The sequence below is a fragment of the Haemaphysalis longicornis genome, unplaced genomic scaffold, assembly GCF_048455015.1.
Source record: "Haemaphysalis longicornis isolate Haplotype H1 unplaced genomic scaffold, Haemaphysalis longicornis Haplotype H1 scaffold_2, whole genome shotgun sequence".
Lineage (NCBI taxonomy): Eukaryota > Metazoa > Arthropoda > Arachnida > Ixodida > Ixodidae > Haemaphysalis > Haemaphysalis longicornis.
The window spans coordinates 121,341,931-121,402,878 of record NW_027526295.1 but is presented as its reverse complement, the minus strand read 5'-3'; the positions used below and the strand labels follow the sequence as shown (position 1 = coordinate 121,402,878).

Here is a 60,948-nt window from a genome sequence, read left to right as displayed (position 1 = left end):
GCGGAATTGTAGCGTGGTTTCCGGCGCAACCACCGCATCAATGAATTCTTCCGACAGATTTACACGATGCTTGTAGTTTCTTGTAAAACACATCACTCACCACTTTTCCTTTAGTTTCGCTTCAGCTTAGTCGAAAGCCTCAGGAATACCATATCAAATCAGGTTTGCATGATGGCTACGATTTTGCAGTTCAATTAGCTTTCGAGATCATTGAGCAAGGGATGAGCGAAGCAATCCAGGGTTGTACCAGTGCCGTTCATTTGGCAGAAAGATTGAGTCTTTCCTTCATTATTTCATCAAATTCTGAAACTGAGGCGCTCAGTTCAGCTAATGAATGATACGTATGGCAGCAAGTTGCAGTTTAAGCTCATCAATTACCTTAATAAATCCAGTGTGATCGTCGGAAAGAGTCTGTGGCGTATCTCGGGGCAAGGTTTTTCTCGAAATCTCCGTATTAGAGGAGCTTGCAGACAAACACACTCGTATACATAATACATAATTATGTGCGTGTGCATGGCAGGATAACGACCCCTGCAGGTAAATCTGGGAGAACAGTATGCGTAACTAACCTGGAAAACAAAGGGGATACGTCCGTCCTTCACGCCATTCCTGCGGATTGCGAAGCATTGAAGCGCAAGCTTTATAGGTGTTCTTAAGGGTGCAGTGGAGGGTTGCAGTGCAGTCCGGTTTCACTATTTTTATTCCTAATTGCAAGGTTGTTTTGCGTGCTTTCTATGTTTGGTCTTTGATTTTTTGAGGGGATTTAAAAGACGGGTGTTTTTCATGTAGTAGATTAGTTTTCTCGTAATTTTATTTCTTTCTCTTTTTGTTACATTTTCCATTTCTCGGAATTCTGTTCGACCAATTATCTCCATTTACGTTATTTTAAAGATTAGGCGGTTCACTTCCGCAAGTCACGCATTTATGTGGAAATGCAGTTTGTACAGGGTTTGCTCATATTTGACGTTATTTAATTCGTAGTTCAAACGTTCTTTTCTGGTCCTTTCGTTCAATCTTTGGTTTTTGGAGATTTATAAGGAGCATATGCTTCATTTTGTTAGATCATTTTCGCATTTTTTTCCAATTTTCTAAATTTTTGGCTTTCCAAAATTCCGTTCGACTAATTATATAAAACTGCGCTATTATAACGAATAAATGTGTTATTATTTCACAAATGCACCAGAAAAAATATTAAAATAAAAAATCACCTTATAAACAAAAACACTTACACAAACAGGCGCATATTTCCAAGCAAATGTACAGATAGTGAAGGCAGCCATGGTATTATTCAACAAGCAGATTTAGCGTTGTTATTAGTTGTACATCGAAAGTTTAACCAGGCACTCACCCAATCTTCATTAAACATTTATCAGGCCCTCGGTCGTGTCACCAAAATGTCATCACTGGCACGATTTGATATTGGCCTTCGGTTTGTGTCCATATTAAATTGTGATATTAGCTTCGCGAAAAAAGAAGTTGGGGACTGCATCATAGCTAGGTTCAGAGAAAAAGTGAAACTTCTAGGAGCGTCTCTTTCCTGTTTCAGTATGGCTCAAATTTGCACTGGGGATGCGATTTTTTAAGGGGCGTGACCGCATTCTCATCTGTTTGGGCATCATCCTCGTCTTCGTCCAGGGCTGCAGAGATTTCCTGCGAGATCATCATGGCAACTGGTGTCACTGCTAGCACACGTCACTGGAAACAATATTTTTTTTTTACTGGCAGCCAAAAATGCACACTCGCAATTTTGAAATAATAGGAACTTTCAACTATACAGTCGCTAAAATGAGGCCTAGCGTGCTAGCGGGTACTGCGTTACTACTGAGGCTAGTACCCATTGCTAATAAATAAATAACCAAATGTTTAGTGACCCACTACATAGGGCAAGAGTTCCAGGAATTTCAGAATGAACCGACACTATTTCTGTGACGCCTGACATCAACGGACGTGCCCAATTTATCTCAACCCAAGGAACAAGTTTTGGTAGAGCCTACGTAACTCAGCTCACTTCTTGATCATAAAATAGACGCCATACTTAAGCGTTTCAGCACTTCCCTTATTATTTCAGCTGCATAGACAATCTAAGTGTTTAGTACAAGAGCCTCAAGCCTAACCGCGACACACCCGTAAAACGACAGTTTTCCACGTGCTAGGCTGCATGAACGACAGTGCAAGATAAGACCTGCTTCCAAACCAGGCCACATAATAATATGATTTGGCACTGTTGTTCCCGGAGCGGCCTGTTTGCCCTACTTAATTCATACTGCAATGAACAGTAATCCTATAAATTACCCTTTCACACTTGTTATAAGCCTTGTGCAGGGATTCGAAGAGCAACCTTGAGACACTTTAGAAATGGTTTTGTTGTCACAGCCTGGAACACTTTTGCGGAGTAGATAAACGGACCTACATATTTCACATGGTTAGGCCGGGAATCAAACCCGCGACCTTGTGATCAGCAGCGCAACGCCTGAGCCAATGAACCACCGCGGTGGGTGCCTTGTGCTTATGCTATTGCAGACAGGTAAGCGCTGGTTGTGTTTGGACTTTTGTGGTGCCAAAAGGCGGGTTTAAGTAGAAAGTGCTTTTTTAAAAAACCTTATCGGAAGGTTCAATAAAAATGACCCCGGCTACGACACCAAGGGTGCAATAATTCAAGCGTATCGATAAGGCCGATAGTGACGCAAAGCGTGGGAGACGCATATACGAGATAATTCTTGATTACCAAAGTTCACGAATGATTGATTAATTGTGGATAGTAATGGTTAGTGAAGTAAGATGAAGGCGGATCAACAACACTTCGGGTACATTAAAGTGGTTAAAAATAAATTAGCATGAAAACGTTGATTGATAGTAAAGACTAGCAAAGTTAAATTACGGTGTACTAAGATGGCTAGGATGAACTGCGACGATTTAGGGAGTATAAAGAATATTAATAGAGCTAAGGTTGATTGGGGTAGAATAAAGGCCGTAAAACAGCGTGGCGCCTGTATCGATGTGTGTACGCGTATACCAAAGGTTCCTGTCACAATAGAACGACAGCTAGGAACACTTAACGCAGGAACACTTAGGTTTCCCCATACGGGGTTCCGTGATACAGTAGGGAACACATTGCTCCTATTCCCGTAAAATTCTTCAGGCGTGCGCTGTACTTTTGTGCGTATTCCATGCGCCTCGTTTGAATTTGTGGTGTTCATAATACGATTCTTAAAAGTGCCACTCGCAGCCCCTTGATCCAGAACCGGCATCGTCGGCATGCGCATTTTCATCTCACGATAGAGAACCATGTAGCGGAACTAATTAAGCCGTGCAATTGAATACACACACAATACAGTATCTACGGATTGGCTAGCCAGCCAAAGCTCAAATGAACTGAGGGTTACGAGAAGTTTGCCGGGAGCACTTACACGGAGGATGTCCCGCACGGTTGTGGCTTTGTAGACCGAAATTTCTCCGTTCGCAAAGTCCTGAGAACTGTCTGATGCGCCACTTCCGGCCTTTCCTGTGGTCTTCTGCGCATCCTTGAACCAAGCTTCGAGCCGGTCAAGGAACTCCTTCATTTTTTTTAGAGCGTTGGCATCCAATTCCTTCATCAACCGGGCGATCCGCTGCAAGGCAAAAGACTGTTCTTTAGCAAGAGCTTGAAGCTAGGGCCTAATGGTCGTGGAAGCTTTAGTTGTTATTGCTTTAGTCTATGCCCTGAGATAACTTTGATCAGACAATACTTTTGCGATAGCTTTCGACATCGTGTCCCATTCTCTTCTTCTCTTTAAGCTGACTAGCATTAACCTACACCCGAATGTACTAACATTGATCGAATGTTTCTTAAGTAACTGAACTGAATACGTAACAGTCAATGACTACAATTCTCACGTTCACCCAGTCACGTCTGATGTGCCATAGGGATCAGTCTTACCATCCTCACTTAGTTCCAAGACATTGCGCTAGTCTCTGTGATCCCTTCTTTGTTGTCTCCTTCATACCGCGCTACGCAAGCATGTTTCACATATGAATGACCTTTGGGAGTGTTTCTTTTTTGATAAGACTGTTCTCCCGGCGATGCCGTGAAAAACCGGAAGGTTACTTATCGAAACGATGTTCCTTGCCTCCAAGCCGACCTTAATAACATCTGTTCACAGTGTCACCGCTGAATACGCAAACTTAATACTGACAAGTGAAAATCAACGAGAATTTCCCGGAATACTGGTATTAAACACCCAGCTTATTTTCTGAATGACTTCTCTTTATACCCCGTCAAAAAATATAAAAACGTTAGTTTCTACATTACTGATCACCTTACTTGACACACTTAGGTTCAGCTCATAACCAACAATGTTAACTGGATGCTTCGTTTCTTCGTCAAAATTTTTGTCTTGCGCTTACCTCACAAAACCTCTTGGTTCATAAAAACGCTAGTGCGCTCAAAAGTCGAATACGCATTTTTGGTGTATGATACACGAACTAAAACACCAATTTCCACGCTAGAACCAGTCCGAAATTGCGCAGCCCAACTTAAACTTTAAAATTACCCACGATTTTCCGGTGCCACATGCATTAAATTTTAATTACCGTATTTACCCGATTCTAACGCGCCCCCGATTTTAACGCGCACCCGATTTTTCTGGCAAAAAAATCGAAAAAACTTGCACTTCCGATCCTAACGCGCACGGGAGACTTTGTGACCCAGACAAACGAATGCGAGAGAAATGGGCGATTTATTTCCCGAAGTAATCTCACTCATATCACTCCTCGTCGCTCTCCGCTGACCACAACATCTCGTCCTCGGTGCCTTCAAGCGCGTTCGCGATGCCACACTTCTGAACGAACGTTCAACTATGCTCTATGGGATCGTGGCCCACGCCTCGCACGCCCATCCCGAGAGCTTCTCCAGAGGTGCACGTTTCGGCCGACCGCTCGTTTTGAACGCGTGGGAGCCGCTGCTGCCATTGCTGTTATCAAGCGCGCAAGTGAAACGATTTGAGGATTTGTGTGAACTTTGATAGAAAAGCCTAGGCGCCTAGGCTTGCTGCGTCCGAAAAATCGTTGCTAAAACCTTTGGCGCTATCTTGAGATGGCGATGGGTGGGACGAAATTTCCGGTTTCGGCAGTTTCGGTTCCGAATCTAACGCGCATGCGATTTTTGGGCCTATTTTTTCGGAACAAAAGTGCGCGTTAGAATCGGGTAAATACGGTACATCTTCCTGATCTCTCCGCCTGCCGGCAAATACCTCGTATGTCACTATTTCACAATTTTTATACAAATACAGGTTTAAAAAAACTTTTATCAGTAGTCCTAACTACCTGTCATCTCGCATAGATCATGATTCTATACTTGGCATATCCGAATAAAGAAGTAAGATTTTTGTATGATTATTTTGTCCCGGAACGAGTAGGCACTGAAACCACCTTCAGCGTCTGTTGTATAAAGCAGAGATCATTCCACTTTCAAAACCGCATTCCTTGGCTTTATCAACTAAGACGGTTTGCCATTTTCGCCCATTCTTGGTTAATACTCTTTCGTACTCAGTACTCCTCCTCTGTGTAACACTTTAACTAATGGTCCTGAAAGTTTGCAAATACATAAATAAATAAATAGAGTGCTCGTAAAAAATTTGCGGTTCACAGAATAACCGCGTGCCGAAACGGTGTGGCAACGTTCCCGCTTCTACGTTCCCCGACCATGCATCCCAAAAGGAAAGCAGAAATTAAAAGGACACTGAAGTCCTCGTAGGTTGGGGGTAATTAGCAATCAGAGATTGGATGTGCTGGCACTCCCATGCCATGTCGCAAAATGTTCGTTTAATTTTATTAAAGCTTGATTTTGGTACGCTGCCATATTAAAAAAAATTTAAAAACTCCTGTATCTGCTTACATCGCTACGAATGCCGTTTAAAGAGGTTAGTAGACTGCTGCCTTTGCCCCGTAAATGCTTCCTTCTCTTTCCCGCTCAGCTCTCATTCTCTTTGTTCCTTTGGCTCCTCCGGCAATACACACGCTATAGGTTTCCTCACGTTGATTAAAATTTACCGCGTTCCACGCACGACCTATTGTAATCATTCATTACTGTGCTGTTTGACTTCTCGGAATGTCGTGAGGAGGAGGTAGTGTAGCGGGCGACCGACGGGGCGTATTCAATCGGGCTGTCATGTTTAATTAAGCATCTTTGGAAAGCAGCTGATAGCAACGTTCACCTGCTCTTCGTCGGTCGCTGAATATACCAAACCATGCATCGACGACATGCGCAAACGAATGCACGGGACATTTGGACAGCGCCACCACTGGAATGTGATATAAAAGGGTCAACCTTGTCGACGGTGGTCACTAGGCACGGCGGCACCACCCGCATGCGGCTGCTTGACAATCCGCCTGTGTTCTTCTCGTAAGTGAGAAGCTACGAAAGTGCTGCCGGTCTGATAGCCCATTTTTGTCGGTGCTGCCGTGCTCTCGGCCATCTTAAGTGCTTTATGAGCTTGCTTCGTTCTTGAGGGAGTTGATGTTATTGGCGGGTGACATTAAGTCAATCCTGGTCCTGAGCTTGCAAAATTAGCAACACAACTGAAAAAAATTGCAGCTGACTATACAAAAATTAAGGAAAAGGTACTGGGTTATACTGACAAAAAATCAGAGGCTCCTACGAGGCTAGAAAATAGCATTGCTAGCTGCTGAAACCAAGTAGTGATGTTGATTTTAGTAATCGAAACGCTCGAAAGACAAATTGATGACCTGGAGAACCACAGTAGGCGATCGATTCTGATAATTCACGGATTACCTAAACAAAAGGCTGAAAATAGCGAAAGCCTTGAAGCGGCCGCTCATCACAAAGTAATTGCACATATTCTCGAGCTTGACCCAGTAGCAATCGAATACATTCATCGCTTGGGTAAACCGGCACCAGGAAATATTAGGTCTGTCATATTTGTGGTTCTCAACTTCAGGAACAAAGCACAGATACTGAAAAGGGGAGCTAAACTTCAGGACACGGAAAGTTCTATTGGCGAAGACTTTAGCGTGAAAATTTGTGATGTAAGAAACAAGCTCTAGGAGGGCACAAAACAGAACCGAATAAATAAGAAAAAAGTGTTGTTTGCTTTTGACAAACTCTACAATAATAAGCAATGTTACATGTGGGACGATGTCAGGAATGAGCAGAACTGATTTAAAAAACGACCTAAACCTAAGCCGCCCCATGACGACGTGGTGCTCCCCGTCACTATCAACACCAGACTCTTGAACGATGTCCCTTTTTATTGGCCTAGCAAGTATGATGACAAGAACGATAGGCCCATTTCCATGGACAGAACGAAAACCTACGCCTTATCAATGTAAATTCCCGAAGCATTCCAAATAAAACTGACATCCATGAAATCACTCCACTCCTACGTAATCCACACTTCACAGTAATTACTGAAACATGGCTACGCCACGGAATAAGTGATGATGATGCTACATTCCCACCGAGAGAGAGAGAGAGAATAAACATTTAATAGAGCAAACGGTGGTGGTTGAGCCGTCACTCGGTGGGGTGGGTTCGCTTCAGTCCAGGTATTCTTGGGCCTTGGCTACAGCCGTGGCACGGGTGACCAGAAAGATCTCGTCAGCGTGACGGGAGCTGGTCAGCAGGCCCTCCCATTGATCTGGGGAAGGTCTGGGATTGGGGATAAGTGATGAGGCGTTTTGGCAGGCCCACACCATGTGGTACGTAGTATTAGGAGAGGGGCCGAATTTACAGGTGAGGTGTATTGGGTAGGGAGATAGCGTGGAGGATGGGTGCGTTGTATTATGTGTTAGTAATCGACGCCAGATTACTGCTTCCTCCTTGGTTAGTTGAGGGTGAGGTTGAGGCAAAGTGAGGCCGAGGTTACAATAATGATGCAGGCTGCCGTGGTAGTGTGATGGAACCGCGGGAGGTGGAAGAGGCTTGAACGTGGGTTCTGTTCCTAAGTGAAATGCGCGGTGTGGAAGGGCGTGGGCAGCGGTGTGAACAGCCTCATTTTCCCTCGAGGGACGAGTGGAAGGGTCCAGACGATGTACAGCTCTGGGAGGGGATTTATCGATGGGAGTATGCGTAATCCGGGATGGGAGATGTGTACACGTTGAATGTAGCGGCAGGATTGCTGGGAATTTATTATTATTGTAAGGTATTCGGACCAAGTTGTAGTGGCGATGGCTATGGCAGTTTTGTCGGCAGTGGTGGTTGATGTCGAAAGAGTTGTGGGGGAGGTGAGAAGTGTGCCTTCTGAGTTTAAAACCGCCAGAGCATGAGCCTGGCGTGAGGGGTAGAGGGCGGCGCCGGTGTAGTGAGTATCGGGTTGAAAGTGGAATTGTGATCGAAGATGCTTAACCCGGGAGAGCCTTCTACCTTGGTTGAATTCTGGGTGCATATTAGGAATTTTGGATACAGTAATGTGGGAACGTATTTAAGATGGAATGCGCTGAAAGGCTTGGGAAGCAGGTTGGGTCGGGTACCCGAGGACCTGGAGGACTCGCCGGCAGGTAGTGGTAAGGAGGAGTCTGGTGAGTTGGCTGTTGCGTTGAGCTTCCAGGAGTTCTTCGAGGGAGTTGTGGATTCCGAGTAAGAAAAAACGGCAGGTAGAGCTTTGAGTGGGGAGGCCAAGTTCAATTTTGAAATGTTTTCGAATTATTATGTCGGCTTTCTCCAGTTCTTTGTGTTTGAAGGCGATGTATTGGGTGAAATATGTGATGCGACAAATAAAAGTGCTTAAATTAGTCGTATTGTATCGTCTTCTTTGAGGCCCTTACGTTGGTTTGTGATGAGTTTGATGAGATGGGTGAGTTCGGAGACATTGGCTTGAAGCTGGTGAAGAACCTCAGCGCCAGAGCTATCTTGATGGATTTGGACTCCAAGTATACAAAGGGTGTGTACTTTCGGAATGGGTTTGGAACCGATTGTGGGAGCAGGATCGGGTGTGAAAACTGGAGATCGCCCACAAGTTCGGGAGCGGAGGATGAGAAGTGCTGATTTTCTGGGGGCACACGTGAGGCCTCGAGGTCGGAGATAAGCGAGAATCGTGTCGATAGCTTGTTGTATGGTATTTTGTTGTGTGCCAGGAGATCCGGTGGTCGTCCAAAGAGTTAAATCATCAGCGTATAGGGAATGGTGGAGACCCGGAGTGGTTTGAAGAAGAGGTAAGAGCTTGAAGAGAGCGATGTTGAAGGGGAGGGGTGACATAAGTGATCCCTGTGGAGTTCCTTTGCGAGGTGTGTGAAATGTGTCGGATTGAATTGGTCCAATGGGAAGGGTGGCAGTTCGGTCAGGAAGAAAGACACGCACGACGTTGTACGTACACGCACCGCACTGGGTTTCTTGAAGTCTTAAGATGGCCTGATGTGTAACGTTGTCCAAAGCGCCCTTTACATCAGGGGCTAAGATAGCACTGGGATGAATTTCGCTGAGGTGTGCGATGACTTGCTCTTTGATCTGTAGGAGAACATCTCGAGATGAGAGGTGGGAGTGGAAGCCAAACATGGTGTGAGGGAATAGGTCGTTTTCTTCAAGGTGAGTAGTGAGGCGTGTGTGAACCATGCGTTCAGACAGTTTACCAAGACAGGAGGTGAGGGAGATGGGGCGAAGGTTGGAGAGCTGGATTGGCTTGTTGGGTTTAGAAATTAGTAATATATCTGCGTGCCGCGATTGCGGAGGGAGGGTGTCGTTTGTCCAGTGGTTGTAGAAGAAATCTAGTAAAGCGGTTAAAGGGGCAGTGCCGAGGTTGCGGATAAGTTATACGGTCGGGGCCGGGAGTGGTATTTTTAGTGAGACAAGAGAGAGCTTGGTCAAGTTCTTGAAGCGTAAAGGGAGCGTCAGGGGCAGGATTCGGATCGCCGGTGTAATCAGCGTGGCAGAAAGGAGCGGTATTGCTGTCGGTAACCAAAAAAGTGGTCTTGAGCTTTTTTAGTAGCCGATCATTCGAATGACGATAGCTGTGAAGAACAAAGCGGACGTGATTGTGGGTGGCAGCTTTGGTGGGTTTCGATCCAACAAGACTACGGAGGAGATGCCACGTGCGTTTACTGCTGAGTGCTTCTTGGAGCCGGTCGGAGAAGGTAGCCTAGTTTTGTTTGTGAAGGGTGTGAGCGTAGATAGCGGCTTGTTGATTCAGGGCAGCAATTCGACGTTTCAGGGATCGATTATATTTTTGCCTCCACCATCGACGAACGAGGCCCCGGCGAGCCTCCCATAGATGAAGAAGATGGGAGTGAACTGAGGGATTCTCCACCGTCATTGGAATTGGTTTGGAATGCTTCATGACGGCAGTGATTAATTGTGAAGTCCATGCTTCTAGGTTGGTGATAGTGTCTGGGAAGGGTTCAGGATCTTTACGAAAGGATTCCCAGTCGGTGAGTGTGGCTTGACTGATACGAGGTTTGAGTGTGAGGCAGGGTACAATGATAAGGATAATATGATGATTGCTTCCAAATGTGTCTCCAAAACATCGCCATTCCAGGTAGGAAATATTATGTGAAACGGTGAGGTCGAGGTTCGTATCACGTGATAAACTGTTGTCCAACCACGTAGGGGTGGTAAGGACGTTGCAGAGAGTGAGAATGTGCTGCTGAGTGGCGTTGAGTGAGGTGGCCACTTTTTTTGGTTGCGTGATGATAGCCCCATGTGGGATGCGGAACGTTGAAATCACCTAAAACAATGAGAGCAGCGGTGCGAGATGTTCGATGGGAACAGCCACACCGCGGTGCCTAGAGGCACGGTCTTTCAGAAAAACTTTGTAGTTTGGTGGGACTTTCGGATGCTTCATCTCCATCTCGTTCCGCGGTTGCCACCGAACTACAAAGTTTTTCTCAAAGACCGTGCCTCTAGGCACCGCGGTGTGGCAATTCTAATGAAACAACAGATTAAAGCCATATTTTTTGACAATATTGCCTACTCAGAGTTCCTGTGCATTGGATTATCTGTTGGGGTCAGTGTTTTGTTTATACGCGGTTTAACTCCCTCCTGACACGTCTACTGTATACTTAAGCAAACTTGAGCTAGATAAGTCTCAAAATCACAAACAAAATTACACTTATGAGTGACTTCAATCTACCAACTATTAACACAAAATAATTGAATCCTGCTCACCCCATTATGAGCATGATAACATTATGTTCAGTATTATGTTCACTCACGATTTGGCCCAGCTGGTTCGCGGACCAACGCGTGTTCAAAAATTTTGCATTTCTGTTTTAGATTGATATTTTTCAATCGCGCTTTCAGCGAATATACCATGTCTGTCGAAACCAGATTATCTTATCACTATCTTCTGGGCCTTTCCGTCCCGCCTTTAAAGCGTGGTAACAGCAAGCGCTGTGAAGTGCGGTCTTTCAAAGACTACTCTTCTGCAAACGACCTGTCTACGTGGAGACCGGTGGTGTTGATTTCGAACAAGATGACGTATGCAGTCTCCGGGACGGTTAAGGAAAATGCGTGAACACTGTTTAGCTAAATATGTCCGAAGCTGAATAAAAAAAATCTGCAAGCCCATGGATAACGCCTAGTAATAGTCGCATAGAACGTAAAATTGAAGGTATAAAAAAGAAGCGTGCGTATTCTAGTAAAATCGGACCACTCCGGGCTCAGACCACTCCGAGCCACTCCAGGCGTTCTTTTAAAGATTCTTATTTCCAAACGACCCTCCTAAATTTCATAAAAAATGACCGAAATAGATTTTGGCACCACTTGACTGATAAAAAGAGCTTGTATCTGAAATGTTCGTATATGACTCTATTGTTACAGACAAGAAGAATACAGCTGAGTATTTCAATATGTACTTCCAAAGCATTTTTCTAGCCCAAGTGGATATCCATCTCAAGTTCCATTTTTTCACATGACAGAGGTTATTTTTGTTTCCTAGCCGGGTAAATTTATTGCGCTCCTAAAAAGGCGTTCTTTTAAAGATTCTTATTTCCAAACGACCCTCCTAAATTTCATAAAAAATGACCGAAATAGATTTTGGCACCACTTGACTGATAAAAAGAGCTTGTATCTGAAATGTTCGTATATGACTCTATTGTTACAGACAAGAAGATTACAGCTGAGTATTTAAATATGTACTTCCAAAGCATTTTTCTAGCCCAAGTGGATATCCATCTCAAGTTCCATTTTTTCACATGACAGAGGTTATTTTTGTTTCCTAGCCGGGTAAATTTATTGCGCTCCTAAAAAGGCGTTCTTTTAAAGATTCTTATTTCCAAACGACCCTCCTAAATTTCATAAAAAATGACCGAAATAGATTTTGGCACCACTTGACTGATAAAAAGAGCTTGTATCTGAAATGTTCGTATATGACTCTATTGTTACAGACAAGAAGATTACAGCTGAGTATTTCAATATGTACTTCCAAAGCATTTTTCTAGCCCAAGTGGATATCCATCTCAAGTTCCATTTTTTCACATGACACAGGTTATTTTTGTTTCCTAGCCGGGTAAATTTTTTGCGCTCCTAAAACTCAAAACTAAGCAATCAAGCGGCCCTGACACCTCCCTAGTGACTGGAAGGCTGCATGAGTTGAACGGGTATTTAAAAAAATGAACCACTTGCATTTTGAAAATTATCGTTTGCTATGTCTAACATAGTCGCGCTGTAAATTATTTTAGCGTATAATCGCAAATTCCATTACCGAATATCTTCAAAATGATGCTGTCTTAAAGATTATCAACATGGTTTCAGGGAGGGTTTTTCTGCTGTGATCAAGTTGCTTACTATAACTTATTCTTTTGCTTCAGCTCAAGATAAAAACGGTCAAAGTTATGTGATATTTTTGGTTTTTATCAAACTGTTCGACAGGTTTCCTCAAGACAGAATAATACTGAAATTGGCCAATTTGGTCTTCCTCGCATCTTGGTATGTTGGGTTATTGGTTATATACAAAACCGAATTCGGTACATTTAAATCGGGTTTCAACGATTGGGCTGCCTTCCTGTCGCCTCCGGAGTACCGAAAGGGAGTGGTTTCGGAACCCTGCTGTTCCTGCTGTATATCAATGACATTGTAAGTGTGGTATGTTCACCCGTGCAAATCCGCATGTTTGCCGACAATTGTGTGTTGTATAGAGAAATTACTTGCCCTGAAAATCAACATGACCTTAATGGCTGTTTGTTTAATGTTTTTCAATCGTGCAATCGGCAGGGAATGGCTTTGAACCTAAATAAAACTCTATATTGCCCAACCCCCGGAAGAAAAATTCATTTCAGTATAGTTACACGCTAAATGCGTTACCAGTACAGCAAGTTTCTGATTTCAAAAATTTAGGAGTAATACTCACGACTAATTCATCTTGGAATAAACATATTGACAATATTTCCACGTCCGCCTTCCATAACCTGTCTTTTTTACGACACAAATGAAAAACTCATTCAGATGTGCAGCTCCTGGTCTTCCAATCAGTAATACGACCAAAGTTAGAATATGCATGCATAATGTGGGCCTCGTTCACACAGAAAAACGTCCATAAACTGGACCGAATCCAAAGAAAAGCTGAAACGATATATACTCTAAGTTCCAACTGATTCCCCTTCTAATCTAATTAGAGATAATGGCATATATCTCCTTGAGTCACGACGGAAAACGTTTAGGCTTGATTTTTTTTCTATCATTCTGCAGATAAAAACAGCACTGGACTCGACACAGTACCTGACACCCATATCGACAAGACATACGAGACACCATCACCCTGGAGCCCTAACACAATATTTTGCACGCACAGATACATTTAAGTTTTCTTTTTCTCCTCGAACAGTGGAAGGATGGAACTTCCTTAAAGACTCTGTATAAAGATTCACCCTGTTTTCATTGATATCTGTGCATTGTTTTGGTCTGTAAACCTCTTGTGTGCCCAATTCTCTTTTTAAAGCAAAGCTTTTTACCTCTACCCCCCAAGGGTTCTTTCGCGACCGTTGGTGTCACCAGAAAACTCCAGCGAACAAATAAAAGAATGTACTGGCACCGCCGCGAATCGAACCTGGAACTAATAGACTAACAAAGCGAGAGCCCATTGTCTTACCGATTTAGCTACGAGCTCACGCGAAGACGGGGAAGACAGGTTGTCTACTCACCAAGCACATCTACGGGTTTACCCCCTGCGTTCTCGCTGAATGCCACGTGAAAGCGTCACGTAACCACTCACGCCCGTCTAGCGGCCCTGTGCGCACCTTGCTCTATGTGCTAAGAGTTAAAAAATTAAAGGAAACTCACACCAATGCATGGCATCGCACTTCTCCATTTCTCCAACCCTCCATTGAAGCGTGAGGGGGTGTCCAGATGAGCTGAATGGAGCCCTTTGGGGAGTGGTTTTTAGCACGTGCAGTGCAAGTCGGGACACCCAACCCGACTGATAATTCCAGTAGGCTTGCTGGGAATCGGTGACTACCCTCCGAACCCCTGGTTGAGTGAGAGCCAAGGTGCAGGCTGCCTCTTCTGCTGCCGTCATTTCTTGGGTCCTAAGTGAGGTACACGCAAGGATGTTGGTTCTGGAGGTAGCCACGATGATGCCGTATTGCTGCCCTCGATGTTTGGAGGCGTCTGTGTACATAACTGCATGATCCCCACCGAGGGTGTTGTTTAGCGCTTGAGCCCGTGCTTTTCGGTGACCCTCGTCATGTGAGGGGTTCATATTTCTAAGAAAAGGGAGCATCTTTAGTTTTAGTCGCCAAGAGTCTGGGAGTACGTCAAGCGGAGTGACATTCTGGGCTGCCCAGCCAATCTGGTGAAGCATGCGGTTACCCACCTCAGTTCTGAGTCGGACCTTCGGGTTAGAAAGATGGCCTTCTATCAGCTCTTCCACCGTGTTGTGGAGCCCCGTGCTAGGCAGCCTCTGTGTGGACGCACTCATGAGAAGACCAATGGCCTGCTCGACCGCCCTTCTAATCATTATATAAAGCTTCTCTATGTCTTCCTTGTTGAGAAGAAGACAGGGGGTTGACGTAAATGACTCTCTAGATGACAAAAGCTACAATCAATCGAAAGGTACCGTCTTCCTTTAGGCCTCGCCTCTTGGTGGCAACTCGCCTGATCATGTGTATGATTTAAATAATGATGTTTTTGAGGCGCTGCAAGGAGACGTCTCTCTTGGTGTTAGCCTCGAGATGTAGGCCCAGGATCTTTATGCTGGGGCTTGGAGTGATGGCCTGGCCATCAAGGAGTATTTGAATGTATTCCTTGATTTGGCGTGAGGGCGGACAACAAGGAGCTGTGATTGTTTACGTGAACACTGGAGGTCACAGGCTTTAGCACATTGGCGTAGTAGAAGTGCGATGACATGCATTGGTGGGAGTTTCCTTTAATATTTTAACTCTTAGCACATAGAGCAAGGTGCGCACAGGGCCGCTAGACGGGCGTGAGTGGTTACGTGACGCTTTCACGTGGCATTCAGCGAGAACGCAGGGGGTAAACCCGTAGATGTGCTTGGTGAGTAGACAACCTGTCTTCCCCGTCTTCGCGTGAGCTCGTAGCTAAATCGGTAAGACAACGGGCTCTCGCTTTGTTAGTCTATTAGTTCCAGGTTCGATTCCCGGCGGTGCCAGTATATTCTTTTATTTGTTCGCTGGAATTTTCTGGTGACACCAACGGTCGCGAAAGAACCCTTGGGGGGTAGAGGTAAAAAGCTTTGCTTTAAAACTTTAGCGCTTGCACTACCATGTAGCCCTTTGTGAACTGGTTGAACAAGCATCTAATTACATCGAGAAACCATGGTACATTTAACTGGAGAAAGGAATTTGAACGGAGGTGTGACCGCAGGTATGGAACTTCGTGTACCTACAGTTGAAGTATGGAAGGCAACGTTCCGTTATCAACCTGTACAAATGTATGTATATAATGCATATTCCGGCGCTGACTTGTGCACAAGGAGCACATCTTGAGAAAAGCTTACAATAGTTTTAAACGAAGGAACAGATAGATAAGGATACCTCGCTGGCGTGATCAGCGGAGGTGAAAAAATGGTGATTGGGTTTCATAATGCAACAACGCGAAAGATACACAAGTGGGCTTTCTTTCACTTCTTTGTTGAAGCGCTCATTTGTGGCACAAGCACCCTTTTTGCCGCAAACGCCTAACTATAAATTCCTCTCTGAACCAGATACAGACCTCATAAGCTTCGGAACATCATTGGTGGAGACATGGAGCGTTGGTACAGAACGTATCATCGGTATTACGCATATCGACTACCGTATATTTTAGACATGCGAATGAGGGCACGGCCTTCTAGTTTCAGCGGAATATCCACATTTGGTTCCATTGGGAACTTTCGAAACCCGCGAGGGGTCCACTCCTTCCTCTGTTAAGCTGTAGCTCCAGCAGAAATCAGTTTCGTTCCTGCAATTTAGGGACACAATGCCAAAAAATCTCATAGTTGCCTACTTCCCAGCAAATTACATCGAAAGTCTTTACATCGGTAGTCTTTTGCCCGCCCTGCCATCTAAATATATTTCTTCTGTACCCACAAACATCTTCAACACTAGCCGCCCCCCTTCTTTCTCCCTCGAAACACGATAAACACGGTGAAGGTTTCGGGAAATTAATTTAGTTTTCCTTCGTTCCAATGCTGGCACGCCGTCTATCGGAACCTTTTGTAATTGTTGGCCATAGAGCGCCGGAACGGTGTCCAGTGTAGGGCGTGAGTTCTTTTTATATTTTCGGGTCAGAACATTGTTTCCAACTCGAATTTTTTATTTGAACTATTCAGCACAACTATGTTTCCAATTAAAAGAACACAGCATAGTACCAGTTATGTATTGATGTTCTGCTTAAAATATGTCTGATATTGTTTTCGCTCAACAATGTCGGCAAGCGTAAAGTATGTAACCACAATCAGTACCTTGCATAAGTATTGACTATATCAACTTCGGGTGTCAGGATTTTTTATCGTTTCCCTGGGTTGCTGATTCTGAGACCGCCAGAGAGAGAGAGAGAGATACAGACAGACAGACAGACCATATTTTATGCTTTGAGTAGCCCAAGGAAAACAATCTCTTTAATAAAGTGATGCCCCGAAATTGGTGCCCGGAAATTGATGCCTTGGCTTTGCCACCATACGGCTCAGAACCCCGCCATACATTTGGATGGTACTGTGGTGCTCCGCGGTTAGAACACAATCTTTGTGTTCCACTAGAAATAGGAAGACGAGTTTGCTTTGACGCCTACCATGCGCGCTTGTTGAAATTTGATGGTGCCAACAATAGGGACTGAGTGAACGCTCTCTGCAGCAACACGTTCCATGTTAGCTGCAGCAACATGTGACATCTCTATGAGCGTGCTTGTTTAGGACTATACAGGAATAGGTTCCGGGCTTTACTGACGGATTAACAGGAACAGTCCCTGGCATCAAAATGGCTTAAGACGAAGGCAAAGGTGCGAAAATATATCGCCACTCACCTTGAATACTTTTTTCTTTTCGAAGATTGTAGTTGCCATCATTACAAGTGGCACCAAAAGGGAGGCTAATCTAACCACCGTAGCTGTTCCTCCAAAGGCTCCGCCGAGGATGAAAGGGGTCAGGCTGGCAATTGTGTCAATGATGCCTTTGACGGACCCTCCGATCTTGCATTTAGCTTCTGCGTCATCCATTATCTTCTTTGCCTTCTCGTAAGCGTCGTTCATGATTTTCTCTTCATGTGCCCTAATCCGGTCACCTTCATTGCCCTTGCAAATGCTTTCGAACTCTTCATCAATTTTCTGCAATAGAAAATATATTGCTAGAATTACGTTTTGTCAGGTTGAGCATACTAGTCGCGGCAATCTCACTTGGTTGTTTCGTGTGCCTGTGCCCCATATATCAGAAAAAAAGCCATGTTTCACCCGAGGGTACTACTTAAAATTTTGGGGATTTACCGCCCCGATTATACAACTGGACCATGAGCAGCGCCGTACAGGTAGGCGCCGGATTCAGCGTGACCGTCTTGGTATATTTAATGTGTGCCCAAGTGTGATTGTGATTGTGGGGTCTAAAGCGCCGAAGATTTACCTGGGCTTTGCGGGGCGCCGTAGTGGAGGCCTCCGGAAAACGTTTGACCACCTGGGGATCATTACCCTGGCCTAAATCACGACACACGTGTGTTTTCGCTTTTTGCCTCCCTAATAAAAGCTGCCACCGTGACCGGGAAGCCAACCACCGTCTTCGGGATCAGCAGCACAACGACTAAGCCATTGACCCACCGCGGCGGGTGTGTGCTAAAATGTCGGCACACTGTTGTTTTTGCTTTTCGCCTTCAAGAGACAAAGCGGTCGTCGCGGCACCGTTCTAACCAGTGTTCTTCCCATCGGCAGCACAACCGCCTCAGCCACCAAGTCACTGCAGCGGGTACCTGAGAAGACTCCTGGAAAATTGGGCGTTTCATTCATAATGGCCAGAATTTCTTGTGTGAGCCGCCTATTATATCTGCGTAGGGTTTCTTGCTTGTATTTCTGGCCGCACTTCTCGAGTGTTATTCAAGGTGCATAGGTTTGTATTTTCATACAAAAAAACAAGCTGCGCGCAAGCAGGGGAGGGTTGAAAGGAAACGGGGAACAGCAAGAAGGGCGCAGACGCACGCTTGCATGATTGAAAAGACTTCCATCGTTGTATATTCTTGCTTCCACAGCGCACAAACGCAGGTATATTTCTCACACCAATACCATGTTTAAAATTTCTTATTGATTTACAATGATACGAAGGGCTCCCTAACACGTGCCATTTTAGAGGATGTAGAAGACCTTTATCAGTTCCTTAGCACCTCTTCTATGCTCCAAGGCCGCACGTTAGCCTAATCCTTCTTAGTCACTGGGGTATTTTGGCGCAAGGGCATCTGTTGTCAGAAGCGCAGTTACTTTGATGAAGTAAAAATGTACAGATGAAAGGGGGCAAATAGTGCATGAATTTACTACGCTGTAACAAATTTGAGTGAAGAGCGCAATGACGCAGGCAATAAGATGATGGTGCGTAGGGCCACGTTAATAAAACATTGCGAATGAGCGAGGCAATAAAGCGGACAACAGAAAAAGGCAATGATTCACAAAGCTGGCCTGTTGAAACAAGTACGATTTAAGGAACCGATGTCATAAGGGTATTCTACACCTCTATTGAAATTAAACACAGGACAATCTGAACAAACAGGGCGACGTCACGTAGGATATGGTTGCTATACATTTCCGGGAAGTGGCGTTTCCTTTCCGGTTTTATGCCAGAGCACTCAACCAAAACAAACAGGACTGGAAGACCCTCTCCACATTTAGTGAAGTTCGGTGGCTGGCCAGCGCTTAGAAACTATAAATAGATATAATGTGCGTGCCCTATGTGCCCTATGTGTATGCCCTGAACCACAAGACGTCAAGGCCCTGCATTTTTTCCTTGCAGTTAGTGGGCCCATCATAGGTTGTACCACGTCAAGTTTGTTGTTCACTTTCCCGTCCCATTCTTTCTCCCACGGCTTACGGGAAATGTGCTTTACTCTCGCTTTCATATTGTGGTAAACTACTTGAGTAATGTCAATACTGCTTCTTTCAGCATTCTGGTCGGCTTCCTTGTTGTCAGCTATGCCACAATGGCCAGGAACAGAACAGACTATAACAATTCAGTAAATGTTGGTCTCTTGATGAGCTCTCTTTTTGACAGCGCCATGACAACACTAAGTTCGCATATATACAGTTCAAACGCGATCTAACGAAGTCACCGAGAACCGCGATTTCTTTCGTTATATCGAGAATTTCGCAACATCAGGACGGTCAGTTTGCAAGCATTTGAACTCAAAAATTCTGTCTAAAGAAAGGCGCCTCCCAGCAGCAACCATGACATCGTAATTGCGGCGGCCGCGGCGCTTGCTTGCCGATAATTTAGCAACGCTTTAAAGCCCGCGGTGGAAAGAATAGGCAAGCCAGGGCTTGCCCTGAAGTCGTAGCACACCAGAAGACAAGAAGAGCACAGTGCTTTATGTTCTACCACTTCCCGGCTCAGCGATACACTCTTGGCTCTCATATCCTTTTTCCACGTGAACAGCGATTCCTCCAAGTTGTCGTACGGGTTGGTCTAGAGGTTAGTTTCCTTGGACGCAATAACCGACTAAGTAGCATGGATGGTGGCCTCATTTCCCTTCAAGCTTGCCCAAAGCCTCCGGGACGGGATACCGCAGTTGGCGGTAGCGGGACTGCTGAGTTTATCTCGTACCGCTCAGAAAAAAACGAAACTAGGTGCCCTAATGTTTTTTTCTCAGAACACCACAAAGGTGTTGTGAGGAAAGAAATTCAAAACTGACCCTTTTTAAATGCGCCTGCTTCTCGAAATACCTTGTTACAATGGGAACGGCACTGACTTATTTCGTTAGCTCCAGTCCATAAAAGCATTGTGCCGGAAAGGCACCTGCGGGTGAATCTGAATTTCGTCGTTAGATCGGCAAATGTTTAAGATCGGGTTTCATTATATCGGGTTTTGACTGTAATATACATGTTTTGATTATGATTATGTAGTCCATAGACAGATATACTCCGCGGACTTCCCCTGTAGATGTGATACTGCTTTTGTTCATTGTTTTTGCAGCAAAAAATTCTGCACAAGTGCAGCAAAGGCAACTCGCGTTTCATTCTGTGATGCATCAGTAACGAAAAATATAGTGTCCTTGTCCTTATCTTTGAAGTATAAAAAGTGTTGCTCAACTGCAAACTGTTAGCCCTTTGTATCTATATGTCTAAATTGCATGTCGTAGGATATTATGCTTATATTCCAGGGTGCCACGCGATCGTTGGGGGTTGTTTTCTCAGTGTCATTAAACGAGATGGACCGCTTCGCAGCAATCGACTTGACCACCATTGATAATGGTTAAGCTAAGATGGGCGACTTGACAAGACTAACGTTCTGAATTTACCTTTATGAAGGTTAAGTCACAGCTAAGGCTGTGACATAACCTTTAGACTGTACGAGGAATAAAATTGTGCGGGTACTCGAAAGACAAACAATGTGATTCAGCATAAAGGCTCACAACTGTACCAATCCTGAAAGCTCCTGTGCCCAACAAAATGCATAGATTGTGAATAACATCGCGCATCTTTAATGCTGAATTAGATGCTGACCCGCGCACCACACAACCAAAATCCAAGAGAGAAAAAACAAGATTTTTGCACAGGTGTAACAAACTCCAGTTTTTAGTGCCGTATTTCAGGTGTGCTAATATTTAAAGCCCAATCATAGACTTCCCACTCTAAAGTTTCAAATGCTTCAGGAGCAGAGTGAAGGAGAACCTCCAATCAAAGTTCAATCTGGGAAACTTGCGCTCTGGTTTAAACGGCAGTTGTTGCACTACGGGTGGATTTCTTGTTCGTAAGCCGTTCCCCTTCTTTTTCGAGAGCAGAACACAGGCGCTCTTTCTCCGGTCAGACTTAAATGCCTTCTCGTCTGCCCATCTCGAAAGCCTATTCACTGACAGCTGAATCTTCCGCTCACAAAAAGGGCGATTGCAGGGTTTGAAACCAATTGGTACGTCACATCTTTACACAGTGTAAAACATGGTTGGCGGAAGTACAGTGCGTAATGAGTTTATTCTTGCACTGAACTTGCACTAAACTATTTTTGCACTGTCGTGCAAACGGTGCGGACGCACAGCATTACCTACGTGCGAGAATAATGTTTCCCCTACTCGGATGAAACAGGTTATGCGAGACCAACCCGTGTAATTTCCCTATATCGAAACGTAGCAATCGATCGGTTCTTATGCATGTTGCTATTCTACGTCATTCCTATCACTCAAAAAAGAGAAAACAAGATATTGCTGTATGATACACACCTTTTCGAGTGATTCCTCGTAGGCCTTGGAACGTTCAAGCCCGCCGAGCTTTGTCTCTCTCTTGAACAGCTGCAGTGCTGACTTCCGCATTTCTGAGTGATGCATCACTAGGCTCCTGGCATCAAGGAACGGCTGGTCTTCAGAAAACAACTGCGTTAAAAGGTTCATGGACAGAAATAGATTATGCTTTTCTGAGCAAGCGCTGATCTTGAGCGGCCCGCCCAGTTTCTCGAAAGAAAGCTCTTTGAAATGTGAATGCGCACCCCTACTTGCGACCACTCACACTTTTCATGCCATTCCTGTAGTGGTCAAAGGCTTTGTCGACAGCCATCGAGTTATTTGCTTTCACAGATGCCTGGAAAGTGGCACCAGGGTATCACCAAATTCTCCCCAAGAGACAGTAGGTACTTACCTCAAGTATAGATTTCGCATCCGGTAGATCGTCTCCGTTGAAGACTTCAGCGAACTTCTGTAATGACACGGACAAGGTGAGGGAGGAACAAGCGTAGCTCGTGTACCTACCACAAAGTAATCCAGCATCTGTCTGCAAGTCACGTCGGAGTTGCTGATCTTCTTGACTACTAAATTATGTGGTTGCAGTACGAAAGGCACCAGCACCTCCAGCTGCTCCTTAAATTCATCGTCAATGTCCGATAGGCACCCCTCGAACCGCGGTCCCGACGCCACCTGCGCAGCACTGGAGCTGTTCCGCTGGCGATATTCTGTTCTCAGCTATGTACAAGCCGCACTTCCCGTAAGGCGGAAAACGCAAATAATTATGTTTATGTGCCGCATCCAGCCCCAAAAACGACATAAAAATAGCAAACCACTTTTAATCACAAAAAGATGCGCAGAACGCAGCTTACAAAATATTTTGTAATAAATAAAGGATCAGTCATGCAAGAAATGTTGGTTTTGCTGGGGCTAGAACCCTTGACACTTCTTTGGAAACCCCAGATTGTACACCTACGCTACGGAGGCAGAAAAGCGGAGCTCCATTACCAGTTGCCTAAAAGACAGGAGTGTTCAAAGCAAAGCAGTAGATGGCACTGGGTGCGCAAAGGAAATGCCTGGCTCGTACTAACAAAGGAACATAATTTCGCGTTCCGCTGTCATTTACGCATGCAGTGGGTACCTTTTTTCCAGGGTGGGGCATGAGGAAGCAGGATATTTCAGAGAAGCATGATTGGATGTCATGCCGTAAGTTTTGCAACTCCGGATCTAGTTCGTCGGAAACCTTCAGGCGCTGCTCCAGTAGATCGTTACCGCCGTCAAAGCCGTATGACCTTTCGTATCCATACTGCCAGTCCCGCACGAGAAAGAGGAGCTTCTGAAACGGTCTTTTCTCGGTGTTCTGCGAAGGCAAAGGCAACGCATTAAGTGATGATTTCGTGGCCCACTGTCCAACAATCTTTGTGAAAATTTGTCGATCGAATATGTCATAACTGCGATGGCAATACGGTAACAAGTTAACCACGCACAGCGAGAAGAACTAAAAACCACTGGTTCGACAGCCACCGAGTACAGAGGTCGATGGGTATTTTCTTTCGTGGGCGCATATTTTCTACAACATGGAGATTTGAACGCTCCTGCGTTCGTGTCTCTAGGGGCAGCACTACGAGACATACTTTGAGAAAACTATGCTTGGGAATTCTACAACTCCTTAATTAACGTAGCGTGGTCAATACGGCAAACGCCTCAGCACAATCGATGTGAATGCCAAGCGCCACCATGGGATTTTTTTCACGCTTTATAAAAATGCGTTTTCTTTTCTGCGCGAGCAGCACTAGTTGTGTAAATTTGTCGTTCCTGGACGAAAACTGGAACGGTGAACTTAATTAACGTTTGTCAAAAAATTTACATCACCGAGAATGTATATTTAAAGCAAAGCTTTCTTGCTGTACGAACCAACGGTTCTTTCATGGCGTGCGGGACAACAAACTCCCAACGCGGCGCAGGCGGCGGCGGAGAGAGGGGGGCGGAGAGTTTCACTCCCGGAGCACACTGTAGTAGGCGCGGCGAATTTACCCAGGGTTCCCTGCGCGGAAGTGCCTGCTCAATGGGGGCGGCATCGGTGGTAGATCTTTGTCGTCTGCTTTTGCGACGGTGTTTTGGGGCCTCATTTGGCGCAGCTTCGCGTCCATTGCGCGCTGCCTTCGCGTGGCTTGATTAACGTGTTCGAGAGCACCTCCAGGGTAACCCACACACGACGGAATTAAGGGGTCGTCCGGCAAACATAAGTTAAGGATTGGTTTGCAGGGTGGGAAACAAATGTACACCCGGTAAAACGCCTGTCTATAACAGCGATTTCAACTTCAACCAGCTACATCCGAAAACTGCCGAAACATACTCGTTCCAAACATTGCGCAGGCAAAAGCGAAGGGCTGAGACTTCAGAATTCCGCAGTAGTTTTATTCAAATCCCGCTCCGGCGGGGCAGGATAGGGCTGAGAGTACGAACGCTGTGTTATAGACAAGCCTTTTACCGGCTGTACTAACCACATACAGACATCTGGCCGACAGGGACACGCTACCTTTTGCGCACTGCTTGCCACGAATGGGACGCTGGTTTTTTTCATCCGTCAGTATGTTCAAACTGCTTTGCTATTGACCACGTTTTTCAAGAGCGCAATAAATTTAGTTCCTTTTAAACACGGCAACAAGGAATGCACCCACCTGTTGTGCCAGTTTTCCATATTGAGTGAACAGCTGCAAGTGCTGCAGGTGGTCTTCGCCTATATTTTGTGAGAGATTGTAGATCTGCACCGAGCTTGTCATCATGCTCAAGGCAAATATTGTGGCACAGTTATTGACCGTCGTCTTGGTGTCAAACGTGCCCTGGGTGTCCAGAAAAATCACGGCCACCTTCTTCCCTCCAGTATTGGTAACCTGGAAATGCCCAACTGTAATGTCGCAACCGTGAGCTTTACAGGAAACTATTTCTTACTTACAAAGACCTCGTCCCAAATCCAAATGCCCAAGGTTTCTGTATCCGAGCCGCCACGCCATCGAAAGCCTTCACTTGGGACGTTGTTGACCATCCAATCGCCTTGTCCTCTACTTCTCATGTATTGAAGAAAAAAATTCAGCAAGAAAGACTTGCCTTTGCGGAAAATTCCAGCTACCGACACGACCACAACAGGAAGGTCCTTGATGTTGTCATCCAGTAGTATTCTCTTCAGTGCATTGTCGTCGAGGCTACAACCTTTCCCTCCTTCCATACGCACGATTTGGACGGGCCGACCTGTGTCCCGCCGACTGGCCATGACGTCCAATCGACCACACCACAACCAAGCAGCCGCAAAGGGACCGACTTGTGATGTGACCGGAAGAAAAACTGAAGGACTGGCAGTGAATGCCCTGGAATAGAAATAAAGGCCAGTATAATGCACTTGTGTCAAACACTTCCTTTAAATGGATTTGGGAAAATCCCATTGTGCGATCGTACCGTTTGTAATCATATTAGAGTAGCCGACCGAATTTAAGGGCCAGGAAGGGAATGAACCATAGTCCAAATAAAAGAGCAGTCCGGAACATCCGCGCTCTATTACACCTCGGGAAAGTCCAGAATATCAAGCAAGTCCGAATTGTCGGGTCCGAGAAAACAGTCGCCCACTGTAATTTTATGCGCGAATGCATAAATCTTGGCGGCATTCACATTCAATACCTTTCTAAGGAAAGCCTTCCTAAACTGCAGCACAAAACTCGGAAATGCCTGGATGCTCGCCTAAAACCGTCCCTTGCACTTCGAAGTTGGTAAAAGACATCACGAGATTCAGAATCTCATAAAGCAGTTAAGAAAGCCCTATGATGGCTGCCTAAATCAAACGAACGAGAGTACAGGGGCACAATTCTCTAATACTAGAGGCCGTCGTTTCGAAACGGCGCGGTACCGCCATGCAAATGCATGTGTTCTTGGGCCGGGGCACCGCTTCGAGGATGTTTGCAGCGACGAAACTGAGCCCGATAAACACCTTAGCAAGGATGCAAAGGGACGCAAACTGTTCCCCTTTGTTTTGCCTGTAGCTTTGCGCCCTCCTATAGGGTTTCATAGTGCGCACAGTGCTTTTCTGGGCCACTTTCGCCGTTCCTAACATCCTCGAAGCGGCGCCGCGGCCCAGGAACACATTCATTTGCATGGCGATAGGGCACCGTTTCAAAACAACGGCCTCTCGTATTAGACAATTGCGCCGCAAGTCACCATTTCCTTCTTGGAGTAAAAAACTAGCAGATGCCACGTACTGGTCAGAATTTACGTAACGTGAAGCAGTGGCTTGTTCGCCTCAAAAAAAACAAAACGAGACGTAACAAAAAGTTGTAGATGACATCTACGTTTAGGAGTTAAAATGAAATAACACGACAACGTTAGCTCGGCGTCGACGGAGCATTTTGGAAAGGAGCTGCTGAAATTCCGACTTCAGCTTTCGAGTCGCTGAACTTCGGTGAAAGTAGAAAGACTAGCCGAAACGATTTCGTAGCGTGCGGGACACAGAAAAAAATTCTTCAGTAATTTAGAGAATTGTCTACTAATGCGTAGCATTCCATGCCCCTTATCTAAAGTGTGAGTTCTTTGCAGCCACATTTTCTGGTTTTCTTCAATTCCCAGGTACGCTATTATGACGATTGCAGTTACAATTTTCGCGAAATCTGCATTATCTGGGAAAGAAATACAGGGCGTGACACAGTTCGCCATTTTCCGTACTTTTTTGTCTTTCTCATTTGTTTCATATTTCAAAGTTATATTCGACATATTAGCTCCATTTACGCTACTAAAACGATTACAGGTGGAACTTTCACGAAACCTGCATTATTGTGGAAGTGCAGGGCGTTATATGTTTGCCATTGCCCGTCACTTAATTATGTATATATATATTTTTAAGTTCTTCCAAATTTCGTTCCAAATTTCCAAATGTAATCATTATGATATCGTAAATTGAGGTAATTACCTCAATTTACGATGTAATAACGATTTCATTTAGAACTTTCGCAAAATCTGCATTATTGTGGAAATGCGGGGCGTTACACGGTTCGCTATTTTTTCCTAATTCCTTTATACTTTCCCAATTTTTCACTGTTTCAAAATTTTCGTCGGCTTTTTATCTCCATTTACGCCAATTTCACGGTTACGGGTTGAACTTTCGTGAAATCCGCATTATTGTGGAAATGAAGCGCGTTATACGCTCTGCCATTTTTTATGTTTTTTTATTTTTCGTACTGTTTAGTTTTCTTTTTTTTTAAACTTAGTTCGACCAATTTTCTGCATTTACGCTATTATAACAACTACATTAGAACTTTGGCGAAATCTGCTTTATTGTGGAAATGAGGATGTCACACGGTTCGCCATTTCTCGCATTTTTTTAATGTCATTTCTGTTGTTTTATTTTTTAAATTTTGTTCGACCATTTACCCCCATGTGCGCTTTTAATTCGATTAGGTGTGAAACGTTCGCGAAATGTGCGGTACTGTGTCAATACAGGGCGCTGTTCGGTTTGCCCTTCTCCGTAATTTTTTAAGAGCGAAGCTGTTTAGCAAATCGTAATTTTTTGTTTCCGCAGATACACTCGGCTGGTGTCACAAGATAAGGGCACAGAGAATCGGCACTATCTTCTCCTATTGCTCCGTGCTGCCGGCATGATCATTGGTCAGTTCGCATTACGCTAGTTTACACAGCGACGGTTCATGGGCGCCGCCATTTTGTTTATGCGTTTTAGTCGTTCAACTCTGGTAGGCTTAGCTTGTCCTCCCTGTTATGTGGCTGCGCGTAGTTGACGTCGTTCCAAATGCGCATCCAAGATAACACGTGTAGAAGCATTTCAGCAGCAGAAGGCGTCCAAAGATGCCCTTTTGCTGCATCTTCGGTAGTGTTGTTAACGAACGATCTCGTCGACGTTAAGTGCGAGGCCGGTTAATCGTGTATTTAGCACGGCTAGCTTCGGTGGTATACCCCCAAGTAACTAATAATTGCGCCACTAGCGCCAATTTGTTCTTTGCTGCTTGGTAGGCCCAACTGTCAAACCAAAAAATAATACATTACTGATGCTGCTATGGCACTGCTTTCGTTGATGCGCGAGGAGGAAACGCCATGCCGCGGATCGTCTGCTATGGGCTTTACGAGAGCGACTGTGTTTGTGTGCCGCAAGCGTGAACACCGCGTGCATTTTTGCTTTTCAGATTGTGTTGCTGCGGCACATCTTGTTTTCGACAGCTTTCCGTTTCTAATTTGCTTGGACTCCCCGCACGTGCACAAAACATTTGTATGGATATCTTTCTTAGTTTTATATGCGCGAGCCAGCACGACCTGGAGCATTATAAGTTTGCAAGAAAAAGGAGTGGGCGGGCACTGTGGTTTACTCACTAATTATATTAGCAACGTATCGCAAGCGAAGTTGAATACATGCCACAATAGCACAGAGCTGTGCAACTCGTATAGTGAGTACAAATGTCCGCATTCTGGGTCGGCTACACGAACATCAGAGACATCTTCGTACAATTCATCGTATAAAGAAAATTGCTGCAGAGCTCACGAAGTTCATTTGCTATACACAATACAATTCTACAGAAACGATCTTTCAAAAAAACACGCATTTGTGAATAATAAGATGATTATGAAGTGAGATGACCAGCTCATTTCGCCACCATAACAACCGCTCCATATTCTTATTCTCGTAAACTTGCTAGCCCAAAAAACCCTTTATAGCTAGCGAATTTTCTGCGCACTTTCGCCATACGTCACACCTAGTAAATAGACGAAATACCACCTTGAATATCAACGAACAACATGTAAAAGCGAAACAATTATTGAGAGTGCAAACAATGTGCAAACAATGTGTCCTACCACAGGCTGAAAAGCTAAGCGCCGCTCGGCCGTCGTGCGGGTAACCCAAACTTCTCGTATCACGGAACGAAAGCGGTCACCTGCCACGTATATAATTATGGGGGCTTCTTTGGTGTTAATAAGCATACAAAGGTGCGAATGTCACTATAAGAAACTGATCGTCGGAACGCTCTGAAGGCAAACCACTTCGTCGAAGAAGCATTTAAGCACATTAGGCGAGTATGATTTCCAAGCTTTTCTCTGGTGGAAAAAAAATGAAGAGCAACCGCTCACCGAATCTATACCGAAGCGACATTTCCGTCTGCGTATTCATAGCGCAACGAACGAGGACAAGAAAGAGGACAGACAACACAGCGCTATTTGCACACATCCTCGTTCTTTGCACTATAAATTCGTCAAAATCACCACACCAACTTGCCCAAGAATCCGTAATCAGTCTGCGTGTCCGCTGGCATCAATCGGTTAGTGAAAAACTTTCTACAAGTAGCTTCACATGCTTACAACATTACTGACAAATGCGTTGTACCAAACAAAAAGAAGTTCACTGCAAAGCGACAGCAGAATATTTTTCGATTCGCCCTACAGCTTTTTTTGATAAAGATAGCGCTTGCTTCTTCATAGCTTTGGCAGAATAAGAAGTGGGCTGAACTGCTATCCGCTTGCAAGCGGAAAAATTTTGCTGTGCTATTCGTTCCAGAGTTGTCGCACCGCGCAGCATCGAAGCATACGTTGTGTCCTTTTCTCAGTTTATCTGACCTTTTGAGCCCGTTCGCACTCGCATACACCAAAAGTTTCACCTTCAAGGCACCCTACAAACTTCTACACGCGCACACAGTGAAAGCGGGAGGAGCAGACGAACAGGATGGCAGCATAAGAGATAAGAGCGAAAGCGCCGTCCTGCCAGCGCAACGAATGAAGCGAATAAATAAATAGGAAGCCAAAAAGGAAACAGCCACGAACACATTTTATTTCTACACATAATGGGACCACTCTACTTCATTGGTGCTTATGTTCAAAAGATAAAGCCACATATTCAAAAGTTGCTGAATTTTCGCTCGGCTACCAGCGTCATGGCGGCATTTTATTTTGGGATACCGAAACTAGCCGAAGTGCCTGCCCCGGTTTTGAGCCGCGGAGATATCTCCCCGAGGTAACCGGTGATCGGTGATAACTCTAAGTAATCGGGGTAACCGTCGCGAGGTGATCTCCCCGAGATATACATGCCCACTCTGCGCCACCAAACTTAAAAATGGTCGCACCCTTTCACCCCCGTCTCCATTGTGAACAAGGGAGCCGTAAGGGCCCCCGAAACGTCTTTATTTGTTTATTTGTTTTTGACAAGGCGAGTGCCCGTTTGTATTTCATCAATAAGTCACCCTCGCCTGACGAGTTTTCGTCAAACCTTGGACTATTTATTCTTTACCAGGAACACATAGTACGGGGTGCCATTGTTCACAGGCGGCTTTTAATTGATAATCCGGTTTATATGCTTGTTTTGCTGTTTTTTTAAATAAATTCTCAGTTCTATGCTGTAGGCGTGATTATGCTGACGCATGCGCTGGACGTCTTAGGCCTTTGCGCTTTGGCGTTTCCTGCCCAGGGCGATAGTTTTTGCTCATGGCGATGAAACCGGGGGGGAGGGGGGCGGTAGAGGTAGAGCTGCGCTGTAAAAAACCCCATGCGCTTGCCGAGCGCTGGGGGGGAAAGCTAGCAGACGACGCGGGGCGGGCACCGCCCTTATGATTTATGCGCATGTTTCTCGTTGACAAATCTCACCGACATCCGCGCACTGTTGGCCACGCGCTCACGTGCTCCTTCAAACACTGGAGCGGGCCGTAGTTGTTGATGTAGCACACGCTTCCACAGTATACGTCCCCGCGCCGATAATTCTCCGTTTTATGATGGAAGAAATGCAGAATAGGGCGGCAATATTCGTCCTGGGACGGGAAATGGCGGGAAATTTCTACTACTACGAAAAAATCATTGAATTGGGAGCTGCTTTCTTAGCGTCGGAGAAAATTGCAATTAAAACTTTCGTATTATGCACCTAACAATAACACTGGAACTGACTGAGACGCTTACTTGAAGACATCATATTATGTGACGCCTCGAATTGATCATTCCTTCAAACTTAGAGAATACCGTTCCAGTACTGGAATCTTTGCCAGTTCATTTTTTGTTAAATCAATACATGACTGGATTCGGTTCTCAAATGGACAAGTGCCCTCTGTAAATCAAATTTTGTTCTTTCTCTGTAAATTTTTTAACCTGTAACCCACCTGCTATAACGCCGCGGGGCGCTTCCGGTATACGTTGAATAAAGAATGAATAAACTGTGCAAATCTGTTCTATATCTGTGCTGCGGATTCTTGGATTCTTGTTGGAAATTGGCAGTCATTACTGACCTCAGTGTTTGCATCATCAGCCTCCTACCTAGACTGAGGAGACTGAAATTTTCTATCAAGGCGGTTACAAAGGACTTCCAGGTGCAATGGAATGGCCTTACAAAATCAGGAACACGGCGTTTCACACCGTTCCTCAGTAACATGTATTGAATGCAGATGTGCGCAACGATCTTTCACAACTACAACAGTGGTGCATTTACCTGAATAACCCTTTTGCGGCCTTCCAGGTCTGATATATTAACGTTAAATAAACACAGGGCATGAACGTACCGGTGTACACAATAAAACTCACGTGTTCTTTTTTCTAATTTTATAGGAATCATATCCTGGCCAAATCAGGCAATTTCATACTCAAATACGCACTTCATATTAGTATTATTTTTACGTCACTTATATGACTTCGAAACAAACTTAGGCTGTAAATTTCAGACAATGCGGGCCGTTTGCCGATCGTAAGATTGTTCTGTTGTGGTCATTTGGTCTGACACTAGTTGCTCCTCGAAATAAAAGCAAATATTTGCCTAAACAGTGTAAATTCTGACACACTGTGTCTATGACTAATAATTTTCTGAGCCAAGATAAAAAGTATTGTACAGTTTCTTGGCTGCTGCAATACCATAAAATGAGACAATGTGAAATACTTGCCTTTATATATACCTTTCTCATCAGTACTTCACAGAAAAATGTTTAACCATAGCCCTCACTGCACCTTTCATGCCTGCCAAGTACTGTTTCCGCGGTCATCGCCGATCCTCGGCGTTTACCCTACTTCCTGTCCCAAGGCGGCGCCAGGGATGTGACTTGGCATGCAAATGAAGAATAAAGGAGGCCACTGTTTTACTCTGCCCACACAAAACTACGAGTGGTTGCGTAAACGCGGAGTAAAATAACGTCTAAGACGAATTCCGCAACTCTAGCTAAAAGCAATGCTGCATGCAAGGGATAGAAGCAGGGAGCACTGACGAAGTGCTTTCTACCTACATTGAGCAACCGTCGGGGAAAAAAATTCGCATGACGGTAGAGATGACTCAACGCCTCTGCAGTCACAGACTGTTTATACCTAGCTCAGAAAGCATACGCGGGCAGGGCTTGGCGTCGGTTGTCAGAGCTTTGGAGTAAGATCACAAGAACGGAGAGATCAGCAACCGCGCGCAAATTTCACCGCAGAGCCCCGAATGGCGCAGATACGCTTGAAAACATTGTGCACCACGCCCCGAAAACATGGCGCACCACGCCCAGGCGTAGTCCAGCAAACATTCTATTAAACAAAACAGAAAAGCGCGAGCTCCGTCGTAGTGGGACACAATCAAATGACTACTGTTGGAAGATTGTTACTTACCAAAAATTCTGAAGACAGCAAGATTCAGCGGCGATCCCTGCCCGTCCTCGGAAAATTCCCCACTCGAAGAGCGGTGACACCTTGCAGTAACGGAAACCGCTGTCGTACAGAGAGGCAAGACGTGACGCAACTGACACAGCCGCTCGATCAAACGCACGCGCGGCCTGTCGAGTAGCGCCGCTGCCAATGGGCGATCGCGTCTCGGCTGAGCTTGCAGTTGCGGCCGTCGGTTTCTGCGAGGGCGCCGCCGTTCGGAGACTAGCCGGAAAGCCTCCATGCGGGCAAGCCGGTCGAGCGGTTGGCCCGAGCAAGTGCTCAGAAGCGAGCGCGTCATTCGAGTTAGTGCGTGCATGACGCCTGAAACGCAGGTGGTGCGACTACGAAATGCGATTGTCGTTTTAAAGACGATAGTCTTTCTTGGGCTACTTAAACCCAGAAATTTTGGTCTGTCTGTATGTCTGTATGTCTGTATGTCTGTCCGTCTGTCTGTCTGTGACCCGATTCAGCCACCCGGCCAAAGCAAAACAATGCCTGCGCAATAGTCTTATATTGTCACAGCTAAATCTACCCGTCTATGTCCGGTGGAATGTTCATACTTGTCAACATTGTTGAAGAAGAACAAGACATTACGCAAATATGCGACAACAAATCAATACAGAAGTGATATTTGCAGTGTTCCTTTATCAAAAATCAAACATGCTTGACTTCTGCGAAATTAAATACTTCATCAACTTCAGAAAAAGAATTCACTCCGCCGTCGCCTGCTGTCGCCCGCGCCACTATAGCTTCTGGCGCCATTTTAAGAAATCAACCGGCAACAGTTACGCAAGGTTCCACTAGATAGGTTCCACGTTCTGCTTGCAACGCACGTGGAGTAGGGAAACGCGGTTCTATAAACGTTGAAGTAGGGCGCCTCGATTCACGCTCGTCTTCGCCGTACGGCAGCGTTCGCATCGAGACACCCGGTTTGAAGCAGTGGAACGCGGGAAATTTAAAATGATTTAAGCAAACATTTGGCGTCTTTACCTTGGGAGGAGCGCGACGCAAGAGGAGCAACATGACAGGTGCGCGGGAAAGCGAAGGGAGGCATTTACTTCGCAAAAGCGGATAAAGACTATCGTCTTTTGACGCCATTTGCAACGAAAGGAGCAGATACGCGGCCATTTTTTATTCCGAGGCCTTTTTTGCGTGCGTTTTTAGCAGTAAGTCTCGTGTACGTGATGCAATGTCGAGAAACTAATGTGCTCCGATCTGCACCTGGAACGCTAAAAAAGACCCAGCAGTGCGGTACCACCAGTTTTCCTGCAACTCGGAACGTCTCTTAGCTTGGCTGAAGAATGTTTCCGGGCGAACGACCATCAGACGAAAAAAAGTTAATGGTAACCAAGCGACAGGTTGTTCTCTCCAAACATTTTACACAAAAAGAGTGCAGGAAAAGCAAAAGTGAGGATCTTAGTTCCGACCTCTCTACCGACCCTGTTTCCCAGGTACCAAGAGTGCATGCAAAAAAAAGCACCTGTGGTATTTTTTCGCGATGGGAATAGCCAGTGCAAGTAGCGGTCCAAGGGAAAGAAAGCCCCTCCGAAGGTTCCCTGCAGCCTTACAGTGGTAAAGTAGAAGCGCTCGCTCCTGAGCTCCCCGCATAAGGGTTCGTATAAAGTAGCTATTCAACTGATGAGAAATAAAAACCACTGTAGGCATCGTGGACATCATAGAAGAGAACAAAAAAAAATCGGAGGTGTGACTAAAACAAAAGATTGCCATGGGAACGCTACGAAATAAAGGCCGCCTTCAGTCGTACGAAGACGACCGGGAAATTTAATCTTTCGTGCAGCTTTTGGAAACCGCAAAAAAAAATGTACCCAAACTGCACGTTTTATTAGCAACCGTGTGGCTAATTTCAACTAGACAACATCCTCCTACTTTGAAGAAATTCGCGCGAATGCGTGCTTCGGAAAGCATGCTCGCATAAGATGTACGAATCTCAGCCCCTATATACGTCTTTTGTTGTGATTGTTTTTGGTGCCTAGTTCAATAATTGGTTTACCTGGCTTCGGTTCCAGCAACAGCGTTAGGCAAATTGGCTTAGATATGTTAAAACAACATTACACCATTTGACTTCCAACGGCTTTTTTTACTTCGGAGAATAAAAATACATATGAACCATAAATTCAAAGCTACGACTGACAGTGACATTTCTGGAGATTAAGTACACAGTGAAATACGGTAGAACGTAAAATAAAGGGTTAACACCGCACAAACACGACGACACAAGGAAGAAGACAGGACAAGCGCTGAACTACAACTGATTTTTATTTCGCCATGAAAGACAAATAAACCAAGACACATCCAATCACATGGCCCAAAACATATGACAAACACTTATCACGCGCCGCACCTTCTACGCTCGTTGCTCCAGATACTGTTTTTCTTTTTCTGATAGTGCAACAGATGGTCTGCTGACGCAGTTTCTATGAAGACGGTCAATCTCGAGGGCCTCGATAACCTCCCGTGTATGTCTGTCCTTCCCTCTAGCAATGACTGAGCAGTCCCCGAATAGCGGCACGCAGGCGCAATCTTTGCAGTGCGCAGCTAGGTGGTCCGAAACAGCCGTCTTTCCTACGATGTTTTTATGTTCTCTTAAGGCATCTGCCCGTCTGGCCGACATAGGTTTTTTCACAATCCAACGGGAGAGAATAAATAACGCCTTCATCACATTCAACAAGTTGTTCCCGGTGTTTCTTTGAGCACCCCCCTTTTCCTCTGCCACCGCCATTCACCATCGGACACAGCTTCGAAAGCTTGTTGGGAGCAGAGAAAATTACATCAACACGTGAGCGCATGCCAATCTTTTTGAGGTTATGCGCAACCCTGTGCATATAAGGAACCACCACAAATTTTTGTTTCCTTCGTATTATCTCCGGGCAGTACTGGTCACCACGTTTTAACTCTCTTAGTAAGTCACGAGCCACTGCGGTCAGCAAATGTTGTGGGTACCCAGCAGACAACAGGCGGTTGATTGGAGCCATGAAGCTTTTTTCTGCTGAATGTGCGCATGACTTCAAAAACGAATTTTTTAAACAAGACTTAACAATGCCCCGTTTTACAAGTTTTGTGTGATTGGAGGAATAAGTAAGTGGCGGCTTTGATACAAGGGGCTCGTACATCCAACACACATGTTCTTGAGTAAAATTAAACAGCATGTCTAGAAAGGCGTAAGACAGTCATTGAAAATCGCCAAAACACGGGATACCGAATCGTCAAACTTCAGTTTTACAATTTAAAACTACGAGGTGGTCGTCGACATACCTAAAAACACGTTTCACATTCTACCCAGATAAATGCTCACTTAAAACACGATCGTGATAGGCTAAAAACAAATCACTTAAAATAGGCGCGATGCACTTAGTACACAACCGTCTTTCAACGTACATAGAAGACAACGGTTACTTCCCCCACACAATTTACGGATTCCGACCACATCTCTCTATACAGGACGTACTGTCTCGGCCTAAAGAAGATGTAATTTAACGGCTTTTAAATCAGCACAAATACTCTATATTGACAATTGACATTAAAAGAGCATTTGACCACGTCTCGCATTCAGCCATACTGCAAGGGTTGAACTCCATAAATTTCGGGGAGAGACTATACGAATACATCAAAGCCTTCCTCACCGAGCGCACCACCACTATAGGCATTGGACACTACAATCTGATACATTCCCAGTATGCCCAAAAGGAACACCGCATGGGTCGGTAAACTCGTCATTGCTTGTTAATCTGGCCATGAAAGACCTGCCTCCCTAGCTCCTAAACATCCCGAAGTTACGGCACACCATTTATACCGATGACCTAACGCTGTGGACACTGACCGTCTCCGTTGGAGAACATCGAGAAACCCTACAAGAGGCAATAAATACAACGCAGCAGTAGTTACCCGCCTGAGGCCTCCGATGTGCCCCTGAAAAATCAGCATTACTAACACTTTGTAAATGGCTATCCAAAAAGAACGAGCCCACAATACCGGACCCTGCAGTTACCATCGATGGACGAACGATCCCCAACGTACAGCACCTACGTATTCTGCGGTTGACGATTCCCAGAGACGGATCAGGATCGCAAACCATCTTGCCACTTCAACGCACTGTTACCAAAATAATGCACCTTATACCCAGGATTTCCCACAGACGCTCAGGACTGAAAGAAAAGAATCCTATCCGCATAATACAGGCTATTCTCATCAGTCGAAGGGCTTGCGGAACACCCTAAGTCTGAAACCCGCCGAAATTGCCGAGCCTAATGTTATGATAACACAAGCAACCAAAACATCACTCGGCCTCCCCCCGAAAACGTCGAAGAAGAAACTCCTCCAACTAGGAATACCTGACACCTGGGAAGAAATATGTGAGGCACATCAGACTTCCCAATTCCGCCGACTACTTGGCTACCACGTTCTTTCCCAGCAGGACCAGAAAACGCGCATCCCACCCATCATTCGACAGAACATACGGATAGCACCCATCCCCCGTAATATACACCCCGAATACAACAACGCAAGACGGCAGGCTCGCATCGGATACATTCGCAAACGGTTTCAACACGTGCCGACCACCAGATACACAGACGCATCGCCCTTAGACGGCGCACGCAATCAGCATAATCGGCGCAGCAGGAAAAGAGCTATCGGTGGTGACCGTCCTAGAAAAATCAACGGAGCTAGCAGAAGCCGCAATTGCATTCGCAGCCACCACTGTAAAAGATTACATCCCCATCTTCGCCGACTAACAGACGGCGAGTCGCAACTACTTAAATGGAAGAATTTCAAAACCCGCCTTGCACATACAGCAACGATACTACCAATTGCCAAGCATAGACATCGAATGGTCACCCGGGCACACCGCCCTCGAAGAAAACGAAGCGGCTCCCGCCGCAGCCCGATAACATTCACACCGGGCCGTCTCCAAGAAGAAGCCATACCAACAAACAGATTCATGCGCAAAATCTATGCATTTTCACACATGCGCAGAAATATTGTCGCACTACAGACAGGCTCGTCGCAAATATCCACCCACTAGACAAAGAAGACGCCACCACGCTACGAAGACTTCAAACAAACACTTATACTCACAACAGCATACTTCCCGCCATGTACCCGAAACATTACATTGCCAACTGCAAACACTGCCCGCACACAGGCACCGTATACCACATCGTTTGAAAGTGCTCCTGCACGCCGGAACTCACACAAACCGCAATTTGTGTGTGTAAATCCTCGTCCTTGTCCCGCCAAGCGCCAGCAATGTTCCGAGCCCAATCCCTGCTTTCAGCAGTTGGTGGAGATGATGACCAATTCTGACCTCGCCGAACAACAAACCTTGGTGGAGAGAAGGGGTCCTGGACTGAGGGCTCCTCTCACCGGGCGGGCGCCCCTGACACCAGCACCTTGCTGTTTTATAAAAGTTTATTCCTCCTCCCTCCTCCCGTTTACCGTCATCGCACGGTGATATCCTTAACGTTTGTTTTGTGTATATGTATTAGCTAGCGACACTTATTAGCCATATTGTTTGGATAAATCAATAGTGAAACGTTTATAAGGGAATTTTTAGGCACAACCATTTTGTTCCGGAATACGGAATCAGCCCAATACTATTGGTTAGGGGAAAACCGCAAAACTACTTTTTAGTCGTAAGGGCTACACATATCAGCAACAAGCACTTGTATATATAAACGACTGAGCGAGTTGATGATGAATTTCCAAAAACACACTCCCCTTTTCTTGCATGGGAGTACAATTTCGCAAAATCCCACCTTACTGAGCCTCTACGTCATGACACCAATGCACTCCCCAAATTTCGAGTCTGTAGGTGTAGCAGCTCTGGCCGGGCGTGGATGAATCACTGTGTAAGTCAGTCAGTCACGCAGTCAGTCAGTCAGTGGGGAACTCCTTTTAGGGGTATAGACAGTCTTCAGCGCGGCGCCCTGGGCGCGGCCATGTTGGCCGGCGTGACGTCATTTAACATTGCTGGCTTTTTCTCGAGTTTCTCGCCGTGGCCTTCGCTGTTGCCCGTGCGCATCGGCGAGCGCCGGCGCGGCTTTATTGGCGAATTCGAAAATTGTTTTGGAGTGTTGCTGGATTGTTGTCCAACTATGTAGTGCGTACCAACATTCATAGGTTACTTAGTCACAAAAAATGCCACATAAAGGTCGTTTCAGCACTGTTTTTATTGGCCCTCGTCACCTAATTTTCTTTTCAACGTTTTCGTGAAAATACAGCCACCCGATGGCCTTCGTTTTTTCTTTTATTATTCCGACATACTGTTTTAGAGTAACAAAATAAAAGCCTGGGGGCTGTAATATGGTGCAATAAAGCACAATTCTGCGTTTATTAACGACGTTTTAAACCTTGCCTTGAACGCTTTCATTTCCGGCAAACGCTAAAATGGTTGGTTGTGGACGCACTACACTGTAAATATGCAGGGCCGTAGTGCAAAGCAACCCTGCATGGATGTGGAAATGGCATATTACCCTTTTCCCGCTTCTTCGTGTTTCCGTGTGCGGTGAAAAAGCTGCAGGGCTGAGCGTTATAATTGTAAGCTGACTTGCAGCAGACGTGGTCTGCCTTGAATACCTCTTCCGCATTATCCGCTGTTGCCTGTTCAGTACGTGCCAACTAACACTATGGAAACACAGATGTTGTAATTGCCATATGCGCATACGGCTGACGGAAACATCGAATTTATGCGTTGCTGTAACGACGGGTGCGCTCGCGTGCAAATCGCGAAATAGGACTAAGCGCGTACAGTGAAGTTTATAAACGCTCGAATCGTGTGATCAAGCTTCGTTAACACATACCAATACTTCTCGATCTGCCACATAAGGCTGCGAATGTGAGCATAAATGTAATTTTATATTATGCATTACGTGATAAGTTTGGTACCTCATGCGACATGACATTTTTTTAGTTTTCCTTTTTACTTGCATTTGCTCATTATCATTTGTCAGATTTGCTGAAGTAAGCTTCATTTTTTGTGACTTAATGGCTTGACTTCGATAACCATGCGAGCCACCGATTCGAACACTACATAGGATTTAATTACAGCGACTCTCCGACCTATACTAATACCGGCGCTAACATTGTGTCACCTAAATAAAATACTTCCAAAGTATTAACGCCAGACGCTCTAATTCCAGGGAAAAGCTATATTAGACGTGGGTTCGATTCCAAGCTACGGCAGCCACTTTCTGATGGAGGCGAAAAGCGAAAACGTCCGTGTGTTCGAGATTCCGGCGCAAGTTAAGAATCCCCAGGGGGTCGAAATTTATCCGGAGCCCTCCACTACGGCGCGCCTGAGCGCCTGTGCAGGGCCGCGCGTTAAATCCTACAGCCAATCAATCAATCAAAAACCTAGATTACCACCCGGAGCTTAATTAAATTATGTCGCAATAAAGAATAAAGCCGAGTGTATGAGGAAGATTTCCGAGAATTTTGAAATTATTTTGAAAGGCCTGGCGGACATCACCGCCAGCTCTTTGCGGTAAATGATGAAAGGTGCCACGCGGTAAATTTGAAAAACCTAAAAGTACGTCAGCAAGTGATGTCAGAAAACAGTCACGCAAGAATCATTGGCATGGCCATACAGACAAGTGGCAAAGCTTATCACGCAGTCGCCGAAATAAGGCAAAATTGTAGCGTAATCTACACTGGCCGAGTTTGAGCAGTTTCGCGTGGACCTTCAAGGGCCGTGTTGCGCAAGTGCGAGGAGCATTGGATTGGGTTAGATTGGATTGGAAATCCAAGCCAATTGGAGTACGGGTATGTAGAGCATTGGGTCGGCACATTCGTCGGTCTGCGCATTGCACAGGAGTGACGTCATAGCCACGCAGACGCAATAGCGCCGGCGCGTGCCCTGCTGTGCGCCTCCGTTGCGCAGTAGCCAAGTCTGACGCTGCGCCGGAGCGGATTGATAGCCGTTTCCCGTGTCTCCTGGAGAGCCGTGCTGCGCATGCGCGAGGAGCAGTGACTGGACTGCACTGGACCGGACTGGACTGGGCTGTATTGAATTGGATTGGGTTGAAAATTATTCTAGCAGGATTAAGCATGATAATCAGCTAATCCAAGAGAACCAGGAAACGTGAGAATAGCCCGGTAAACCATAGCTCATGAAACGTATATCCTGGCATAGCCGTGCTAAGCCACTGCTAATTTTTTTAACGTTACGCTTAAATTGTAGTGCTAAGCCACTGCTAATTTTTTTAACATTACGCTTAAATTGTAAGACGCCAATACATCGGACAGCACGAGTCAAAGAAGAAACAAAAACTTATACGCAGTGATCGCGAGTCGGGTATCGATCAGCCCGCCGTACCAGAAACGTACCCGCATGAAAGAAAGCCAAATAAGGACCATTGTCCCAAGAGAATATAAGGCAGCCCGGCGCGCCTGCACCTCAATTTTCAAGATCACCACAGAGGTACTAGATTGTATTGTAATAACTTCGAATATATATGACAGGCCCCTACTCTAGTACAAAAGGAGCCCTGCTATGAAATATATGCCGCACCGCCAGAGAGAAAAGGTCTGGACGCCATGATAGATATGTCGCCAATCCAGCAGTCTCCACTACATCCCTCCCACTAATGAAAAGCATAGACCCTGACGTCCACAAGAACAGCGAAATGCTAGGGTCAAATTGTTCCGAAGAAAGCTCCAAAATTATGAAAACACAGTATACGCCGACGGCAGGACGTTTGGAAGGACGAAGGCAACAGTTGTCGTACTGTACTACACTGTCAGTCACCGTGACTTCATTACCCTCCGCACACGGGAAAAGAAAAGCTGAAATCGTCTTTGCAATCTGCCTAACGGAACTATGCTTACACATCGTTACACACGCTCAAAAGGCCATTAGTTCCTTGTCTGCAGGCATAGTACCGAAACCACTGAGGAGGATTATCGGCGGGGATGTTTCGCCGGAGGACGACGCCACAAGCGGAGCAGGATAGTGCAGAAGTAGCCTACCTAAAAATCTCCGGAAATTTGGCGAGGCTGGCTTTGTTAGCGCTATTCCCAAGAAGGCCGTAATTCTTTCATTCTTTCGTTACATTATGCCCTCCTCGTATTGCTTTGTGCTGCTTTATTTTTTGTTAGAACAGCGTCATCTCAGTTCGATTTCAGAGCCAGCAGAATCCGTGGCGTGTTGTCGAACAGCGAACATGCCAGGTTTTTACATTGACATTCGCTTATTTATGCACGCAATAGCTGCTTTGCGCAGAGCATCACTCACTATTGTACTAATCCCTAATCCGTGCCCTTTGGTATAGCATCACCCAAGGGGCACGCGGTCTGGTAAGCTCCTGAATAGATGTGGATAGAAATATGTCCGAGTGGGAAACGTGATGAAAATTTATACTTACATATTTGTAAGTCCTCAACATAATTGCTTTGAGCGAGGCATTAGGCATCAGAGGTTGAAAATGCTAATAAAATTTCTCCCCCTCCTCCCCTCGCGGGAACCCCTGTGTAGATGCGACGAATAGGGGGTTCCGTTGCTGTTTCCGTTAGGTTGATTCTCCCATTGCGTGAAACGTGCCGTAAACCCCCTGCCGCGGCAATGGCGCAACGTGGCGCGGCTATGAAGCAACAAAATCCACTTTAATTCAATCCAATCCAAGCCAAGCCAAGCCAATCCAATCAAATCCAATCCAATGCCCCTCTCGAGAGAGTGTTCGCTATCGGAGAGGAGAGGGAGTGAGCGGCAGAGAGTGCAGCTCGCGCGGCGAGGAGAATGGGGCAGGGGTGTGGACGGACAACAACAACGCCGTATGGAGGGACAAGGCGAGTGAATGAGATGCAGTCGCATCTAAAAGTGCAGTTAATCTACGTACGCTGCAAAGCCCAAATGATTAAGTATTGACAGGAACGATGTATTCTGTTGCTTTACTTTTTTGTTTTGTTTTACCCGTACGGCAGCGCCAGGATGTGACATGTTTGTTTCAAGCAAATTGCGTGTATCCTTTCGCGTATTTTGTGTGTATGCCACACGGGCTTTTGATAGGGGCAATGTTTCACCCTGACGTCACAAGCCTAGAATAATCTTCTTTGATCGTCAGAGTTCTTGATGGATTTCTACAGTTCGAGATGCAATGGCTTCGTAAGATAAATGCTCGCAGGACAGACGCCGATGTATTTGATTCACAGACAGTCACCTGCGCCTGGCATTTTCTTCACTGCGCTTTCACCGCGTGCGTTTTCGTTGAGTTCTTAGAGGAGCTCAGGTTAGCTGCCATGAACTTTGTTTCTTGAAGTCACCTGCGTTATCCTTTACTACTTAACAACAGTCATGAGACGTACGTGACTTCTTGCGCCCAAAAGTTTACAGGAATGTTAAAACTGAGCTTCGATGCAGTAGTACAAACTACCGGAGCGCATGACCCGGCGGGGAAATGAATAGGGCGGTTTTTTTTATGAATGGCCGCAGGTACCAATCGACAAACATCTACCGGAGTGGCAAACCGGTCGACTAAGGCCAAAAAAGCAAGGCTGAAATCGCCTTCACCATTCGATGCATTTCAGGGATAAGCAATGTCCCTCTGCATCTGCTCAGCCATCTTGAGGTGCACGCGCCCAAAAATGAGCTCCGTAACATTATTCAATGCGCGACTCAGCGATGACTATCCTAATAGCTTTGAAAAGCATGAGCTTTGCACAAAATGAGTACAGAATCGCCACTTCACGCAAACCCAATTCTCATTAGGGAGCCCAAACACAACAGACCTTGTTGTTTGCCGTCTTTCCCCGGGAACATTGGGAAGCGCCCAAGCCCTCAGTCGAAGTGCACGGCAAGAGGAAGTGGTTATGTCAGGGATGTGGAAAAAAAATTTGTAGTGCGGAAGAGGTAACAGCGGTCAACAGCTCTATGCTAACTATCGTCGTGCAATAACGGCAAGGAAGATGAAGCACCGGTGAAGTGGAGAGGCGTCATCATCACCGTGGACCGCGAGAAGAGCGCGTGAGAGCCAGCCGTGTGCCCCGCTTGCTTTGGACTGCCTTCGCTGAGCGTCCTGCTGCATTTCCTTCGGCAATAAACCCATCTTACAATTTGTTTATTTTTGACTCAAGGTTAAGATTAGTTATGACACAACAAATCTACTTTCAAGAGTAAATTTTGTACTTAAGCACGCGCTTGACTTAGAAAAACAAGGCAGATAAATTCATGTGAACTGAAGCTAGGCGGAGTAAGAGGGCTTAATTGAAAAAAGGGCTAAATTGAAAGAGAAAGCAATACAAAGACGTGAGTCTGGCACCGCCTTCACATCGCCTGTTACGTATCCCCATTCGCATGCTTTGTTTCTGCTGTACTTACTCACCACGTACGCTCACAGCTGCTTATGACTCAGCCACACGCAGCGCAAATGCAGGCTACTGTTACATCACGTGTTACTTTTAAATTGCTCGTCACGACCGAACACGAGCGAAATACCGTAGCGCGCAGTCGGTGTAGCCAGCGCAGCGTCCTCTGGCGCTGCACGGAGCCCTCAACTAGCTAATTGTACCATAACCGCTTAGTTCACCTGCTTCCTTTTTCTAATGGCAGACCGTAGTTGAAAGCATCTTGACGTAAAGATTGTTACATTTAAGGAAAGCGCTATGCTTAAACTGCATTTCGATCATATGACCATAACTGCATTTGAGTGCAGAGCTCTGACCTTGCACAGGCCGTTTCCTCGACTCTGCAAGCTTAGTTGTGGGCCAAAATATTTTCATTTTGTGGCAAATGGAGTTCCGAACAATGTTAGTCGCTATGACTGTGAACTGGTCTCCACACCTGAAGCATATCCAAATCACCGCGATCATGTGCATTAGTCAGCAATGCAAACATCTCTGGAACGCGGGGGCATGTACCACCGAAGCCCCCCTTCCCTATTGCGCCGCCTTGTCAGCGCAGGAGGCCTATACATACATGCAGTCATTTGTACCTGTCGGCGGTACGTCACGCTTTATTAGGAGCCGCCGCACAAGCTCCACCCAGCACAGGCGGCGCCTAGCGCGGGCCGCCAGTCAGCCCTCTCGCACTGCTGGGGTTCTCGCGTCCGCCTTGCTTGCGTAGGCAGGCCAGTTTTAAAATAAGGGAAACGAGCCCTTCAAAGCAAGATGAGAGTGTGGGGGGGGGGGGGGGGGTGGCAAAACACTACATCCTCGCTCACAACAATGATAAAGATTTGCACCAAAGACTACCGGCCCGCTAGCGTTTTTTGCATGCGGTTCTGTCGCTGCGAACAGGCTCCTACGAGGCCTGTTTGCACAGAAAAGGCTTAGCATCGCCGCATATATTCCGTCACCTCTTTACAAATCCGACCCGATGACGACACCCAGCACCATATTTCACCGCACGATCAACTGCTTTCACGCGTTCCCAAACTGATCTGCAGCAATGGTCCTGCTCTGGCGGGCGGAGAAGATTTCTCTGCTACTGCATAAGCCGATTCGCGCATACACCGCACGAAGGCCTCCTTGCCCACAGTGCAGGCACATGCTTACCGTGGTCCCGCGCGACTGGCGTTTCCGCCTGCGGAGACGCTCAGTGTTTTAAAGCAAAGCTTTCTACCTCTACCAGCCAACGGTTCTTGCGTTGCGTGGCGACAAGAAACTCCCAACGCCGCTGCGGAAGAGGCGGGCGATTTTCACTCACGGAGCACACTGTAGATGGCGCGGCGATTTTACCCAGAGTTCCCCGCGCTCTCACGCAGGTGGGCCCATCGGCGAGACCCGGCTTTGTAGTCTGCTTTAGTGACGGTTGTTTTGGGGCTGCTTAGGCGCAGCTTCGCGTTCATTACGGAGTTCCTTCGCACGGCTTGATTAAATTGTTCGGCAGCACCTACTGGGTAACCCGAACACAATAGAATTAAGTGGTCGTACGGCGCAAGATACGTTAAATATTGGTTTGGCGGCGGGAAAACAAAATGTAGAGACCACATACAGACATCTGGCCGGTAGACAAGCAGTACCTTTCAGGTATTTCTTGCCACGAATGGGAAGCGTTTTGTAAATTTGTGAAAACCAATTCGGTTGTGTTTTAACAGGTATTAGATAAAGCGAAAGGAGCAACTGGTTCTCATAAATAGCGACTATGAGTTCCCTCAGCTTCCTCGCAATACTCATACATAATAAACTAACTAGTATAAATGGGAATCACTAAGCTTACATGCCGAAATGCTTTGTTGTTTGTGCATGTGTCGCGCGGTCGTGTAGCCCGGAGCTAGCACATCAGGATGGCCTGGTTCCGCTGTTCCGCTCTTCGAATGACGCTCCTCGCCGTTTTCTTTCCGCCGGCGCACGTCCGGCCTACAGCGGCGGCGTACGGCACTCTAGCCCGGCCGTGGCCGACGCCTCTGCATTCGGGATGCCGCCACTGCGAATTCTAGGTAACGGCAGGCAGAATCTCTGGTTTCATTCTTTGTAGAGCCACGTGTATGAATTCAAGTGACGTCGCATGCGCAATTTTTGTGGGTGTCTTTTACAGCTTCGCTTTCGAACCACCTTCACAGCGTAGATTGGAGCCAATTTTTTCAGCGTTATTCATATCTTGTAAATGATGCGCTATATCAAGAAACTCAGCTAAGCCGGTGTGTCGGATGGCGGCGATCGACATTCGTGCTAAAAAAAAGGCACTCCGGGATGGAGTGCGAGTCGCATAAACTGCCGCCTGAACCGCAGAAACAGGCACCGGCGGCTTTCCTGAAAGCCGGAAACTCTGACTGGCTGGAGCATATTCCAGCTGCGGCTATGCCAGCTGCGTGACAAAGGCTATACTTCATCCCCGTAAAGCTGCGTCATAGGTGGTCTTGAATTGCGACGAGAATTTACATATACAAAAGGAAACAATAAACGATGGTTTTTGCCTGTTTCTACACGGCCCCTCACTAATCAGAGGTGTAAAATTTTGTATATGTTGTCGTGAGCACATATTCTAGAGACCCCGCGCTTAAAATTGCAACATTCGGAAGCGTATTTGGGGCCCCTACTAGGTTACTCTTATTGCATGTGCGGTGGCGGCCCACCATCCGTTAGCGAAGTTTCGTTTTTCTGGCAGGCAGCGGCGCATTTCCTGGGAGCCGTCCTCCAACCCTCGTACCGCAATGCTGTTTCTTTCTCCGGAACGTGGTTCTGGGTTAATGCTCCCGGGTGGTGCGAAGGCGGGAAAATTGCAATTTGTTGGACAAACCTCCGTTCAATTCATCAGGAGAGGGGGAAACAGGGCAGTGAAGTGTGTGACGGGGGGCAGCAGCGAGCGGATAGCGGCTCCTCGGCCCATTATGACGAATCACTGCTCTGGACCTCCGACAGCTTTCACGTTGAGAGGCACTAACTTTTTTGCATAGAGCGCCGCTGCGTTTCATCTCACACCAGATAACGCGCGCCTCCGCGTATCGCACCCGTGCGGTTGGAAAAGCGAAAAGGTATGGAGCGCCCAGCTCATGCGTGCATCATGTTCTCTGCTCTTTGAGCTGGTGGCGCGTACAACTCCTTCTAGGAGGCAGGTCAGCAGGAGCATCTCCGTTGTTCCAAGCGCGAATGTAATTTGACGCGCAAGTGCAACAACTTGTCACGAACCTTCCTCGTGATGTTTAGAACAACGAGCACATTTAGGTCCCCGTCAAAACATAAGGTTACGATTTAGTGCGCAAGTACAACTGTTTTTTTTTTTTTTTTTGGGGGGGGGGGGGATCCGCTAAATTTTTCGACGATTTGTATAACTCACAACGTATATTTTTGTACTGCGCGAGTTTTATGGGGCAGAGGGATGTATAAGGCTTTCGCTTGAAAACTAGAGGCAGATTGAGAAATAACATTTATTAACAGGCTACGTGGTTTCTGTTTCCCTTCTGAGGTGTTTCGATCTTTCCGTCTTTGGCGCCTGCGTCTCTTCCAACACCTAGCGCCCACTGTATGAAAGTTTTTGAGACAGTGTGAACTTGCGCGGCGTGACCTACCACAGTTTGGAACTATGGTTCAAAATTTTAAGGTCTCCTTTACACTGAAAAAAGTAAAAGTGGTATGGTACAGACATGCGTACTTATTTGTGCGTAAGGGACATTTCAGAGACAACTGTACGAGAAATATACTGTTTGTAGAAGTCTCAGGATCGCATACATGGTTGTCTGCAGCAGTCTAGAGCACATGGCCTCAAGCTTTCCGAGGCATTTGTGACGGAGAGCAGGGTCTGATTACTTAGCTCTTGAAATTATGGCGTTGAATACAGGCGCTACAAGGTGTGGGCACATGCAATTGCTACGTGTTTGGCCGAGTACTATGAGCTCAGATACAGCCTTTGCCTGTTGGTTTCCGCGGACGGTCCTCTCATTAGTGCCTAGACGATGTAGACGTTAGCTATCCGGCTCAGAGCTGTGAGGTTAAAAATGCAGCTTGCATTACTGGACATTTTTTGTAAGCTGCATTAGCGGCAGATGATTACATAATCTCTTTAGGTTAATAAAATATAACTTGAGGCCGGAATTCCGGCACGAAAAGAATCCGGTTGTACAGGCCTATAATAGACCCTAAAAAGTGTAATTGTGGCATTATCTCCCGCCAAATATTGCCATTTAGACTCAAACACTCAATTGACGTTTGCGTATGCACGGAATCCAGGAAAGCGTTTATACTTGCAGTGAGAATGGTTCGTGAATTTTGTTCTGTGGGAAAGTAACTTTATTTTCTGCGGGAAAAAAAGCACACAAGACATGCCCTTTTATGACAACATTACGTGAAATATAAGGTCATTGGACAATAAAAAGAAATGTTAGAAGCCATGACAACGCAGCCCCATCTTACTGCTTGCAGTTGTCTTTTCTTTCAGTGTATAATTATGTGCAAAACAAAACGAGCTCGTGATGTCTACCAAAGTTGGCGGAGCGTGCTTGTAGCTCAGGGAGCCGCATGATCTAGTTCCATCTGGAATATAAGGATGCTTCTCCAGAAGCTCTGGCAGTTCTTGTAACCAGGGTGTCGAACCGGAATTTTTTCGGGTTCGGTTCGGGTTCGGGTTCAAGCCTTTCGGGTTCAGTTCCGGGTCGGTTCCGGAGCACCATTCCGTTCCGGTTCGAACCGGTTCGAACCGGTTCAAACGGGTTCAAACGGGTTCGGAAAAAAAAAGCAGGAGTGTTTTTTGTGTATAATTTTTTAGTGCTGCGTTTTCGTTTCATTGTAACGTCGGTATAAAAACAAATTCATAGTGTAAGTTTCTTTGTGCAAACTTTCTCATTTTGGCATGAATAAAAAGACCCTTTTTATCAATTTTTTTGAAATCTCAAATGCTTCCAGAACGTAGTCAACGAAAACGTGCATAGATTATAGAGGGTCGCAAAACACCTCAGCCAAAAATTACCGTTCTATATCTATTAGGCAACTTTGAAACTTGCGCAAAAGATTTTTCTCTCTTTCCCTTGTTCGACCGGCGGAGAAACGTCATTACAGCAGTGGAGGGGCTATTCGCCGGCTTTCCTTCAGCTGCAAGGATGAACGCATTCGATAGCCACGTAATAAAATTAGTGATGCTTGCACTATATAAGCCGCGCAAGGCCTGGAGGATTTCTTTCTATGTAAGCACTGAAGGACACACCGCCACGTATCAGTAGGTTTGAAATTGTTTATTTACATGTTCCGTTGTCGCGCTTCACTGTGGAAGTAGTAGTCGTCGTCAAATCCATCTATATCGTCGTCATCCTCACGCATGACTGGCGGCCTAGGATCTCTTTGTCCGCAAGCTGTCACACGTGTTCGAAAGTGGAGCGCGTCAACAGGTGCTAGAACCGGTGGCAACAGGGTCCGCAACCGGGTCCGGGTCCGGGTATGTAGCGCGAGCTGTCTTGTGCATCCTACTTGAGGCGCAGTCGCACATGAACTGTTTTTTTAGTATTTTTTTTTTCCGAGCGCCGCGCGCAAGCCTGAACGATGCCAGGCGCTCCACGTAAGGCGCCTGCTCACGTGCGTGGTAAGCGGCTGGAGTAACTATGACCCGGAGGTTTTCTGATGACGCCGCACACATTACAGACAGCAACAACAGCTTCGCTGTTAACAATGGTGCAGCTTGCACTTCTGGCACAAGGCTGGAGAAAAAGTGGAGCTGAGGGTCATCGTCGCTTTTCGGATCTTGCTCTTTTCCTAGGTTTTGCTGGGCTCCGCTCAGTTTTTTAGGTTTCGGGATGTTCTTGCTAGGCTAAGCTAGGTGTTGAGGGGTGAGGCCAAGTTTACCCGGTCTTTACAAGGCCGTTCCGGTCGGTCGCCAACACTGACAGCGGATCCCAGGGGGAGGGAAGAAGCTAGGTCGACCTTCAGCTGCACTGTTTCTCCAGCCTTGCGCCAAGCTTCGCCAATTTGTTTTTGCGTTTTAGTAGCCCAAAAAAAGACTCTCACCTTTAAGATGGTATATAGCAAATGGTGCGCACAGGCATATGCCCATTGGGCTAACAGTAGAGCAGGCGCGAAAGCCGGCTTCACTGTTATACAATCATTTCTGCGGTGGTGCACCAATTACGGGCAGCGCAGGTTTTGTTCTTAGTATTTTTTTTTTTTTTTGCAAACGCCACCCGACCAAGTTCAAGCTTAAGCAGCTCCGCTGTTAAAAGAAAGCCACAAAAGCAATGCCGAAATGAAAGGCGTATCTGCTGCGACGAGCAAAGCAGGCAGCACCGCTCCATGCTGCGATACGTAGATCTTTCGCAGTGCTTCCAGACGCGAAGCAAAGAGTGAACGCGTTTATCGGAAGCTTTGCCGAGTTCTTTTAACTGCACAATCCACTGCAAAATGTTTTCCATTGGAAGTCAACGATTACAACAATAACTTAAACGATATATAAGGCTCACAGGGACACTTAAGGCTGCTTGTGTGTGTGAATGTGAAAGAATTACTCTTTATGACCGCAAGTTTCTTTTTATTAATTCAGTTGGGCCATTTATATGATTCAATCTGAATTTTATTCTTGGCTCATAAACCCGCAGTTTCATAAATAAAAAAATTAACTGACTATTACGATACACCTTAATGTGAAAGTTGAGGGAAACACGAACTGCCGTCTGCTCGGGGACGGCGTATAGCGCCTGCGTCTCACGAAGTAATCGCGTCATCAGCGAACGCACGACGGCACGCGCTAAGCTCTGGCGTTCTCTCGTAGCGCGAGCAGTCGCCGGGGAGCATGTCTCGCGCGGCTTCAGCATACCGTCCTCCCGCTCACACATTTGCCATACTTTCATCCTCCACTTTCACGTTTGCTTTATCTTCGGTGGCTTCTCCGTTGCCTCGGTAACAACAAGGCCGACCCTGGGAGACTACGCAAAACGAGAGCAACGGGTGCTTAAAAGCTGCTATCAAGAACATGACTCTATGCAACGGCCGCGGTACCGCCTAGTGTTCCACTCCGCTCACCGACCACCTCGTCTTTAAATAACGCCTCCTCGCCGCAGTCTTCTGGCAGGCAGGCATGTAGCCTCCTGGACAGTGGGCAGCGCCCCTGTGCCGCCTACGCCACCTCCGCCTCCCCCTTCTGGGATCCTCGCCTGAACCTTCTGGCAATGGGCACCTTTCCTGCATGCTAACCATTGCCAGTCCGTCCACAAAGTAGGTGACCGCCCGTCTACCATATTTTTTTGGTTCCATCGAGTGTCGCCGTGGTGCGGCTTTGCATATCCCCCCCCCCCCTCCCCCCTGCGTGGCTGGTGACGGGCTGCCCCTCGTCTCCAAATCACGCATCCTCCCCGAAATCTCCTGGCTGGTGGGCAGGTAGGCAGGCAGGTGTAATTTACTGACAAGCGGGCACCGTTTTGGCAGGACAGGCAATTTCTCTGGGTAACAGAGAGCCTGCCCGACCGCCATCGTATTTGATACCACCAAATATTCACACAAGCACACGCGCGCATACGCGTATTTAAGCACAATAAGGCTAAAGAAATCGCATTAAAAATTGGTTGACCTGCTACGCTTTTCAAGTACCTATAGTTTCCGCTGACCAAGTACCGGAAGCGCTTTGGAATATCGTCCAGCATACCCTCACATCCAGGAAAAGATCCACTCCAACGCAAGGAGAAGTGCACGCGTTGGATGACATGCAGCTCGCGGAGCCCCATCGCTAAGTTCTGCAGTTAGGCCCAATGATTGCCTTTGAGCGCCGTTTTTAAAAAGTGGAAAACGTTAGCTTATTGGCCCGTGCCATCGCTTGTCATGTTCCCAAGGGGGGTAAGCAGCGCCACATCGGGGAGTGCATGCCGTCGTGCGGCCCACAGTTAGTCCCCATATAAGCTTCAACTGGAACGTTATGGTGGATTACATGGTAAACAATGACCTGAAATTGCTTTTAACGGGTGAAGAGGACCAATACGTTGTTTTACCGAAAGGTATGTTCTTTGAGAATTTGAGTGACAACACCGCTTGTTTGTGTCCCCCCCCCCCCCCCCCCACCTCCGTGTCTTCGCCTAGTTTTTGCTCTGTTAGCCATCAGGGAACAGCACCAACTAGATCCAGCAGTTGATGATGTCCTTGGAGGCCTTCACAAGGGGGCATGGATGCATTCGAATTAATAACGCATTGAAAGCATTACACAATATTAAACATGTATGTACATGGGAACCACGATGAATGAGCCATGATATGCTGCCTCGGATTATACGTTCAAGCATAACTTATTCTAATGCTAAAAGAAAATTGGGGAAATGACCAGTATCTAACCCAAACTGATAGCTTATACGGACAACTTTACATTATATTGAGGGTTATAATAGGAAGAAAAACTGATAGGTTGTGCAACTACACACTATGCGTAATATTTGGTGGCGCTGTCAGGCGAGTGGTAAAAATACCTTCACACACAAGGTGAACCACCATAATCAAAAACTAGAAATTAGAGTTTTGAAGCCCGCAACCGGTTCGGAACGGTTCCTTCAATTCGTTCCGGTTCGGGTTCAGTTCCAAAATGGCGGAAAATATACGGGTTCGGTTCAGTTCCGGTTCCGGGCAAAAATTCTGGTTCGGTTCCGGTTTTCGGTTCGGTTCCGGTTCCGGTTCGACACCCTGCTTGTAACACAGCTGATCTAGAAACGTTTCCTCACAGACAGATTGACGCTTACGTGTGGCTCTGTCACCAAGCAATGATGGATCTGTCCCGAAATCTGTCTTCAGGGATAGTGATGGATCTGTCCCGGTCTTTGCAAAATAGCTCAGCATTCTCAGTGGCGATAAAGCTCTCAACAGCTGAATATTTACTTCCACAAGGGGCCCTGTTGCTGTCTTTCGACTTTGTGACGCTTGCTGAAATTAAAAGTATTAAAAGTACAAGCAGAGTCCTTCATTGCTTCTCTGGTCATGAAACTCCCGGCCAAGTTTCGTACGGGGACAAAGGCTACCGCGAGGGGCGCCACCGCAGATCGGAGGGCATCGGGCGGCCGCCGCTGCTCTGTAGCCAGACCGGCAGGCAGGAACGCAGTAGCAGCATGCCCGTTCGCACCAAGTTTTTTCGCCACTCACAAAATGATAAGTGCATTTGAGCGGCCCAAGACACGTAAAGCGAAATCGCACTGCTGATAAGACGGCGAGCGTCTGTTTTATCTTACTCCGTGGTCCGTTCCCTGCCAAACGCGCTCTGACCACGCCCCCGGCTGCCCTCCGATAAACACCAGCGCCGCGGCGTGGCAGCGTACGAAGCTCTCCCATAGCATGACGGCGAAGTTTCATGACCAGAAAGGCATTGAAGGACTCTGGTACAAGGTTGAACGTAATAAAAAGAACTGATATAAAACAAAACTGAATGTTAAATAAGCACACGAATGTACCAAGCCACATTCAAACGTTCCCCGGAGTAGAATAGTTTGCGCTGCGGTGTTTTTGTTAAATAAGCACATGAGTGTACCAAGCCACATTCAAATGTTGCCCGGAGTAGAATAGTTTGGGCTGCGGCGTTTTTGTCCACTGCAAAATTTTTAATGCCTCCGAAGTGCTTGTTATAGTAGTTTTCATCAGTTAGCCGCGTTAATTAAAGGCTAACAATGTTCTCTGGTACAAGAAGCGCAATTGGTAATGTCTCCTTCAAGACAAACCCACGCTTCAAATGCAGCTATTTATTCATTAAAAGAACGAAACTACCTTCTCAGCTCTTCACAACAGCGATAAATCCGATATACAGTACGGTGAAGCGTAATAATTCTGGATTAATTGCTGAGTTATTCGGTTCTGCAGATACTAATGACTAGCGAAGCGGCTGTAAATGAAACTATGCAGTAGCTATGCACATCATACCGATTAATAATATTTGAAAGCACTCACCTTGCAACTAACCTTTATAGCTAGGTTCCAAATGCTCTTCAAGGTTTCCCGGCACGGCAGATACCAGCCGTCACGACAAGACTACTAAAGAAGAGCCCAATTGTGCCGTTCCTTCTCCATACCAGACCTGCAGCATCTTGCCACGGTGGTGTACCCGTAATCAGCGGCTGACTGTGCACGTGGTCGTTTCGTCACCTTAAAACTTCGGTGTGTCAGATGCTGACTTGGAATTCATCTGGGAGGGATCTTGACCGTGAGCGACGTGCACAGTTGTGTCACTTTTCGTGTCTCCTTTTCATGTTTTTATTGCGTTAGCAATGAATACAGCAAAAGGTATAGCCGTTTATCTGCTGACATCACGCGATAAATGAACCTACAACAAAAAATCTCGTGCACGCAGGGATGTCGTTAAGCCATTCCGGCGGCGAGGTTCGCTGCGGTGTCGCCGCGTACGGGCCTCTCGCCTCTTAGGTGCTGGGGTAACGTCAGAACGAGGTGGTGGCAGGTCGGGCACTGTTTGCGCGTCTCGGCATGTATAGCACGGCGCGCGGATTCTGTTCGCAAACGACCTGTGCGACAACCACCAACTTGCGGGTCTTTAAAAGAAGAAAACACAACATTGGTTCCAAAATCAAGAAAACGCGTATATAACACCAAACGGTAGTTTAGGCGCTAATAACCCGTAGAGTCCGGATCGTCAAAACAGGCGCTTATAGGCACAATAAAGTCTTGGCTAAATGTTTCCGTTTCATGACATCAATCTTGTGTGTAAATAGGTTTAATATAGGTTTAAAGACGTTCGAAGAACAAATAGATATTTTGCCTTAAGTTTCGCTCTTTCAACATGGCACTAGGCCTTTACGGTACGGAATATTATCCACTTGTGAAAAAACAACGCGAAATTTACCTTGAACACCCAAGTCGGTAATACCCCGACAGCCGACCACTACGGGCGTGTCGGGCATGGCCCAAAATGATGATGATGGTTTGATGTTTATGGCGCAAGGCCAACTGGGGCAAAGAGCGCCAAAACAATAGTCGTATATGAGAGGTGATACCTTAAACACTAAGTAAAATCAACAAAAACAAAAGTAAAATCACAAAGCGACAATGAGCATGGCTGGTGTATAGGGCCAGATTTCATGATGCGTGATAGGAAATGAGGTTTAAAAACTTGACGTCCGACAAATACTCAAAAACACGTTTCACGGAAACAATGGCTTCGTCACCTAGGAAAAACAATGGATGTAGGGGAATATGTTGTCTGTAGAATTCTCTGAAGTGTTTGTGTCGTGTTGTGTGAAGTGCCTTGCATGTGATTAGTATGTGCACTACGGATAGGGCCTCTGCGCACCTGCTGCACTGGGGTCTAGAAGATCCCGTCAGCAGATACGAGTGCGTCGCATGGGTGTGCCCTATCCGCAGCCTACCCAAGGCGACTTCCATGTGTCTGTTGCGTGAGTCAGCTGTGTATCGTCCCAAGTGTGGCTTTATTACATGTAGTTTGTTGTCTGTCTGTTCGTCCCAGTGTGTTTGCCATGTTCTGCGCAGGTGTTGTCTTATGTGTGGTTTGAGGTCTGTGTAGGGTACGGTTGTTATGTCTACAGTGTTCCTGAGTGCAGCAGCACCGGCCCTCTCGTCTGCCAACTCGTTTCCAGCGATCCCAGCGTGTCCTGGAACCCAGCAGAGGAGCAACTGATGCTTCTGCGCATACACAGACATGATAGTGTTAAATACAAGATTAACTATGTGGTTTTTGGGGGGCTTGTGCGATGACAGTGCACGAACAACACTCAATGAATCTGTATAGACGATGGAATTGGGAATTTGAGTTTCAAGAATGTGTCGTACAATCAGTAAAATCCCATACGCTTCTGCTGAAAAAATTGATGTGTGCACGCTCATGGTTCTGGCTGCATTGAAATTAGGACCATGAGCAGCGCACGAGGGCATGGCCCAAAAATGGACTGCCACGGGATAATTGAATGAACAGCCGGTTATTCTGTTCAGAAGCGTGAATGAAATTTTTGCTCCAGAAGTTTCGAAATTTTCCGAAAATCCTCTACACGTGTATCTAGGGCTTCAAACTTTGTATCGGGGAATGCGCTTTTGGTTAGTTTGCCTCTCTTCGGTTCCTTGATCTTGTCGGTTCATCTGTGTCTTACAGGGATCAGGTTTTCCAATGCGTCAAGACCATTTCCCTGCCAGCCACGGTTAGCGTATGTTTCGGTCTTTGTGAAAAAAAGCATCTTTGTCCTGGGGCTGCAAAAAGAACACGCCGGGATGGAATCCGACACTGTCTGGAAGGTTAGCTCGTCGCTCAAGTGGTTCGACCACATATACCACCTGGAGATTTAGCACAAGCATGGCACCACGAAAAAGACCCGCGAGGCCAAGTGGGAAAAGTCCATCACGAGATGGTTCGACAAGAGGGGCAATTTCATTCATGATCTCTTCGAGCCTGATGTGTGCAAACTACGTGACAGCCTGGTGGGAAGCAAAAAAGAACAGTGAATCGCTGAGCATGTTAACGGGCTCTTCTGTTCCGCGTCTCCTCGGGGCGTCAGTGAATAATTGTGTAAAGGTAATAAATTATCAGCGAAGTGGAGCATGTGAAACAGAATTCTAAATTTATATACTGTCTTCCTTTTTCTTGTTTCAAATGCACAAAGACTACAAATAGTATAAATCGAGGAAGGTGTAAGCATGTATCTGTTTTACCGAAATATATTTGCGATAACTTAGGAACCCGCGGTTGGGCTAGACAAGAGCTCATCTGACAATTCCTAGTTCATGGGGAAAGGAATTTCTGAAAAATACATTTCAGCACAGATCTAATATTTTGATGGAAGCTCAAATTTTATCCTGTAGATATTATATACCGCCGCCACTCGTCATAAAATGAGATCTCCACAATAAACTTGCCTTGGTATTTCTTCTAGCGGCATCCGGGACAAACACCAGACGGAATCCTTGCCCGAGAAAAGCACTCCTCTAAAACCCGACCTGTCGGCTGTTCCCTGGGCGGTATGCAAAACCACCGTTTGAAACAAAGAGACTAGTTGGCACTATGAGAAGAGAACTTTTTTTGCTGTTTCGGAATTTTACCAGTCTTCCCTCATCTGGATTTTATTTGCGACGATATTGGTGGCCGCGCAGCTCCTCCGTTTGCCACGAGATCCATCTACAGGACTTCTTCTGGATTGGATTGGGATTAAGGGAGATTATTTAAAATATAATGATCCTAAAACTCGAAGCTGCAAACGTGTAGTTAAATTGGGTTAGGCTCGGATACATCGAGTTTGGTTAGTCCTGGTTAGGATAGGCTATATTGAGTTATACTCGATCAGGCTCGGTAAGCACTGCTTGTATACGGTGGGATGATACATTTAGCCAGGTTAGCTTACTTATAGCCCTCACTTTTTTTTACTGCCAGGGATGTGCGGAGAAAATAACGAGATGCTTATTTCCAGGGCATCGTTACATGAATTTATAGGCGAAAAATAGGCGAGTGTCCGCCCAACTTTGACTAGATATTTCTCCGGGTTCCGGCCGAATAGACACTGCCTAAACGCTAATATTTATGTTTGCGCCGTTACACGTTAAGCTTTCGCTTTTTTCTGATTTTAAGATGAAAAAAATGTGGGTAGGAGCCGTTTCCCAATTTCTGCCGACGCGATTCTGTAAGAATTCTCCCCTTTGTGGGACAATACCATGTTTATTACTTCTCTCACCTCGTGATCCTCCTCAATGTTCTCCTTCCGCACATTGGCACATATACAACAATGCATATTTCTAACAGTGCCCATACACCATGAGTCTGTCAGATGTAACTAAAATATAAGTGTATGAATCAGCGTTTTTGAGCTAATGTGTGTTCTTAAGGCTTATCCAAAATTACAAATAAGCGAATTTAGGTCACGGCCAACCTGGCTGAGCGGGAATGTGCTACAATAAGAAAATGGTATCGAAAAGGTAACGGGCACAAATTACAGTCAAAGGAATACACTATCACAAACAGGCAAGGGGCCTTGTCCATTGTTCTTGTTTCTTCTTGTGTCTGTTTTTGGCTCGGACAGTAAAACGAGTTCAATATGTCAGTGTCTTCCCCATACAAATATGTGCGCCTTCCCCATGGCTGCTGCATTTTGAATGCCTTCAAGACAGGAATATTTGGTTTTCACTTGAGGCGCAACATACAGCTATTTTATCAGGTAAAGTTAGAAGTGCAGTGGACGGAAGTGCTGCGGGATCGTTGTTTGCACAGATGCTCGAACGGGATCTGTTTGAAGAGCCTCAAGGCTTTCGAAGTCATCCCGCTGTGTCTCTGTAGTGTGGAGTGCTGTTCTGATTATGTCGAGCGCCGATGTGAGCTCAGCTCTGCTTGGAGGCACCGCCAATTCATCATCATCGAACCTGTCGCCACCAGTGGTACTTAGCCGGACGATCTTACGTTGGATGGCTTCACATATTTCCTTGTCTGTCAAGACACCGTAGGTTGGCACCTCACTGTCGCTTTGCCCGAACCCTTTGAACATGCAATGGTCGTCTACGTTTAGCCTGTTTCACAACGACTGCAGTTCTTGCGCATGCCTTTCATTTGCGTCCCCTTCCTACAATGATGGTACGGAATTCCCTGTTATGAATACTCCAGCTTTATGAAAACAAGCACTGATATCTTGCGATGACGCAGCGTACCGGGCGGCAGCAGTACTGTGGACAGCTTTCAGCAGGTCGACATTTGCGAGTTTTGTAGACTCCGCATGGGGAAGTGTAAATAACTGATACTGCGCTATTTTCAGATGGTAGTGAACCTTCAACGAGCGAATATTGCCTTGATCAAGTGGTTGCCGTTTACTTGCAGTGTTAGGAGAAAAGAACTCCAATTTGATGTTCAGCAAAGGGGCGAAAGGCAAGTAGGGTGCTATGAGTATCGATCCAACCGCAGGAAAACACGCATATTCTTATATCGGAGCGTTGAGTCCCGAGCACGGAGAAATGAAACTAAGACGTCTGACGTCATCCATGCTTTCGGGGTGCTCTTCTAAAAACACGGAAGTGACGTGACGTTCTGGAAACAGTGAGGATTTCTAGACTTGCACAGAGCAAGAGCGGGTAGCTTCTCCCTACCATCGGCATTGCAACACAGGAGAGCTGCAACGCACGGTGTATACCTTACGACTGGAAGGTGGGAAGTCATTTCCCACCTTTAAATCAGGAAGTAGGAACTCACCACTCAACTATCGTCCCGCATCTCTTACGAGCATTCCCTGCAAACTCATTCACCACGTCATTTATTCAGAAATCGTGAATTTATTACATTCCAAAAAATTTTTCCACCCTCCCCAGCATAGTCTCCGCCCAAACTTTCCATGCGAAAAACAATTGGCCATCTTCCTTCATGACCTCTATTACAACCTTGACGCTAGCCTGCAAACAGATGTCATATTTCTCGATTGCGCTAAGCCCTTTGACAAGGTTTCCCACCAACGTCTCTTACTAAAACTTTCTCAGCTCAACTTAGACCCAAACATTCTAACTGGATAAAATAATTTCAAAGTAACCAGCATCATCGCGTAAGCCAACAAAACTCTTGGTTTTCGCAAACGTCATCTGCGCCATGCTCCACCACACGTCAAGCAACTCGCATTCAAATCCCTTGCTGTTTCCAAACTTCAATACGAATGCGCCATCTGGAACCCACACCAAATATATCTCATCAAAGCACTTGAATCTGCTCAAAACCGCGCTACCAGGTTCATTCATTCGGCATACTCTTACGGTATCAGCATTTCATCATTAAAATCACAATCAGGACTGGAGCCTCTTTCCTTACGACGTCGCATCGCCACCCTTTCTCTTTTTCATAGATTATATTATTCTTCACTTTTATTCTCCGCACCTTACATAATCCCTCTGACGTACATATCTCATCGCACCGGTCATGCATTCCAAGTTTCAAGTCATGGCTCCCGGTCCCTTGCCTTCGCTGCCTCCTTTTTTCCTCGCGCTAGACTAACGGCGTACCCCACCTTATCGCCGCCATCACCAGCCCATCTTCTTTTAGTGCCGAAAGAAAGCGCTTATATATCATGTTGTTTTTGTGTCGCTAAAAATTACTATTTTCTGTGCTCATACCAGCCCTTATATAACACCCCCTTTTAGGGTGTTTAAAAAAATTAAATGAAATAAAATAAAATAAAATGAAACTGCTACCCTTGTGTGGCTGACTTTCCCACCACTGCGATTTTCACCACTCGGGTTGTACGTCTTAATGGGCAGCTGCTTGAATAATACGGCTCTCGTCACAGTTGAAAACGTCTATTGCAGCATACCCTTCTAGAATAGCATGCAGCAACTCGTTTTAACACGAAAGTGTTTTATGCCGGAATATACACAAGATTTCACTGATGTCATATCCGTCACGGAAACGGCGCCAGTACAACAAACACAAGAGAAACGGCAGAAAACGTTTCATTGACGCGGGTGGTGCTGCCATCTAGGAGAGGTGAGGCAGAGTAGTGCATCATGACGCTAACGAAAACTGACGGTTGGCGCCTCGTTAGGGCAGCGTCAGCTGCGTCGTTCCTCAACGCGATGGCGCCGCAAAAAGGCAACGACGCCGATGCGCGAATGCCGTGAACGTGGCTGATTTGGTGCGAAAAGAAATGTTAGGCTATGTCCGACTACCGACGCAACAGTCATATCGTGATCCATGGACGTTAAAAAGCGGCATTCAACCCAGTTCGGTTCGCTGAGGCGGGAAATGACGTCATTCTTTAATGTTATTGCGACAGTTGTGGCAGCAGTCTGACCCCCGCCTTAGCGGGAAGCGGAATGCGTTCGCGCGTTCACTGTCCAAGCTACGAACTCCGCCTCTAGCGTTCCACAAGCTGAGCTAGTGGCAACGCAACCGTCTGCCGTGCACGCCACGAAGCGGGACCGAAGTAGTCGCACCCTTGCCGAAGCGACCCGCCTTTTTTGCGCTTTATAATCCCAAAATACTAGTGCCTTCGAAATGGTATAATGACAGGTGCGAATTTGCATGCGTCCCTTGTGCTCGCACTCGAAATGGCTGGAAAGCCGGCTTCCGGCTTCACTATTTAATACCTTATCTTCGAGGGCGCACCCGTCACAGGCACCGCACCCCTTTTTCATGTTTTTTTTTTTTTTTTTTTGCTTATGCCGCCGAAACTACACACTTAACTTTTTTTTGGCCAAAAAAGGGTGTAGGTTAAGTGGAAAAAGGGTGCTTCGAGCCTATCCTACTGTTTTTCTTGAATTTCAACACCCATTTCTTAGCTCTAA

The 60,948-nt window shown here is 46.2% G+C and overlaps 1 protein-coding gene across 5 annotated transcripts; it reads right to left on the bottom strand.

Moving 5' to 3' along the window:
- Positions 1 to 1,220: 1,220 nt before the first annotated feature.
- Positions 1,221 to 32,537, bottom strand: LOC144169172 (atlastin-3-like). Of its 5 annotated transcripts, none has more exons than XM_077698202.1 (11): positions 32,332 to 32,537; positions 24,704 to 25,112; positions 24,429 to 24,641; positions 22,889 to 23,107; positions 22,276 to 22,440; positions 22,166 to 22,222; positions 22,037 to 22,108; positions 21,754 to 21,903; positions 17,381 to 17,680; positions 3,408 to 3,608; positions 1,221 to 1,650 (listed from the first exon to the last, which is right to left on the bottom strand). In XM_077698202.1, exons 2-11 carry the CDS (start codon positions 25,016 to 25,018, stop codon positions 1,543 to 1,545), a joined length of 1,800 nt encoding a protein of 599 aa, XP_077554328.1. In that variant the 5' UTR covers positions 25,019 to 25,112; positions 32,332 to 32,537; the 3' UTR covers positions 1,221 to 1,542. The 5 variants fall into 5 exon arrangements, with proteins under 5 accessions (XP_077554328.1, XP_077554330.1, XP_077554329.1 ...); XM_077698204.1 differs by having other exon boundaries at positions 24,429 to 24,655; positions 24,856 to 25,112; XM_077698203.1 differs by lacking the exon at positions 22,037 to 22,108.
- Between the last annotated feature and the right edge of the window lie 28,411 nt (positions 32,538 to 60,948).

What these genes read in the sequence shown, in the direction of transcription:
- LOC144169172 (XM_077698202.1), bottom strand. Translation starts at nt 25,018, where the DNA reads ATGGCCAGTCGGCGGGACACAGGTCGGCCCGTCCAAATCGTGCGTATG. An exon ending in GGATTTGGGACGAGGTCTTT is followed by an intron (nt 24,642 to 24,703) that starts GTAAGTAAGAAA and finishes GGGCATTTCCAG; the next exon opens with GTTACCAATACTGGAGGGAA. An exon ending in AAAAGAAAAAAGTATTCAAG is followed by an intron (nt 3,609 to 17,380) that starts GTGAGTGGCGAT and finishes TTTGCCTTGCAG; the next exon opens with CGGATCGCCCGGTTGATGAA.